Here is a 70,893-nt window from a genome sequence, read left to right as displayed (position 1 = left end):
CTTTCGCATCCCCATATGCTGTTTTCGTGTCCCTGGAAGAAAGCCATTATAGTTGCATATTTATAAACAGGAAAACCACCTACCTCTGCTAGTAGTTATTGGCACATAGCCCTTACCAGCAGTCTTGATAAATTGTTTGAAAGTGTCCTGAAGAGACGATTACTTTTTGTCTTTCGATCCCGTGCACTTCTTCACTGCGGTTTTAAAAATCAGGCTCCACAACCGACCATCTTGTCGGTCTTGAAAACACAATCCGACAAGCTTTCGTACACAGGAAACACTGTCTTGCTTTTTCCGACTTCGTAAAGGCATATGAAGCAACCTGGATGTTAAGGATTCTTCAAGACCTTGCTGAACCTGGCATCCGAGGCGGCATGTTGAAATCCTTTAAAGAACTTTTGTCTGCTCTTTTCATATCCACCTTGGTTCAACCCTTTCGAGGAATTTCATTCAAGAGATTGGGGTTCCTCAGGTGTGTATTTAAGCACAACACTTTTTATTCTAGAGATCAATTCTTTTTGCAAAAAATTCATAAGGTCCATTATGTACTCAGTCTATGTAGACGATCTTCAGATACGAAGTTTGCATGTCCATCAGCATATCAACATGGAAAATACAGTCAACAATAAATAAACTGGCAACATGGCTCGCCAAAATATTTAGCGCTTTTCTCCACAGAAAACAGTGCCCATCGGTTTCTCACTCAAACGAGGCTGACAGTCAGATCCCACACTAAACCAGAACGAAACCATTTATAACGAATAAAAAATGGATACAAATTTTGTGGCATAAGTTTTGACAAAAAACTTACTTTCCTGCCTCTCATAAAAGCACATAAGAACAAAGCTTCCCAATCTCTGAATATCTCGAACTGCTTTCACGCAAACACTGGGGTTCTGATAGGGCACGCCTTTTGCAAATTTATCGCTTTGTTGTACGTGCCTGCTTACAGTATGATTGGATAGTGTATGGCTCATCGAGACCTTCATATTCTTTGCACTCTCTGCCTTCTGTATGTGACTTCACATTAACATCATTTCAAAATAAACAAACACCAAATGATAAGAAGTTTTGGCGCTCACGGAGAAGTACAGGGAGTACACTGGATTTTATACCGATTTTTCAAAATCTGACCGTTACGTTGGAAATGCACTATTACAAAACAAATTGGAGAAGACACTAAGGCTGCCGCAGTGTGCATCCATTTTCACAGCCCAGTTTTACACAGGATCTTTGGCTGTAGAAGAGAAAATAAATGAGATCATTGTGAACAGCATAATTTACACCGATATTTTAAACATGATACTTCACCATAGGAATGCAGTTATGCCAATGATCGCCGATATCGTACGCAATATAACAGTAGCCACAACAAAGGGACCAGTCATAAAATTTCACTGGGTTAAGAGCCAGGTCCGAATTAGTGGAACTTAGAAAACGGATACCTGTACTGCACAGGCCCGGCACAAATAAGTAAAGAGTGTAACCATCCTCTAAAAAGATGATGCGAACTTAGTACGATGCAAGCTGGAAGATAAATGGCAGGCTAAATAGAATATTATTTTTTTTTAATTTTCAATTATAAACTACAGACAGTAAACCCTTCATAGCTGAGTGGAACAAGGCTAAACTCAAGAACATTTTATTGGAGTCATTTCATGTCGCCTCCGTATTAGACACGCACCTTACACACCGTTTTCTTCTTCCAAACCACGAAAATCTACATATGAGTTATGCGGAGAAGAGGTCACCATAACCCACATTTTATGTTCCTGTACACAGTTCGAGAGACTAAGAAAAAACATTTCTCGCAGTTTTAGGAAGAATATTCCATCCGAGATTACTCTTCAGACAAAATTAAGTTTTCTAAACTTTCTGCATTACATCTTTCATAATAAAGCTAAAGCTTTTAAACCAGTGGTGGTACGTTAAAACTTTTGAAAAAAGTGAAAACATCACACAGTACTTCATCGACTTACTGCTATTCGTGTCGCCATTGAGCATATCAGTGAAGAAGCACCCCAGCAATTTTTTGTTTTCACTGATTCAAATGAAGCCCTCCAAGCGTTACAATCTGCTGGGTCCCATGAACAACTTGTCGCCGAAATCCGAGAGTTCCACCACACATCCATCAACAAAGGGCACGATATTGTTTATCAATGGCTGCCAGGACACAGCGGGATCGCAGGCAACCACCGCGCGGACGAGGTCGCGCGAACTGCTCACCATGAGGGTGATTGTGTGTCCATCCCCATCTCGAGAGCGACGCAGCGGGTAGGCTTAGACCACTATCGCGGGACATCACGTTTTCCGCGTGGAATTCAGGCCAGTTCTCGCATTCGCATTTAAAAACCTTAGACCCAGATCTGAAGTTTTGGCTTCCATCCGGCATACCACGATTTGAAGCAACTTTGTTGTGTCGCCTGTGGCTTGTGTAGCTTCCACCAAGCACTACTCCTTCTTAATAGGTATGGCTGACAGCCCTGCATGTGGCATCTGCGGGTGTGATGAGACATTCTTTGTAAATGCCCTGACGGAAGCATAACGATCTGACGGAAACGGAGATTGTCGGCCACTGGCCACGGCGGTCGTCGGCGGTGAAGGCCTCCAAGGCACTGCTCCGCTTTTTGAAGACTTGTGGCCTGCATGATAGGCTGTGACTTTACTGAACTCTGTGAGTTTACACAGTGACTAATTTCCCACAACAGTCTTTTCTACTTCACCTTTTTCTCCCCTCGCCCCTTTCCCCGCGTGCAGGGTAGCAACCGGCTAACCGGCTATTCGTCCGGTTCACCTCCCTGCCTTTCCTCCTCCTCCTCAGCAGCTTTTTTAACCTCACTAGGCCCTATCACATCCTAGTTCCTCGAACAGCACTGCTAGGCCAGCTTGACTGGATAAGTGTCTAGAGTTACACATTGCCAGAATGAGTTTCCAATGGCAGCCTGTCCGGAGCCAGAGATACTTAGTACCATCCTTTTTATCATATGTTTGACCACCGCCTTGGTCAGTTACTCTGTCGTTTATATGTAAGAATGTCATTTAGGCATATTTTGTAAAGAATTGTGGGAATGCTTTGACAGCTACTATTGTAGCTTCAATACTGTCAATATTCTCTTTTCACAGTGTCTGGAGCCAGCTCTTTAAGTGGTGAGATGGAGCTCCCTGTCTTCAAGCCTTGTTCAAAAGACATGTTAACTAGGTTGACTATGGTATAAGCAAATAATATACAGCCTGCAATTAACTTTTCTAGTTTATATGCAGAAACCTTATACAGCTCAGCCTGCTAGCGAAAGCGCGTTCTAAAGAAGGATACCGGCCGACGCTCCGTAGCCCCGCATTTCAGCGCTTGCCCCAAGATGGCGCCCACGAAGGCCGTGTCTCCACCCTGTACGGCGCAGCGCTGGCATCGAGGCACCCTAGTCAACAGCGCGCGCTCCTTGCTCGCCGTGACCAACCAGCACGCTAGGAGCGACGAGCGATGGTTGGCGGTAAGCACACTTTGGCCAAAGTACTGTACGGCGCTTCCTCTCACTATCTGAAGACTGAAGACAAATTGAAAATTGATCTTCTTGCATGCTGGTGCCGGATTTCAAGAGCATACGTAATTTTCTCATTTTTCAGCCTGTGTGTATTAAAAAAAATTCAGCATATACTTTTCTTCCTTTCAGTTCAGTAAGTTTCATTGTGTGTGTGTAAGCATGACATCAATAAATGTATAATTAATGTTAAATAAAGTTTGGTTCCTGTTAGGGTGTATAGATGGACAACAAATTATTCTTACCAATGAACCACTGCTGCACAAGGAATGTGAACATGTAGTCGATAATGCGTGGCAATTTGATTGTGCTTAATTAGTTCTGCTGCCTATAACAAATAGCTTTACCTTAGTTCAGTAGCAAGTACTCCAAGTGGTTGTGAGTGGTCGCCTTAGCGACAACCACTCATTGCTGTATTTCTCAGTTTTAGCGAAAAAGGAAAACATTCATCATACAGTTGGGATTAGCAGTGAGGATGGACAGGTGGGCACAGCTTTCTATACATTACTTGTTTGTTCGTGCCTGCAAACTGTCTTTTTAGTCAATATCGAGGTACGCATGAAAACTGCATTAATTTTTTGCCAAATGTGTAATCTTGCCAGGTTAACTCGACATTTCGGTGCTTAAATGGTAGCACAAAGCTGCCCAGAAGTTTTAATATTCATGAAAAAGAAATATATACGTATTGTAAAGTCATCTCAGCCCAGTATGACCAGAGCAGGCCGCAAACTGTGGTAGATTTGAAATAATCGAATAATTACTGATAAGCATATACCAAAGCTCCGCCATACGGATAGAAAGCAAAGCTGTACATATTCATAGCTTTCTTTGTGATGGCATGGCTCTGATAAGCTGTTTCCTAATGAGCAATAAATGCGTTATTTCACTATTAAGAAGCAATTGTACTTAAACAAATGTTATGACGAGTAGCTGGAAGAGCATCGGAACTGGTTGGCGCTCCTGTAGGCAACTTTAATGCAGCCTGAAACACATTTGGGACCAAGTTGTAAAAGAGGCATGCAATGATGCCTCTAGGAGAAAACATTTGCTATTGCAAATTATAAATGGTGTCTACAAACGAATAGCACCTTTACAAGAATGACAGGAAAGCCCCTTTATGTGATTCAGAGATTGGGTCCTCTTTCAGAAAGAAATTAAAGATGGCCAGATGTGACACTTGATGTTAAATGAGCCTCTAATAAACAGTGTGATGTGTGTTCAACATCTTTTGCATAAGTTTGGGCGACATCTAATTTCCTAAACTAGGTTAGCATTTCTGGTATATGTATCACATAGGTGAGATTTTATGATCGAAGTGGATTTTGATTGTTGCAAATTTGCCTGACTCCAGAATTGTTTATTAGAACTGATGCTTTCATCTTTTCAACATCAAGTGCAATGAAATCCGATGACTGTCTAACTATCGGGGACGGAAGTGATAGCAGGAAGGAACCTGATAGGAACGCTTTCAAAGCATTTTCCAAGAGCACAACTGAAGTGCTTCCTGTAAAGAAAGCACTTCAGATAAACAGATAAACAACGCTGTCAGATAAACAAGAACCTCAGTGTGCACTAGAGTGGGAATGCCATTTAGTTTTGCGCATGCCAGAGATTCACCGCTGTTATCCAAGCATTACTTGCCAATGTTGGTGAGGCTGTGTCCACAAGACGTCCGCAGCTGTTGTGGTGTTGTGTTCTCAGTAGAAGTGGGATCAAACGAATGGTTTTAATCGATAGAGAATGACGTCAGGATGATGCGCAAAGAAAAATATCGATAAAATGATTAATTATGGGGATTATATCAGATGGAGATTAACCCATTTTATTGTTTCCGATGTACTGAAAGGCGGCATAGGAGAGGTCTTTGCCCTGCAGTGGGTCTAGTTAGGCAGGATTGTGATTGAAAGGTGATAAAAATAATGAATTGTTCTATGCAATAGAAGCAATAGAAGCATAGAAGGTTCTATGGACTAGAAGCAAACGGTACTCTTCCGAGAACACGGCTGGCGTTAGGAGCACAGAGCAGATGAAGAACGGTGAGAGCAATGCATGTGGCTGACTGGCTGGCTGTGGATGTAGACCGGCGGGCAATAGCATTTGTACAGAACCAGAATCAGAAATTTATTTCAACATCACAGGGTGCATGCGCGCGGCTGTCGATGCAGAATAAAGCCTTCTGCAGGCTTGACGACCTGCATCTTATTTTGGTATTTGTTTGCTCACATTCGCATTCTCTGATTGGGTTGGTATGTTCATATTTTTCCGCAAATCTCCAAGGACCGTCTAAATGTGTTCCTAAGTTGGAAACGCGGCTAATGTCTTATCATTATCAGCGCGAGACATGAATTTCAGCACTCTAACACGAGCGTAATGTAAGCGGTTCAGTGGTTTTCTTTCATTTCTCATTTTGGAGAATGACTTAATATTGTCGCGTCGTTGGTTGCGTCGTTGCGTCGTTGGCGCCCGACTTCCTGGGGCCTGCCGCAGCACACTCATTAAAGCAAGTGAACAGCGCCCCTGCTGAGTTGGCAGATAGTCATAACGTGCACGTAAAAAACTAGAGAACATTTAGTCGAACTAAAAATCAATCATCGAAAAACAGTTCCTGGTTCACTATGTGGAGTCTCGCACAACCGCTCCCCGAGTTCGGCCGCTGTGACGAACAGGATTCTAGGCAGTATTGTTCCTGTATGCACCGACGCGTCAGTATCCTGTACAATCATCCGGCCTACTGCCCACTCCGTAATGACAGCAGTGAGATTATCATTCCCTGTTTGACCATTTATGCCGTCCTCCTCAGTACGCACCGAGGCGTCAGTCACTGCACCAGAGCACCTGTGTTAGAATGCCCTACGGCGGTGTCCCCAGCAGAAACTGGCACTATAGTTCAAGGTGGCAATCGAGCGTCTTCGCCAACAACCGGAGACAGAGTGCTCGGAGGAGCCGCCCCATTAAGCTTGCCCACGATGGCCCTTATGGTACACGATCCAAACGCGGCCATCCGGAAGTCTCGTCACTGCTGCAAAGCCTTGGTCCGGCTCCACTGTTGCTGGCACCCGACTGGTCCAGGCAGAAAATTCTGCACGAAAACCCATTCTCCTGGAGCCTGGTTAGCCGCCTTCATCGACATATATGCGAATATTTTTGGAGTCGGGCAGCACGTTCGTTAACACAACTGAGCCGCGCCCTTCTACTGGGTCATGCTTTCTTTTAAATGAAGGATTTCACGGGGCAAAATGTTAGGAATGGCGTCATACAAATCATAATTTTGCAGTTGTTCAGTGAGCCATGCAACCTTTAATAAAAAATATTTACGGCCAAATGATTTTTATACTTCTGCAGGCACCTTCTCGGATTTTCTAAAGGAATGCGGATGCAGCGAAGGAGAGATGGTGAAAAGCCACAAGCTGATGCCGTGATACCTGGACATTCGCGGCTAAAGTAAGTTTCGCATTTAGTGGAATGCTCTTGAGTGCTAGTTAGTTCAATTTGGAGGATTGATAACAAACTTAGCCTAAATGACGAGTACAAGAGGTAAAGTAACGAATAAGAGACCACAGGGGCATTTTTGCAGCTACTTCCTTCTTGAATTACTTCTTGAGAGTAATTTCGTGCGTAGGTGTTTTATTTGGCGTGCAATTATGTTTGTTGTTATCCATAGCTACGCGGCAAAGGCCAGATGTCTCTCAGCTATCCTTCGCAGAAGCTAGAATAGCAAAAGAAAATTAATATCGATACAAGCTGCCCTTGGCTCACGGTGAAGAATATAATTTAGTGTTGATACTCCGCCCGACGTAGCGACCACATCTTGATCGCCGCTCCTCGTGCTTTATCTGGCGCCACGAAATGTAAGCTTGGCAAGTCTCCGAGCAGCGGTCGAACTGCAGGCGTTGCTGAACCATTCAGTGCCTCGATGTGCACGTGCGATTGTTACACAGCAGGATAGAAGCTCATGGAACTGCTTGAATGAGCAGAACCGCTGCGAGGACGTGGCCCTGGGGTCCTTCAGCGCGCGTTATAGATATCGAAGGTTTTTTATATTTTTGCACGTGTCTGCCGAAACCGTAGTTAACTATAGTCTTTTGAAGATAAACGGTCGGCCTCAACACGACCGCTCTCATATTTTGGACAGAGAGCCTACGTGCAAATTTATAGATCAGATGAGCAGCGTATTGAGCCGAAGATGACATGATATGAGCCTCTCCGTCCAGAGATCATGGTGAACTTCTGTGATCCGGGGTTTTTTCCCTGAGAAGTTCTCGCGCTAAAACACACTCTCCAACTGCAATTTTTTTTTCTTTGAATGAAGGTGTTCGTGCACACTGCTGTCCAATTAAAAAAAAAACCCCAAGCGGCATCTGGGCGGTCTGTCCGTGCCGTCCTTTCCGGTTGTAAGAGTGGCGTGCAGACAGACGCAGTCTGTCTGCACGCCACTCTTACGACTTTAAAGGACGGCACGCACGGACTGCGTCTGTCTGCACGCCACTTCAGGTGCGACTGCACCAGGGAGAAAAAAAGAACGAGCGAAAGCAGAACGGGAGTGCCCTCCGGGAACAATTCCACAGGAAGCAGCGGCAGGCATCCGCCCTTTGGATGCCCGGGGGACAGCGAGAGGAGATGATGTGTCATAAAGACACACCACCTCGCCTTGTCCACCACACAGAGCGGCCGAGTGTACAGCCGGGCGTCAAATCGCCCGGAGCGACCCTAGACGAAATCTCAGTCCCCACAGCGGGTGATGCCAGCGATCGCTCCGCTGCAGACGCTGGGATTCGATCCAGGGTCTTCGCGAATGCGTGAGCGAAGCTCAGGCATGTTACCCACTCGGCTACCCTGCGGCACGGCTTGGTCGTGCTTCCAGCCAGTGCTGGAGCGAGAGGAACAAGCTCGGCTGAAACGGCGCATGCGCAGTGTCGTCACCCATGGGCGACGGCGATGCAATCGCGAGATATGAAGTTCGACAGCGATAACGGCGAGCATAATGCGCTATTCGCGATATCGTGCAAAACCGCGGCAGGGTATTTTCCGTTGCAGTCGTGTGGGACGCAAAAACATCGTCATACAATTCACTGCCAGCAGCGGAATCGGATAAGTTGACTGCTGATCTCGCCATGATTGAACGTTTTCAGTGGCAAGGAGATGGTATGAAATGTTTCTCGCCTACCGCAGGCATAGGTACAAGCACAACACGCTGTGGATAGTGGCGGCGGAGATTTATGAAATGTTTTACAAATTCCCCCACACCTTCCAAGCGCCTTCAATTTTGAGCTGAATTAACACCGAAAACAAAATCGTGTCAAAGAGCGACCACCTCTAGCGAAGTTCCTGTCCTTCCAAGTGAAGGAACATCGCAGAAACTAGAATAGCCCTTTTTAAAATTCTGAACGAAACAGTTACGACCCTTTTGGACGTCCAGACTACCCTTAACTCTTTGCTGTTAATTTGGAGGAGTTCCTATAGGTGCATGCAAATAAGAAAACTTAAGGTCTGCCTGAAGGCCATCACGCCGCAACGTTAACGGTTGTTAGTGACTGTACTGTACGGAGAATTCTATTTATTCTCCTTAAAGTTAATGCGGAGACGCAGACATAAACAAAAGTGCGGAGACATTGCCAAACTACAATAAACCGATATAATCCAACGCATATGTAGTTCCATTTCAGTGCAGGGCCTTTTACATAGATAGAATATCGATCCTTATGCTCCCCTCCCTTCTGGAATCCTTATGCCTCCAAACGAGAACTCACGTTCGCATCCTTATCTACGCGAAAAAGGCGAGGACGGAACAACTAGATGAACACATGCGCTGAATTTCAACAAGAGATTTATTACTAGAGACGCCATTTATAGACGCCATTTCGCGCAAAACGAATGCACAAAAAACCCACTGAATCGCATCTTCCCTGGTATTCTTTCTGGAACGACAGTTGGCGTCTCCTCTCCTTTCCAGGCGGGGTTCAGGATCTCATGATTCGTCCATACACCTCTCCCTCAGCGTAGCAGCGAAAACCAGACAGACAGAACATCCCTGGTGGCGTGTACCAGCTGCAGATATGAGATGGAAATCAATATTATTGGAATCCGGAGAGGCCTAGAGGACCAAATCACGGTAGGATTTACCCACCCCACTTTACATCAAAATGTTCAAGCGAGTGTAATACTACTGAACATCGCTGGCTTACATTGCGGGCATGGGGGTTGCAGTGCGAAGCCTGGTGACGTCTTAGCTTAAATTTCAGCGGGCGAGGAAAAGAGAAGTGTACCCTTTCTGTGAGGTAAAGAATACAGGGCGTTTCTTTCGAATGCCTTGTAAGCTTGTCAGCGCAAAAAATGGACGCACTCCAGCAAGACAACAGCTGTAGAACTTGGCAGAATCTGAATACTCCTCTGCAACTAGCTGAACTTTCTGTTGTTTGAGTTCGAAGCCTCGCTGCGCTTCCAAAATATGGGACATCCACGGATGTTGCAGACTGATGCTTCTTCAGTATGCATATCAACCAACTAGCCCAACTTTCTGCTCTCCTAAGTGCATTCTAACAGCCACACACTCACTATTACCCAAAATACGCCACCCGTCGACGCACGGGAATTGCGAAGATAAAAACAGCCTGCAGACCTTCTTAAACATAAACTTTCATACACTGCTTTTTTACCATTCTTTAATCTGCATTTCCTCCCCCGGCGGAAACCAGTTCCGTCCCAGGTACAAAGCCGCGCCATGTCTCCACGAGAGACACCTCTCCCGCGCCTCATTGTGGAAATGCAAAATGTGGAAACCCTGAAGACGAAGCCTAAGACCTCCTCCCGAATCATCGGATTTACTCACACAGGAGACACTAGCCGGTACCGAACTGTAAGTAGACGAGAGGGACGAATGTTACGGAATCTTTATTGCAATGCAATATGGACGAAAGGTGAGTACAGGTCGCCCGCCTTGCAGCTCGCCTGCAGTATAGGTCTCCAGAAGAACAGGCCACCCCTCGTCCCTACCTGGCTCGCAACAGGTCGGCGTCTATTGTTCGCCCACGAACACGTCGGAAAAAAGGTAGGCCTCCTGACGGTCATCTGCTCGAAAGGAAAGGTAGCGCTCTCCGTCCCCGCGTCTCCCATGCGTTGCCCGCGCGACAGGTCGGTCCCGCGTCGCCCGCGTCCGGTCCTGCGTCGCCCGCGCAACAGGTAGATCCACCTGTCTGCGCGTCGCCCGCGCGACAGGTCGGTCCCCGACCGTCCGCGCGTCGCCCGCGCAACAGGTAGATCCACCTGTCTGCGCGTCGCCCGCGCGACAGGTCGGTCCCCGACCGTCCGCGCGTCGCCCGGGCAACACGTAGGTCCACCCGTCTGCGCGTCGCCCGCGCGACAGGTCGGTCCCCCCGCCTTCGCGACACGCCGGTGCCCCCTGTCTCCGCGTCGCCCGTGCGACTCGTCTCGAAGTCGCCCGCGCGTCACGTACCCTCCCCCGTTTCCGCGTCTCCCCCTTCCTGTCTCGGCGTCGCCCTCGCGAGAGGTCGGTGCAGCGTCTCCGCACGTCGCGCCACCCCGCGCTCCGTGTCCGCGTCCCCCGCTTTGGACACGCGCCCCCCCTCCTCGTCCGTGCCCCGGCCCGTGTCCGCGCCCCCCTGCCCGTCGGTGCCCCGGCCCGTGTCCGCGTCCCCCGCGCGACACGCGCCCCCTTCCCGTCCGTGCCCCTGCCCGTGTCCGCGTCCCCCGCGCGCCACGTGCCCCCCTGCCCGTCGGTGCCCCTGCCCGTGTCCGCGTCCCCCGCGCGCCACGTGCCCCCCTGCCCGTCGGTGCCCCGGCCCGTGTCCGCGTCCCCCGCGCGCCACGCGCCCCCCTTCCCGTCGGTGCCCCGGCCCGTGTCCGCGTCCCCCGCGCGCCACGCGCCCCCCTGCCCGTCGGTGCCCCTGCCCGTGTCCGCGCGCCACGCGCCCCCTTCCCGTCCGTGCCCCTGCCCGTGTCCGCGTCCCCCGCGCTGGACACGCGCCCCCCTCCTCGTCCGTGCCCCGGCCCGTGTCCGCGTCCCCCGCGCGCCACGCGCCCCCTTCCCGTCCGTGCCCCTGCCCGTGTCCGCGTCCCCCGCGCTGGACACGCGCCCCCCTCCTCGTCCGTGCCCCGGCCCGTGTCCGCGTCCCCCGCGCGACACGCGTGCCCCTGCCCGTGTCCGCGTCCCCCTCCTCGTCGGTGCCCCCTTCCCGTCCGTGCCCCTGCCCGTGTCCGCGTCCCCCGCGCGACACGCGCCCCCTTCCCGTCCGTTCCCCTGCCCGTGTCCGCGCCCCCTTCCCGTCCGTGCCCCTGCCCGTGTCCGCGTCCCCCGCGCGCCACGTGCCCCCCTGCCCGTCGGTGCCCCGGCCCGTGTCCGCGTCCCCCGCGCGCCACGCGCCCCCCTTCCCGTCGGTGCCCCGGCCCGTGTCCGCGTCCCCCGCGCGCCACGCGCCCCCCTGCCCGTGTCCGCGCGCCACGCGCCCCCTTCCCGTCCGTGCCCCTGCCCGTGTCCGCGTCCCCCGCGCTGGACACGCGCCCCCCTCCTCGTCCGTGCCCCGGCCCGTGTCCGCGTCCCCCGCGCGCCACGCGCCCCCTTCCCGTCCGTGCCCCTGCCCGTGTCCGCGTCCCCCGCGCTGGACACGCGCCCCCCTCCTCGTCCGTGCCCCGGCCCGTGTCCGCGCCCCCCTGCCCGTCGGTGCCCCGGCCCGTGTCCGCGTCCCCCGCGCGCCACGCGCCCCCCTTCCCGTCGGTGCCCCGGCCCGTGACCGCGCGACACGCGCCCCCTTCCCGTCCGTGCCCCGGCTCGTGTCCGCGTCCCCCGCGACACGCGTGCCCCTGCCCGTGTCCGCGTTCCCCTCCTCGTCGGTGCCCCCTTCCCGTCCGTGCCCCTGCCCGTGTCCGCGTCCCCCGCTCGACACGCGCCCCCTTCCCGTCCGTGCCCCTGCCCGTGTCCGCGTCCCCCGCGCGACACGCGCCCCCTTCCCGTCCGTGCCCCTGCCGGTGTCCGCGTCCCCCGCGCCCCCTTCCCGTCCGTGCCCCTGCCCGTGTCCGCGTCCCCCGCGCGCCACGTGCCCCCCTTCCCGTCGGTGCCCCGGCCCGTGTCCGCGTCCCCCGCGCGCCACGCGCCCCCCTGCCCGTCGGTGCCCCTGCCCGTGTCCGCGCGCCACGCGCCCCCTTCCCGTCCGTGCCCCTGCCCGTGTCCGCGTCCCCCGCGCTGGACACGCGCCCCCCTCCTCGTCCGTGCCCCGGCCCGTGTCCGCGTCCCCCGCGCGCCACGCGCCCCCTTCCCGTCCGTGCCCCTGCCCGTGTCCGCGTCCCCCGCGCTGGACACGCGCCCCCCTCCTCGTCCGTGCCCCGGCCCGTGTCCGCGTCCCCCGCGCGACACGCGTGCCCCTGCCCGTGTCCGCGTCCCCCTCCTCGTCGGTGCCCCCTTCCCGTCCGTGCCCCTGCCCGTGTCCGCGTCCCCCGCGCGACACGCGCCCCCTTCCCGTCCGTTCCCCTGCCCGTGTCCGCGCCCCCTTCCCGTCCGTGCCCCTGCCCGTGTCCGCGTCCCCCGCGCGCCACGTGCCCCCCTGCCCGTCGGTGCCCCGGCCCGTGTCCGCGTCCCCCGCGCGCCACGCGCCCCCCTTCCCGTCGGTGCCCCGGCCCGTGTCCGCGTCCCCCGCGCGCCACGCGCCCCCCTGCCCGTGTCCGCGCGCCACGCGCCCCCTTCCCGTCCGTGCCCCTGCCCGTGTCCGCGTCCCCCGCGCTGGACACGCGCCCCCCTCCTCGTCCGTGCCCCGGCCCGTGTCCGCGTCCCCCGCGCGCCACGCGCCCCCTTCCCGTCCGTGCCCCTGCCCGTGTCCGCGTCCCCCGCGCTGGACACGCGCCCCCCCTCCTCGTCCGTGCCCCGGCCCGTGTCCGCGCCCCCCTTCCCGTCGGTGCCCCGGCCCGTGACCGCGCGACACGCGCCCCCTTCCCGTCCGTGCCCCGGCTCGTGTCCGCGTCCCCCGCGCGACACGCGTGCCCCTGCCCGTGTCCGCGTCCCCCTCCTCGTCGGTGCCCCCTTCCCGTCCGTTCCCCAGCCCGTGTCCGCGTCCCCTTCCCGTCCGTGCCCCTGCCGGTGTCCGCGTCCCCCGCGCGCCACGTGCACCCCTGCCCGTCGGTGCCCCGGCCCGTGTCCGCGTCCCCCGCGCGCCACGCGCCCCTCTTCCCGTCGGTGCCCCGGCCCGTGACCGCGCGACACGCGCCCCCTTCCCGTCCGTGCCCCGGCTCGTGTCCGCGTCCCCCGCGACACGCGTGCCCCTGCCCGTGTCCGCGTGCCCCTCCTCGTCGGTGCCCCCTTCCCGTCCGTGCCCCTGCCCGTGTCCGCGTCCCCCCGCGCGCACGCGCCCCCCTGCCCGTCGGTGCCCCTGCCCGTGTCCGCGCGAGAACGCGCCCCCTTCCCGTCCGTGCCCCTGCCCGTGTCCGCGTCCCCCGCGCTGGACACGCGCCCCCCTCCTCGTCCGTGCCCCGGCCCGTGTCCGCGTCCCCCGCGCGCCACGCGCCCCCTTCCCGTCCGTGCCCCTGCCCGTGTCCGCGTCCCCCGCGCTGGACACGCGCCCCCCTCCTCGTCCGTGCCCCGGCCCGTGTCCGCGTCCCCCGCGCGACACGCGTGCCCCTGCCCGTGTCCGCGTCCCCCTCCTCGTCGGTGCCCCCTTCCCGTCCGTGCCCCTGCCCGTGTCCGCGTCCCCCGCGCGACACGCGCCCCCTTCCCGTCCGTTCCCCGGCCCGTGTCCGCGTCCCCCGCGCGCCACGCGCCCCCCTGCCCGTGTCCGCGCGCCACGCGCCCCCTTCCCGTCCGTGCCCCTGCCCGTGTCCGCGTCCCCCGCGCTGGACACGCGCCCCCCTCCTCGTCCGTGCCCCGGCCCGTGTCCGCGTCCCCCGCGCGCCACGCGCCCCCTTCCCGTCCGTGCCCCTGCCCGTGTCCGCGTCCCCCGCGCTGGACACGCGCCCCCCTCCTCGTCCGTGCCCCGGCCCGTGTCCGCGCCCCCCTTCCCGTCGGTGCCCCGGCCCGTGACCGCGCGACACGCGCCCCCTTCCCGTCCGTGCCCCGGCTCGTGTCCGCGTCCCCCGCGCGACACGCGTGCCCCTGCCCGTGTCCGCGTCCCCCTCCTCGTCGGTGCCCCCTTCCCGTCCGTTCCCCTGCCCGTGTCCGCGTCCCCTTCCCGTCCGTGCCCCTGCCGGTGTCCGCGTCCCCCGCGCGCCACGTGCACCCCTGCCCGTCGGTGCCCCGGCCCGTGTCCGCGTCCCCCGCGCGCCACGCGCCCCCTTCCCGTCCGTGCCCCTGCCCGTGTCCGCGTCCCCCGCGCTGGACACGCGCCCCCCTCCTCGTCCGTGCCCCGGCCCGTGTCCGCGCCCCCCTGCCCGTCGGTGCCCCGGCCCGTGTCCGCGTCCCCCGCGCGCCACGCGCCCCCCTTCCCGTCGGTGCCCCGGCCCGTGACCGCGCGACACGCGCCCCCTTCCCGTCCGTGCCCCGGCTCGTGTCCGCGTCCCCTGCGACACGCGTGCCCCTGCCCGTGTCCGCGTTCCCCTCCTCGTCGGTGCCCCCTTCCCGTCCGTGCCCCTGCCCGTGTCCGCGTCCCCCGCTCGACACGCGCCCCCTTCCCGTCCGTGCCCCTGCCCGTGTCCGCGTCCCCCGCGCGCCACGCGCCCCCCTGCCCGTCGGTGCCCCTGCCCGTGTCCGCGCGCCACGCGCCCCCTTCCCGTCCGTGCCCCTGCCCGTGTCCGCGTCCCCCGCGCTGGACACGCGCCCCCCTCCTCGTCCGTGCCCCGGCCCGTGTCCGCGTCCCCCGCGCGCCACGCGCCCCCCCTTCCCGTCGGTGCCCCGGCCCGTGTCCGCGTCCCCCGCGCGCCACGCGCCCCCCTGCCCGTGTCCGCGCGCCACGCGCCCCCTTCCCGTCCGTGCCCCTGCCCGTGTCCGCGTCCCCCGCGCTGGACACGCGCCCCCCTCCTCGTCCGTGCCCCGGCCCGTGTCCGCGTCCCCCGCGCGCCACGCGCCCCCTTCCCGTCCGTGCCCCTGCCCGTGTCCGCGTCCCCCGCGCTGGACACGCGCCCCCCCTCCTCGTCCGTGCCCCGGCCCGTGTCCGCGCCCCCCTTCCCGTCGGTGCCCCGGCCCGTGACCGCGCGACACGCGCCCCCTTCCCGTCCGTGCCCCGGCTCGTGTCCGCGTCCCCCGCGCGACACGCGTGCCCCTGCCCGTGTCCGCGTCCCCCTCCTCGTCGGTGCCCCCTTCCCGTCCGTTCCCCTGCCCGTGTCCGCGTCCCCTTCCCGTCCGTGCCCCTGCCGGTGTCCGCGTCCCCCGCGCGCCACGTGCACCCCTGCCCGTCGGTGCCCCGGCCCGTGTCCGCGTCCCCCGCGCGCCACGCGCCCCCTTCCCGTCCGTGCCCCTGCCCGTGTCCGCGTCCCCCGCGCTGGACACGCGCCCCCCTCCTCGTCCGTGCCCCGGCCCGTGTCCGCGCCCCCCTGCCCGTCGGTGCCCCGGCCCGTGTCCGCGTCCCCCGCGCGCCACGCGCCCCCCTTCCCGTCGGTGCCCCGGCTCGTGTCCGCGTCCCCCGCGACACGCGTGCCCCTGCCCGTGTCCGCGTTCCCCTCCTCGTCGGTGCCCCCTTCCCGTCCGTGCCCCTGCCCGTGTCCGCGTCCCCCGCTCGACACGCGCCCCCTTCCCGTCCGTGCCCCTGCCCGTGTCCGCGTCCCCCGCGCGCCACGCGCCCCCCTGCCCGTCGGTGCCCCTGCCCGTGTCCGCGCGCCACGCGCCCCCTTCCCGTCCGTGCCCCTGCCCGTGTCCGCGTCCCCCGCGCTGGACACGCGCCCCCCTCCTCGTCCGTGCCCCGGCCCGTGTCCGCGTCCCCCGCGCGCCACGCGCCCCCTTCCCGTCCGTGCCCCTGCCCGTGTCCGCGTCCCCCGCGCTGGACACGCGCCCCCCTCCTCGTCCGTGCCCCGGCCCGTGTCCGCGTCCCCCGCGCGACACGCGTGCCCCTGCCCGTGTCCGCGTCCCCCTCCTCGTCGGTGCCCCCTTCCCGTCCGTGCCCCTGCCCGTGTCCGCGTCCCCCGCGCGACACGCGCCCCCTTCCCGTCCGTTCCCCTGCCCGTGTCCGCGCCCCCTTCCCGTCCGTGCCCCTGCCCGTGTCCGCGTCCCCCGCGCGCCACGTGCCCCCCTGCCCGTCGGTGCCCCGGCCCGTGTCCGCGTCCCCCGCGCGCCACGCGCCCCCCTTCCCGTCGGTGCCCCGGCCCGTGTCCGCGTCCCCCGCGCGCCACGCGCCCCCTGCCCGTGTCCGCGCGCCACGCGCCCCCTTCCCGTCCGTGCCCCTGCCCGTGTCCGCGTCCCCCGCGCTGGACACGCGCCCCCCTCCTCGTCCGTGCCCCGGCCCGTGTCCGCGTCCCCCGCGCGCCACGCGCCCCCTTCCCGTCCGTGCCCCTGCCCGTGTCCGCGTCCCCCGCGCTGGACACGCGCCCCCCTCCTCGTCCGTGCCCCGGCCCGTGTCCGCGCCCCCCTTCCCGTCGGTGCCCCGGCCCGTGACCGCGCGACACGCGCCCCCTTCCCGTCCGTGCCCCGGCTCGTGTCCGCGTCCCCCGCGCGACACGCGTGCCCCTGCCCGTGTCCGCGTCCCCCCTCCTCGTCGGTGCCCCCTTCCCGTCCGTTCCCCTGCCCGTGTCCGCGTCCCCTTCCCGTCCGTGCCCCTGCCGGTGTCCGCGTCCCCCGCGCGCCACGTGCACCCCTGCCCGTCGGTGCCCCGGCCCGTGTCCGCGTCCCCCGCGCGCCACGCGCCCCCTTCCCGTCCGTGCCCCTGCCCGTGTCCGCGTCCCCCGCGCTGGACACGCGCCCCCCTCCTCGTCCGTGCCCCGGCCCGTGTCCACGCCCCCCCTGCCCGTCGGTGCCCCGGCCCGTGTCCGCGTCCCCCGCGCGCCACGCGCCCCCCTTCCCGTCGGTGCCCCGGCCCGTGACCGCGCGACACGCGCCCCCTTCCCGTCCGTGCCCCGGCTCGTGTCCGCGTCCCCCGCGACACGCGTGCCCCTGCCCGTGTCCGCGTTCCCCTCCTCGTCGGTGCCCCCTTCCCGTCCGTGCCCCTGCCCGTGTCCGCGTCCCCCGCTCGACACGCGCCCCCTTCCCGTCCGTGCCCCTGCCCGTGTCCGCGTCCCCCGCGCGCCACGCCGCCCCCCTGCCCGTCGGTGCCCCTGCCCGTGTCCGCGCGCCACGCGCCCCCTTCCCGTCCGTGCCCCTGCCCGTGTCCGCGTCCCCCGCGCTGGACACGCGCCCCCCTCCTCGTCCGTGCCCCGGCCCGTGTCCGCGTCCCCCGCGCGCCACGCGCCCCCTTCCCGTCCGTGCCCCTGCCCGTGTCCGCGTCCCCCGCGCTGGACACGCGCCCCCCTCCTCGTCCGTGCCCCGGCCCGTGTCCGCGTCCCCCGCGCGCCACGCGCCCCCCTTCCCGTCGGTGCCCCGGCCCGTGTCCGCGTCCCCCGCGCGCCACGCGCCCCCCCTGCCCGTGTCCGCGCGCCACGCGCCCCCTTCCCGTCCGTGCCCCTGCCCGTGTCCGCGTCCCCCGCGCTGGACACGCGCCCCCCTCCTCGTCCGTGCCCCGGCCCGTGTCCGCGTCCCCCGCGCGCCACGCGCCCCCTTCCCGTCCGTGCCCCTGCCCGTGTCCGCGTCCCCCGCGCTGGACACGCGCCCCCCTCCTCGTCCGTGCCCCGGCCCGTGTCCGCGCCCCCCTTCCCGTCGGTGCCCCGGCCCGTGACCGCGCGACACGCGCCCCCTTCCCGTCCGTGCCCCGGCTCGTGTCCGCGTCCCCCGCGCGACACGCGTGCCCCTGCCCGTGTCCGCGTCCCCCTCCTCGTCGGTGCCCCCTTCCCGTCCGTTCCCCTGCCCGTGTCCGCGTCCCCTTCCCGTCCGTGCCCCTGCCGGTGTCCGCGTCCCCCGCGCGCCACGTGCACCCCTGCCCGTCGGTGCCCCGGCCCGTGTCCGCGTCCCCCGCGCGCCACGTGCACCCCTGCCCGTCGGTGCCCCGGCCCGTGTCCGCGTCCCCCGCGCGCCACGCGCCCCCTTCCCGTCCGTGCCCCTGCCCGTGTCCGCGTCCCCCGCGCTGGACACGCGCCCCCCTCCTCGTCCGTGCCCCGGCCCGTGTCCGCGCCCCCCCTGCCCGTCGGTGCCCCGGCCCGTGTCCGCGTCCCCCGCGCGCCACGCGCCCCCCTTCCCGTCGGTGCCCCGGCCCGTGACCGCGCGACACGCGCCCCCTTCCCGTCCGTGCCCCGGCTCGTGTCCGCGTCCCCCGCGACACGCGTGCCCCTGCCCGTGTCCGCGTTCCCCTCCTCGTCGGTGCCCCCTTCCCGTCCGTGCCCCTGCCCGTGTCCGCGTCCCCCGCTCGACACGCGCCCCCTTCCCGTCCGTGCCCCTGCCCGTGTCCGCGTCCCCCGCGCGCCACGCGCCCCCCTGCCCGTCGGTGCCCCTGCCCGTGTCCGCGCGCCACGCGCCCCCTTCCCGTCCGTGCCCCTGCCCGTGTCCGCGTCCCCCGCGCTGGACACGCGCCCCCCTCCTCGTCCGTGCCCCGGCCCGTGTCCGCGTCCCCCGCGCGCCACGCGCCCCCTTCCCGTCCGTGCCCCTGCCCGTGTCCGCGTCCCCCGCGCTGGACACGCGCCCCCCTCCTCGTCCGTGCCCCGGCCCGTGTCCGCGTCCCCCGCGCGACACGCGTGCCCCTGCCCGTGTCCGCGTCCCCCTCCTCGTCGGTGCCCCCTTCCCGTCCGTGCCCCTGCCCGTGTCCGCGTCCCCCGCGCGACACGCGCCCCCCTTCCCGTCCGTTCCCCTGCCCGTGTCCGCGCCCCCTTCCCGTCCGTGCCCCTGCCGTGTCCGCGTCCCCCGCGCGCCACGTGCCCCCCTGCCCGTCGGTGCCCCGGCCCGTGTCCGCGTCCCCCGCGCGCCACGCGCCCCCCTTCCCGTCGGTGCCCCGGCCCGTGTCCGCGTCCCCCGCGCGCCACGCGCCCCCCTGCCCGTGTCCGCGCGCCACGCGCCCCCTTCCCGTCCGTGCCCCTGCCCGTGTCCGCGTCCCCCGCGCTGGACACGCGCCCCCCTCCTCGTCCGTGCCCCGGCCCGTGTCCGCGTCCCCCGCGCGCCACGCGCCCCCTTCCCGTCCGTGCCCCTGCCCGTGTCCGCGTCCCCCGCGCTGGACACGCGCCCCCCTCCTCGTCCGTGCCCCGGCCCGTGTCCGCGCCCCCCTTCCCGTCGGTGCCCCGGCCCGTGACCGCGCGACACGCGCCCCCTTCCCGTCCGTGCCCCGGCTCGTGTCCGCGTCCCCCGCGCGTTCCCCTCCTCGTCGGTGCCCCCTTCCCGTCCGTGCCCCTGCCCGTGTCCGCGTCCCCCGCTCGACACGCGCCCCCTTCCCGTCCGTGCCCCTGCCCGTGTCCGCGTCCCCCGCGCGACACGCGCCCCCTTCCCGTCCGTGCCCCTGCCGGTGTCCGCGTCCCCCGCGCCCCCTTCCCGTCCGTGCCCCTGCCCGTGTCCGCGTCCCCCGCGCGCCACGTGCCCCCCTTCCCGTCGGTGCCCCGGCCCGTGTCCGCGTCCCCCGCGCGCCACGCGCCCCCCTGCCCGTCGGTGCCCCTGCCCGTGTCCGCGCGCCACGCGCCCCCTTCCCGTCCGTGCCCCTGCCCGTGTCCGCGTCCCCCGCGCTGGACACGCGCCCCCCTCCTCGTCCGTGCCCCGGCCCGTGTCCGCGTCCCCCGCGCGCCACGCGCCCCCTTCCCGTCCGTGCCCCTGCCCGTGTCCGCGTCCCCCGCGCTGTACACGCGCCCCCTCCTCGTCCGTGCCCCGGCCCGTGTCCGCGTCCCCCGCGCGCCACGCGCCCCCCTTCCCGTCGGTGCCCCGGCCCGTGACCGCGCGACACGCGCCCCCTTCCCGTCCGTGCCCCGGCTCGTGTCCGCGTCCCCCGCGACACGCGTGCCCCTGCCCGTGTCCGCGTTCCCCTCCTCGTCGGTGCCCCCTTCCCGTCCGTGCCCCTGCCCGTGTCCGCGTCCCCCGCTCGACACGCGCCCCCTTCCCGTCCGTGCCCCTGCCCGTGTCCGCGTCCCCCGCGACACGCGTGCCCCTGCCCGTGTCCGCGTTCCCCTCCTCGTCGGTGCCCCCTTCCCGTCCGTGCCCCTGCCCGTGTCCGCGTCCCCCGCTCGACACGCGCCCCCTTCCCGTCCGTGCCCCTGCCCGTGTCCGCGTCCCCCGCGCGACACGCGCCCCCTTCCCGTCCGTGCCCCTGCCCGTGTCCCCCGCTCGACACGCGCCCCCTTCCCGTCCGTGCCCCTGCCCGTGTCCGCGTCCCCCGCGCGACACGCGCCCCCTTCCCGTCCGTGCCCCTGCCGGTGTCCGCGTCCCCCGCGCCCCCTTCCCGTCCGTGCCCCTGCCCGTGTCCGCGTCCCCCGCGTCCCCCGCGCCCCCCTCCTCGTCCGTGCCCCGGCCCGTGTCCGCGTCCCCCGCGCGCCACGCGCCCCCTTCCCGTCCGTGCCCCTGCCCGTGTCCGCGTCCCCCGCGCTGTACACGCGCCCCCTCCTCGTCCGTGCCCCGGCCCGTGTCCGCGTCCCCCGCGCGCCACGCGCCCCCCTTCCCGTCGGTGCCCCGGCCCGTGACCGCGCGACACGCGCCCCCTTCCCGTCCGTGCCCCGGCTCGTGTCCGCGTCCCCCGCGACACGCGTGCCCCTGCCCGTGTCCGCGTTCCCCTCCTCGTCGGTGCCCCCTTCCCGTCCGTGCCCCTGCCCGTGTCCGCGTCCCCCGCTCGACACGCGCCCCCTTCCCGTCCGTGCCCCTGCCCGTGTCCGCGTCCCCCGCGCGCTACGCGCCCCCCTGCCCGTCGGTGCCCCTGCCCGTGTCCGCGCGCCACGCGCCCCCTTCCCGTCCGTGCCCCTGCCCGTGTCCGCGTCCCCCGCGCTGGACACGCGCCCCCCTCCTCGTCCGTGCCCCGGCCCGTGTCCGCGTCCCCCGCGCGCCACGCGCCCCCTTCCCGTCCGTGCCCCTGCCCGTGTCCGCGTCCCCCGCGCTGGACACGCGCCCCCCTCCTCGTCCGTGCCCCGGCCCGTGTCCGCGCCCCCCTTCCCGTCGGTGCCCCGGCCCGTGACCGCGCGACACGCGCCCCCTTCCCGTCCGTGCCCCGGCTCGTGTCCGCGTCCCCTGCGCGACACGCGTGCCCCTGCCCGTGTCCGCGTCCCCCTCCTCGTCGGTGCCCCCTTCCCGTCCGTTCCCCTGCCCGTGTCCGCGTCCCCTTCCCGTCCGTGCCCCTGCCGGTGTCCGCGTCCCCCGCGCGCCACGTGCACCCCTGCCCGTCGGTGCCCCGGCCCGTGTCCGCGTCCCCTTCCCGTCCGTGCCCCTGCCCGTGTCCGCGTCCCCCGCGCTGGACACGCGCCCCCCTCCTCGTCCGTGCCCCGGCCCGTGTCCGCGCCCCCCTGCCCGTCGGTGCCCCGGCCCGTGTCCGCGTCCCCCGCGCCCCCCTTCCCGTCGGTGCCCCGGCCCGTGACCGCGCGACACGCGCCCCCTTCCCGTCCGTGCCCCGGCTCGTGTCCGCGTCCCCCGCGACACGCGTGCCCCTGCCCGTGTCCGCGTTCCCCTCCTCGTCCGTGCCCCTGCCCGTGTCCGCGTCCCCCGCTCGACACGCGCCCCCTTCCCGTCCGTGCCCCTGCCCGTGTCCGCGTCCCCCGCGCGACACGCGCCCCCTTCCCGTCCGTGCCCCTGCCGGTGTCCGCGTCCCCCGCGCCCCCTTCCCGTCCGTGCCCCTGCCCGTGTCCGCGTCCCCCGCGCGCCACGTGCCCCCCTTCCCGTCGGTGCCCCGGCCCGTGTCCGCGTCCCCCGCGCGCCACGCGCCCCCCTGCCCGTCGGTGCCCCTGCCCGTGTCCGCGCGCCACGCGCCCCCTTCCCGTCCGTGCCCCCTGCCCGTGTCCGGACGGGAAGGGGGCGCGTGTCGCGCGGTCACGGGCCGGGGCACCGACGGGAAGGGGGGCACCGACGGGCAGGGGGGCGCGGACACGGGCCGGGGCACGGACGAGGAGGGGGGCGCGTGTCCAGCGCGGGCCGGGGCACGGACGAGGAGGGGGGCGCGTGTCCAGCGCGGGGGACGCGGACACGGGCAGGGGCACGGACGGGCAGGGGGGCACGTGGCGCGCGGGGGACGCGGACACGGGCCGGGGCACCGACGGGCAGGGGGGCACGTGGCGCGCGGGGGACGCGGACACGGGCAGGGGCACGCGTGTCGCGCGAGGGACGCGGACACGAGCCGGGGCACGGACGGGAAGGGGGCGCGTGTCGCGCGGTCACGGGCCGGGGCACCGACGGGAAGGGGGGCGCGTGGCGCGCGGGGGACGCGGACACCGGCAGGGGCACGGACGGGAAGGGGACGCGGACACGGGCAGGGGAACGGACGGGAAGGGGGCGCGTGTCGCGCGGGGGACGCGGACACGGGCAGGGGCACGGACGGGAAGGGGGCACCGACGAGGAGGGGGACGCGGACACGGGCAGGGGCACGCGTGTCGCGCGGGGGGACGCGGACACGAGCCGGGGCACGGACGGGAAGGGGGCGCGTGTCCCGCGGTCACGGGCCGGGGCACTGACGGGAAGGGGGGCGCGTGGCGCGCGGGGGACGCGGACACAGGCAGGGGCACGGACGGGAAGGGGAGCGCGTGGCGCGCGGGGGACGCGGACACGGGCCGGGGCACGGACGGGAAGGGGGCGCGTGTCCAGCGGGGGACGCGGACACGGGCCGGGGCACCGACGAGGAGGAGGGCGTGGCGTGTGGGGGACGCGGACACGGGCAGGGGCACGGACGGGAAGGGGGGCGCGGACACGGGCTGGGGCACCGACGGGCAGGGGGGCGCGGACACGGGCCGGGGCACGGACGAGGAGGGGGGCGCGTGTCCAGCGCGGGGGACGGGAAGGGGGCGCGTGGCGCGCGGACACGGGCCGGGGCACGGACGAGGAGGGGGGCGCGGACACGGGCAGGGGCACGGACGGGAAGGGGGCGCGTGTCGCGCGGGGGACGCGGACACGGGCAGGGGCACGGACGGGAAGGGGGGCGCGTGGCGCGCGGGGGACGCGGACACGGGCCGGGGCACGGACGAGGAGGGGGGGCGCGTGACCAGCGCGGGGGACGCGGACACGGGCAGGGGCACGGACGGGAAGGGGGCGCGCGGGGGACGCGGACACGGGCCGGGGCACCGACGGGCAGGGGGGCACGTGGCGCGCGGGGGGACGCGGACGGGAAGGGGGGCGCGGGGGACGCGGACACGGGCAGGGGCACGGACGGGAAGGGGGCGCGTGTCGCGCGGGGGGACGCGGACACGGGCAGGGGCACGGACGGGAAGGGGGCGCGTGTCGCGCGGTCACGGGCCGGGGCACCGACGGGAAGGGGGGGCGCGTGGCGCGCGGGGGACGCGGACACGGGCCGGGGCACCGACGGGCAGGGGGCGCGTGGCGCGCGGGGGACGCGGACACGGGCCGGGGCACCGACGGGCAGGGGGCGCGGACACGGGCCGGGGCACCGACGGGAAGGGGGCGCGGGGGACGCGGACACGGGCAGGGGCACGGACGGGCAGGGGGGCACGTGGCGCGCGGGGGACGCGGACACGGGCAGGGGCACGGACGGGAAGGGGGCGCGGGGGACGCGGACACGGGCAGGGGCACGGACGGGAAGGGGGCGCGTGTCCAGCGGGGGACGCGGACACGGGCCGGGGCACCGACGAGGAGGGGGGCGCGTGGCGTGTGGGGGACGCGGACACGGGCCGGGGCACCGACGAGGAGGGGGGCGCGTGGCGCGCGGGGGACGCGGACACGGGCCGGGGCACCGACGGGCAGGGGGGCGCGGACACGGGCCGGGGCACGGACGAGGAGGGGGGCGCGTGTCCAGCGCGGGGGACGGGAAGGGGGCGCGTGGCGCGCGGGGGACGCGGACACGGGCCGGGGCACGGACGAGGAGGGGGGGCGCGTGTCCAGCGCGGGGGACGCGGACACGGGCAGGGGCACGGACGAGGAGGGGGGCGCGTGTCCAGCGCGGGGGACGGGAAGGGGGCGCGTGGCGCGCGGGGGACGCGGACACGGGCCGGGGCACGGACGAGGAGGGGGGGCGCGTGTCCAGCGCGGGGGACGCGGACACGGGCAGGGGCACGGACGGGAAGGGGGCGCGTGGCGCGCGGGGGACACGGGCCGGGGCACGGACGGGAAGGGGGGCGCGTGGCGCGCGGGGGACGCGGGCCGGGGCACGGACGGGAAGGGGGGGGCGCGTGGCGCGCGGGGGACGCGGACACGGGCCGGGGCACGGACGGGAAGGGGGCGCGTGTCCAGCGGGGGACGCGGACACGGGCAGGGGGGGGCAACGTGTCACGTGTCGCGCGGGGGACGGGGACACGGGGAAGGGGGCGGGGCGGTGGGGTCGCGGGGGCACGGAGGGGCAGGGGGCACGTTACGCGCGGGCGACGCGGACGACGCGGGTAGGGGCACGGACAGGCAGGGGGCATTTGTCGCGCGGCGGACGCGGACACGGACCGCGGCATGTGCCGCGCGGGGGGCGCGGCGTGTCACGCGGAGACATGGGCGGCGGTCGTGTCGAGGGGGCACCGAGGGGCAGGGGGCACGTGTCGCGCGGACGAGGAGCGGGGAGGGGGGCGCGGCGTGTCACGCGGGGGACGCGGACACGGGTAGGGGCACAGACGGGCAGGGGGGCGCGTGTCGCGCGGGGGACGGGAGGACGTGTCGAGCGGGCGACGCGGACGCGGATACGGGCCGGGGGTCGCGCACGGGGGGCACGGGTCGCGCGGCGGACGCGGGGAAGGGGGCGCGGCGTGTCACGCGGATGAGGAGCGGGGATGGGGCGCGGCGTGTCGCGCGGGCGACGCGTACACGGGTAGGGGCACTGACGGGCGGTGGGGCATGTGTCGCGCGGCGGACACGGGCAGGGGGGCACATGTCGTGCAGTTGGCGCGGCGTGTCCCGCGGAGACGGGGGGGCGGCGGTCGTGTCGCGGGGGCACCGAGTGGCAGGGGGGCACGTGTCGCGCGGACGAGGAGCGGGGAGGGGGCGCGGACACTGGCGGGGGGCACGTGAAGGGGGCCCGCGGGGGGCGCGCGGGGAAGGGGGGCCCTTGTCGCGCGAGGGACGGGGATACGGGCGGGGTACCCACGGGGCGGGGGGCGCGTGTCACGCGGAGGACGGGGGCATGTGCCGCGCGGGCGACGTGGACACGGGCAGGCGCGCAGACGGGCAGGGGGGCACGTGTCGCGCGGACGTGGAGCAGGGGGCGAGGCGACGCGGACGCGGGCAGGGGCACCGACGCGCAGGAAGGAACGTGTCGCGCAGGGGACGCGGGGAATGGGGCGCGGCGTGTCACGCGGAGAGGAGGGGGGCGGCGATCATGTCGCGGGGGGCACTGACGGGCAGGGGGCACGTGTCGCGCGGACGCGGAGCGGAGAGGGGGGGGGCGGCGGTCGTGTCACGCGGGGACGCCGACACAGGCGGGGGGGCCCGTGTCGTGCGAGGGATGGGGATACCGGCGGGGTACCCACGGGGCGGGGGGGCGCGGCGGACGCTGACACGGGCCGGGGCACGGACGGGCAGTGGGGCGCGTGTCGCGCGGAGGGCGGGGGGCATGTGCCGCGCGGGCGACGTGGACACGGGCAGGCGCGCAGACGGGCAGGGGGCACGTGTCGCGCGGACGTGGAGCAGGGGGCGGGGGCGACGCGGACGCGGGCAGCGGCACCGACGGGCAGGGGGGAACGTGTCGCGCAGGGGACGCAGGGAATGGGGCGCTGCGTGTCACGCGGAGAGGAGGGGGCGGCGATCATGTCGCGGGGGCACCGACGGGCAGCGGGGGCACGTGTCGCGCGGGCGGCGCGGAGACGGGCAGGGGGGCACGTGTTGCGCGGAAAGGCGACGCGGTGTCAAGGGGCACCGTGTCGCGAAGGCGGATGGTGCGACGCGCGGGCGACGCGCGGACGGTCGGACACTGACCTGTCGCGCGGGGCGACGCGCAGACGGGTGGATCTACCTGTTGCGCGGGCGACGCGCGGACGGTCGGAGACCGACCTGTCGCGCGGGCGACGCGCAGACGGGTGGACCTACCTGTCGCGCGGGCTACACGCAGAGGGGTGGACGAAGCTGTCGCGCGGGGCGACGCATGGGAGACGGAGAGCGCGACCTGTCCTGTTGAACAGATGACCGTCTACGACTGACGCGTAGTCAGGAGGCCTACCTTTTTTCCGACGTGTTCGTGGGCGAAGAATAGACGCCGACCTGTTGCGAGCCAGGTAGGGACGAGCGGTGGCCGGGAGACCTGCAGGCGAGCTGCAAGGCGGGCGACCTGTCCTCACCTTTCGTCCATATTATATTGCAGTGGAGACTCCGTAACATACGTCCCTCTCGTCTACTTACAGTTCGGTACCGGCAGACCTAGTGTCTCCTGTGTGAGTAAATTCGGGAGGAGGTCTTCCTGAGGAGAGCTTCTCTGTGGCGCGGGAGAGGTGTCTCTCATGGAGAATGGCGCGGTTTGTGGATCTACCTGTGGCTTACAAGGCATTCGAAAGAAACGCCCTCCATTCTTTTCCTCGCCCACTGAAATTTAAGCTAAGACGTCATCAGGCTTCGCACTGCAACCCCCATGCCCGCAATGTAAGCCAGCGATGTTCTGTAGTATTACACTCGCTTGAACATTTTGATGTAGAGTGGGGTGGGTAAATCCTACCGTAATTTGGTGCTCTAGGCCTCTCCGGATTCCAATAATATTTCCAATATTGATTTCCATCTCATATCTGCAGCTGGTACTCTCCACCAGCACGGGTCTTCCTGTCCGGCTTTCGCTGCTACGCTGCGGCAGAAGTGTATGAACGAATGACGAGGTCCTAAACCCTACCTGGAAAGGAGAGGAGACGCCAACTGTATTTACAGAAAAAATACCACAGAAAATGCGATTCAGTGGGTTTTTGTGCATTCGTTTTGCGCGAAAATCTATAAACGTCGTCCCTAGTTATAAATCTTTAGTTGCCATCCTCTGCCTGCCGCACTGGTGATTAATAACAATATCGAGGGGTTTAGGAAAAACCTATGTTTGCATTATAACGCATAGAAGTTTTTTTCTAACTCCTTAAGTTCGACCGTTTTCAGTTATATTGTGTGTTTTATGTAGTTTCATGTTGCGTTCTACTCTCTTCGTTTTTAACGACAAACATTGACGAGTGTTGCCACTTAGCCACGTTTCCCAGGCGCTGTTAGTATTTTAGGTTACCGGTTTTCAGACGAGATTACTCCCCAGTTCTCTCCTGTATTTCTATTTTCCTGTTCCTTTCTTATTTTTTGTTGTTTTGTACTGTATCGCTCTCGGGGCCAAGAGGGTAACTGAAATAAATAGATAAATTCAGCGCAAGCGTTCGCCTAGTTGTTCCGTCCTCGTCTCTGTCGCGTTTTGAATAAAGATGCTAATGTGTGTTCTCCTTTCCAGGCATAAAAGTTCCAGAAGGGAGCGGAGCATACGGAAAAGATCGATATTCTATCGATGGAGAGAGGTCCTCCGAAAAGACCCTGCACTGAATGGGAGCTGCAGATGCGTTGGATTACGTCGGTTTATTGCAGCTCGGCAATGTCTGCTTTTCTTCGCAGTTTTATTCATGTCCGCGTCTACAAATTTACTTTAAGGACAATAAATAGTTTTCTCCCATGTACAGTACAGTAGCAAATAAAAGTTAACGTCGTCGTGTCATGGCTTCAGGGTTAGCTTCAGGGCGCCCTTAATTTATTCTTTTTTGTATGCGCATATGTATATGCACCTATAGCAACTCCTCCTAATTAACAACGAAGAGTTACGAATCGTCTGGACGTCCAAGACGATCGTAGACGATCGTTTTTGTTTTTGGTGTTTTTATTTCCGAAAATTGGAGGCGCTTGGAAGGTGTGGTGGAATTTGTAAAACATTTAATAAATCTCCGCCACAACTATCCACAGTGTGCTACTACCTGTGCCTGCGGTAGGCGAGAAACAATTCATACCATCTCCTTGCCGCTGCAAACGTTCAATCATGGCGAAATCAGCAGTCAACTTATCCTATTCCGCTGTTATGTGTGCTCCGCTGCTGGCAGTGAATGCTTTTGCGTCCCACACGTCTGCACCGCGACGCGAAAAGACCGTGCAGCAGGTGCGCACGATATCGCGCATTATGCTCGTCGTTATCGCGATTGCATCGCCGTCGCCCAACGGTGTAGCGACACTGCGCATGCGCCGTTTCGGCCCAGCGTGTTCCTCTCGCTCCAGCACTGGCTGGAAGCACGACCAAGCCGTGCCGCAGGGTAGCCGAGTGGGTAACATGCCTGAGCTTTGCTCACGCATTCGCGAAGACCCTGGATCGAATCCCAGCGTCTGCAGTGCTGCTGATGCCAGCGATCACTGCGCTGTGGGGACTGAGATTTCGTCTAGGGTCGCTCCGGGCGATTTGACGCCCGGCTGTACACTCGGCCGCTCTGTGTGGTGGACAAGGCGAGGTGGTGTGTCTTTATGACACATCATCTCCTCTCGCTGTCCCCCGGGCATCCAAAGGGCGGATGCCTGCCGCTGCTTCCTGTGGAATTGTTCCCGGAGGGCACTCCCGTTCTGCTTTCGCTCGTTTTTTTTTCTCCCTGGTGCAGTCGCACCTGAAGTGGCGTGTAGACAGGCGCAGTCCGTGCATGCCGTCCTTTCCAGTCGTGAGAGTGGCGTGCAGACAGACTGAGTCTGTCTGCACGCCACTCTTACTACCGAAAAGACCGCAGCAGTGCGCACAAATACATTCAATGTGAAATTAAAAAAAGGTTGAAGTTGGAGGGTGTGTTCTAATGTTTCTTTAGCGCGAGAACTTCTGGTACAACCAGAGAAAACCACGGATCACAGAAGCCCATATCTGCACGGAGAGGCTCATACCGTCTCATCGTCCGCTTATTACTGCTCATGCGATATATAACTGCACACGTAGGCTCCTAATCCAAAATATCTTTAAAAGACTGTATAGTTAACCACGCTCTCGGCAGACACGCGGAAGAATATAAAAAACCTTCCATACCTAGGAACGAGCGCTGAAGTACCACAGGGCCACGTCCTGGCTGCTGTTGTGCTCATTCAATCATATCTACCTAGCGCAATACGAAGTAGCGTAAAATGGCTTGATGTCGACATCACTATCTATCCTTCTCTGCGTTGCCATATTGGAACAATCGCGCGTAGACGTCGAGGCACTGAACGGTCAAGCAACACCTGCAGGGCGGCCGCGACTTGACAAGCTCACATTTCGTGGCGCCAGATAAAGCAAGAGGAGCGGCGATCAAGATGTGGTCGCTACGTCGGGTGCAGTAACAAAACCTAAATAAATTCTTCACCGTGAGCCAGGGGCAGCTTGTATCGATATTTCTATTCTTCTGCTATTCTAGCTTATGCGAACGATAGCTGAGAGACACCTGGCCTTTGCCGAGCAGCTATGCATAAAAATAAAATTTTCTGCACGCCAAATAAAATTCTTGCGACTGAACACGAAAGTAGCTACAAAACTGCGCCTGTTGGATCCTGTTGGTCATCAATCCTCTAAAATCAACCAACTAGCCCGGAAGAACGTTCCACTAATTGCGAAACTTACTTAGCGGCGAATGTCCCAGCACTTCTGTGCCAGGTATTGCGGCATCAGCTTGTGGTTATTCACCATATCTTCATCGCTGCATCCCCGCTCCTTTAGATGGTCCCAGAAGGTGTCTGCAAAAATAGAGAAAAAGAAAACATCCTTCGTTGTAAACATTCTTTATTTAAGATTTCATGGCTCACAGAACAACTGCAAAATCATGATTTAAATGACACCAGTCCTAACATTTTGCCCCGAGAAAACCTACCTTTAACAGAAAGCTTTGACTCAGTAAAAGGGCGCTGTTCAGTTTGTGGGCACCTCCCTTGCAGACCCATTTGTAGCCTTTCCCACGATGAACCGTGCAGAGACAGCATCGCCTCAAGGGAGGGGCGCATATCGTTACCGTGTTTACGTTACCGTTTACCGGGCCCGGCAAGCGACATCTGCGCATGCGCCGCCACTTACCGGTCCGCAAGCACTTTACGGAATCTCAGCGTTGCGGGGAGTTAGCGTTCGCTCGTAAACAAACATAGCGGCGTCCTGCACGGCCGTTTCGGACCAAATACAGCACCGCCGCCACGTTCTTCGGCGCCATTTCTCGCTATACATGAAAGCATTCGCTTTTAATTTGCAAACTCTCACTCATACGGTGAGGTTTGAGTAATAAAACAAGTCCGTGTTTTTGAGATTATTTGCCGATTTTTGAGGAGTTAAGCCTGAATATATGCTGTGTACATAGCCAAATAGCAACGACTACACTGCAGCTCTTCAGTTTAGTGCCCGATTTAACATTTTTCTATATTTCCATTATTTTTTCCTCGCAAAACAAAAACTGGTAATTCTCTTGCTATATTCATCAGTAATTGGAGAAAATAAAAAGTTTCTCCGGCCCGGAGTTTTCGCGTTTTAACTTACTGCCAATAGATGGCGCCACTGTGTTTACATCCATACACATAAAGAAGCGAGAATGCGGCACGGCAAACATGTGTCGTAGTTGTGCTTTTTTTTACAGCGCTCGCAACGCAATGTGCGCTGTGTATGCAAGCTTACTGAGGTCTACGTAGTGAAATTGTCTACTGGACAGGGTAGGCAAAGGTGTCTAGCTTCACGGGCACATTTGAAAAGCCGTTGAAGTGTCGTCGGTACGTCTTTATACCCAGAGAAAAAGATTATTAAAGTGTACCATTTCACTTCATAGAAATGATTGCAATGCATCCCTATTTTTTTATATAATGAAAAGCTGGGCATCAACCATCCTCATCACTAGTTTTAGCTTTAAGGTAACTTGTTAAGGGAGATACAGTGCGCTAAAACGTCTTCTGTCGCGCGCCGCACTAACCGGAAAATCCGGCGTCCGGTAACACGGTAAACGGTAACGTAAACACGGCAATGATATGCTATAACTCTCTATTTTCTGTTTAGTTACTGTAACAAACAAGGGAGAGTGCGACAGAGACTTCACGCACGCGCGCGTGGGACGTTAAAATTAAACTTTTTGCTTGCAGATGTGCAGTTTATTATAAGACGCACCTTACAGCAACATCCTCTTCGTCTGGGATCGTCGGCGCGAACGGACGCGTCGCTCGTGGCTCCACTCTTCGCCAGCGGGGCGAGGAAGCGGCGGGGAGACATGCCTTCGTATCTCGTTCCGCCCGGCCTCGAAGTGGCCGAGGAGGAGGAGGAAAGGCAAGGAGGTTAACCAGACGAATAGCTGGTTTGCTACCCTGCGCGGGGGGAACGGGGTGAAGGGAGAAAAAGATGAAGGAGAAAAGACAGTTGCAGTAAATTAACGTCACTATGTAAAGTCACAGCGTTCAGTAAAGTCACATCGTGCAGGCCAAAAGTCTACAAAAAGCGGAGGAGTGCCTTGGAGGCCATCACCGCTTACGAACGCCGCGGCCAGTGGCCGAGAATCTTCGTTTCCGTCAGTGGGCGCAGGTCTAGATGCTACAGTGCATGGCAGTCTTTCGGCTCTGTAGGCAGGGCATTCACAAAGAATGTGGGCTATAGTCTCATCACACCAGCAGATGGCACATGCAGGATTGTCAGCCACACCTATTAAGGAGTAGTGCTTGGTGAAAGCTACACCAAGCCACAGGCGATTCAACAAAGTTGCTTCACGTCGTGGTTGGCCGGATGGAAGCCGAAGCTTCAGATCTGGGTCTAAGTTTTTTAAACGCGAATGCGAGAAATGGCCTGAATTCCACACGGCAAGCGTGCTGTTCCGGGACAGTGGTCTAAGCCTACCCGCTGCGTCAACTCTCGAGATGGGGATGGACACACAAGCACCCTCATGGTGAGCAGTTTGCGCGGCCTCGTCCGCGCGGTGGTTGCTTGCGATCCCGCTGTGTCCTGGCAGCCATTGGTAAACAATATCGTGTCCTTTGTTGATGGCTGTGTGGTGGAGCTCTCGGATTTCGGCGAGTTGTTCATGGGACCCAGCAGATTGTAACGCTTGGAGAGCTTCCTTTGAATCAGTGAAAACAGATAATTGCTGGGGTGCTTCTTCACTGATATGCTCAATGGCGACACAAATAGCAGTAAGTCCTGCACCCGTCGATGAAGTCCGGTGTGATGTTTGCACTTTCTTAACTATGGTCCTTACGGGGATGACTACGGAGCCCGAGGAACTGGAAGGGGTCACTGAGCCATAGGTATGTACTTGCAGTCGGTGTCCGTGTTTCTCATGCAAATTTTCTAGGGTGGTCTGTTTTAGTGTTTTGGTCGATAAATCAGCCCTCTTTTTTTGTGCCCGGTGTGGAAAGAACCACACGAGGTTGGTGCAGACTCCATAATCTCCATAATGAAGACGACGGTCTAGAGGCTGGTGCAAGTCGCGATGGGCATCAATAATTTTTGCAAACAATTTACTCGACCGGTTAGCAGGAAGACTGGCAAGATGGTGTGCGGGAGTCCGTGAGAGGTTACGAATGTGTGCTCTCAAGGCTTTGATTGTGACATAGGTAGTCGTCACTGGATTCTCCTGAGCGATGAGTACTGTTGCGGCTGTAGACGCGCATTTTGGCACTCCTAGGCACGTCCACAGAGCTTGAGCCTGAACACTTTGCAGACACCGTATGTTCGTTTTCCTCAAGTTTCCTGTGTAGGGATACTGTACCGATGGAATCCCATGAATAATGCCGTGTACAGCTGGAACATCGACTGCACTGATGCTCCCTATGACTTTTTCTCCGAGAAAGGAGAGAACGTTAAGGATTGATGTCAGTCGCCTTTTAATGTACGAGACATGTGGGCTACATGTTAGATTACGATCGATGATTACTCCGAGGAAGCGATGGCTTATCTCGGAGGGTATTGTTGACCCTATCTATGTTTACAAGATAATGGGACACGTTCTTGTCTGCAAAGACAACAACAGAAGATTTTTCATTAGAAATCTCCAGGTCTTGCAGGCGGAGGTAGGCCGGAAGAATGCTTTCCGCCTTTTGACGCCTTGCTCGAAGTTGTGGTCGCGTAACTCCTGATGCCCAGATACAAATATCGTCTGCACCGACTGAGACTCTCGCCGACTGTGGTAGTACATCAACAAGGCCGACAAGCGCAAGATTGAAAAGCGTTGGGCTGAGTACTCAACCCTGTGGGACCCCACGGGAAGTGTAATCTCAAGATGTTGGTCCGTCCTCAGTCTGCATAACTAGTGACCGATTGGATAGATAACTGCGTATCCAGCAGAACATGCGACCACCAAGTTCTGCAGGTTCCAGAGAGTTCAAAATAGATTGATGAGCGACGTTATCATACGCCCCTTTAACATCCAGAAACAACGCCGTGGTCAAGCGCTTCAGATGCTTCTGATGTTGAATTGATGACACCAGGTCATTCACGCAATCAATAGAAAAACGTCCCAAACGAAACGCAGACATTACATCTGGGTATCTTTGATAGCACTCCAGATACCACTCAATTCGCGTAAGTGCCATCCTTTCCATGAGTTTGCCCACGCAACTAGCCAATGCGATTGGACGGTACGACGCTAGGTCAAGCAGCGATTTCCCTACTTTAAGGAGTGGAACCTGACGACTTGATTTCCACGCGTCCGGAACTGTACCCGCACACCATGATGAGTTGAAATGGTCTAAAAGAACACGTCGAGCCTCTTGACCAAGGTTTGCAAGCACAGAGCATGTTACTCCATCGGGTTCCCTCGGGAATCCCTAGATCTATGCACTGCGCAGCAATTCAGGGTTGTGGATTGGTTCGTGGGACCTGCTATTCTTGCGCAAAAATCTTCGCCAATTTCCGCTTCGCTTCGAGAGACTTGAATAGTTGGAGCTGCTCAGGAGATGTTCACAAATCGCGCACCACACTCCAGATGCGGGAGAGAGGCTGTCGAGGATTCAGTGATTCACAGAATTCTTTCCAACGGTCAGCCTGCATGATTTGAATTCTGCGCTGAATTTTGTTCTGTGTGCGCCTTGCACCCCTTAAGTCGTGCAGCGACTTTGTGCGCCTGTATCTTCTCTCTTCTCTTCGTCGAGGTGATCTGAGGCGCTGCAGCTCCACATTGAAGTCTGTGAACTTTGGCATTGAAGGGAAGAAGCATCTCGCGTGTTTCATAGCCTCTTTTATGCGCCTTTCAATGCATGTTGTAATTTCTTCTCTGCAGGCTTCTTCCATAAAGATTTTAAACATAGACCAGTCTATTGGTTGCAAATGTATGGCAGATCTGCATCCAGCAAGACCAGGTACAATAATATATGTGGAAATGTGGTCACTTCCATGCGTTTCTACGTCGGCAAACCACGGGACGCATCACGAAAGGCACCGAGACACAAACGCCAAGTCCAGACAACTGCTGTAAGACAGCCCGCGAACGTACGTTGGAGAACTATCGTATAAGGCATTGTAGGTCGTGGTCAGATGCGGAACAGACAAGATTTCTGCCCTTCGAATTCATCCGGATGTCTCCCCACATGGCGTGATGCGCAGTTAACTCAGCAGTGACGATCGAAGGCCCAAGTCTTACAGCCAACAAGTCCCTCAGTCTGTCGGCGTCAAACCTTGTTGTTTGGGGGGGGGGGGGGGGTTATATTGCTGGTGGTTTGGACGACCTCGATTCCTCAGCGTATTTTGTTGCTAGCTGGCATTATTGTTGTTGTAGCAATAAAGGCCTGTTTGTGTAAGCCAGTGTGTCGTTCCTTTGTTCCCTCAGAGCACGGCCCGCCGTGGTCGGCGAGCGCTCGGTGTTGTACGCGATCACGCGGTGGGGTGCGGGCGGTTTTGAACTGAAACAGCCGCGATTAAATGGAGGGAGAACGAATTATCTCCCCTACTCAACCCAGAAACTTGTATTCATTAACCCTATTATTCACCCCTGGGAAAAATATTCGCATATATCGGTGAAGATGGCTAGCCAGGCGCCAGGAGAACTGGTTTTCGCACGGAATTTTCAACCTAGACAAGTCGGGTGCCAGCAAAAGTGGAGTCGAACCAAGGCTTTGCAGCAGTGATGTGACTTCCGGAAGGCCGCGTGTGGACGAGACACCACGGCCGTCTTCAACAAGCGCCATCGTGGACAAGCTCAATGGGTAACGCCACATACGGCTACTCCGAGCGCTGTCTCCGGTTGTTGGCGAAGACGCTCGATTGCGACCTTGTGCTACGACGGCAGTTTCAGCTGGGGACACCGCCGTAGGCCATTCTGCACAGGTGCTCTGGTGCAGTCACTGACGCCTCGGTGCATACAGAGAAGGACGGCATTAATGTTCAACAGTGAATGGTTTGGTTTGGCTTAGGGGGTTTAACGTCCCAAAGCGACTCAGGCTATGAGAGACGCTGTAGTGAAGGGCTCCGGAGATTTCGACCACCTGGGATTCTTTAACGTGCACTGACATCGCACAGTACACGGGCCTCTAGAATTTCGCCTCCATCGAAATTCGACCGCCGCGGCCGGAATCGAACCCGCGTCTTTTGGGCCAGCAGCCGAGCGCCGTAACCACTCAGCCACCGCCGCGGCTCACATCACATGGAAAACTCTCAGTCGCGGTGGACACCTCAACCACGCTGCATGGTAATGTAGTAAGGCAGTGAGTGCACGTTAAAGAGCCCCAGGTTGACGAAATCATTCTGGAGACTACTACGGCACCGCTTTTTCTCTTATTTCACTACCATGATAATCTCACTGCTATCATTACGGAGTGGGCAGTAGAAGTAGGAGGTAGTGTGATTCTACATGATACCGGCAAGCTATCTCAAGAGACGGAAGATCGGATTAAGAAACGCCAAAGCATGAAAGCGGCTAAGCCTATAGACAGAACAGAACTGGCAGAGCTATCAACGCAATAAATAAGCGAAGGCAACCGCAAATGAAAATTTAATATGGAAAGAATCGAGCATGCTTAAAAGAACGGAGGCGGCCTAAAAACGGAGAAAAGGAAACTAGCCATAGGTAAAAACCAGATGTGCACTTTAAGAGACAAAGAAGGCAGTCTCATAAGCAATATAGATAAGACAGTTAACAGACGCGAAAAGTTCTACAGAAATCAATACAGTACGTAATGTAATCAGAGTTAAGTACAGTTAGTATGCTTTAAAAAATCGCTTTAATTATGCTGTTCACAATGTTCTAATTTATTATGTTCTCTACGGCCAAAGATCCTGCGTAACACTCGGCTGTGAAAAAGGATGCACACTGTGGCACCCTTAGTGTCTTCTCGAAATTGTTTTTTTATTAGTGCACTTCGAACTGAATGATCAGATTTTGAACCATCGGTATAAAATTGGTTGCATTATCTGCACTTCCCCATCTGTGCCGAAAATTCTTGTCATATACGTTTATGTGGCATTTTTTGTGTTTTGTGCTGAGTTTTATGGCACATATGCAACTGATGCCATCATGCACCAAGAACAAGGTATAGGAAAAGTCTTTTGTTGAATGTTATAGAAATGTAAAAATAATCCCTAGTGTAACGGCCATCAAACTTTACTACCAACTAGTGAACACATACACAAATTGTAGAAATGGCTTAGTAAAAGCTTTAAAAACGGCTGGGTAACCTCAGTAGCTTTCCTTGGCTGTGCAAGGATATCGAGGCTCCCAACCAATCAATATAAAAGCCTCATCCTTCTTCTCATGCATGAGAAAGTGGCTGAGGTGTACTGAAACTCAAACAGACCATTGGGTAAAAAATTTAGTCTTTTGAGAAATTTCGTTTCGTTAAGAAAGCTAAAAACACGTGATACATCAACAATTGCATCATCTCCTAAAAGCAGTGCGGGATGAAAAGGAATGTATTCGTTACAAAACTGAGTGAAGTACTTTTTCCTTAGTTTTTTCAGCTTCGCACAAGATATTAATATGTGGTTAACCGAAACTTCATGTCCGCATTTTTCGCAGACAGGTTGATCTTGTTTTGTCAGTAGGAAATTGTGTGTGAGGTGCATGTGTCCTATACGAAGACGGCACATAATCACTTCCTCAAAACGTTCCTGGTAAGTGCAGGACTTTCATTCACCTATAGCTGATTTTACGTTGTGTGATTTGTTGTTTACTTCGTTGTCCCACGCGGACTGCCATTTCTGTCTTATTTTACGATTAATTAAGCTAATGCAATCGTTGAACGGTACATTTACTTTCTTTACATGCTTATAACGAGCTTGAGCAGTACAGAAGTCCACTCTTTCGTTGCCTTTAATTCCGGTTTGGCTTGGTACCCAGCAGAGTTTTACGTTTTGTCCTTTAGCTGTGGCTATTACTATGTTGTGTATGATATCACCATGTATAAGAGTGACTGCATTTCCAGAGTGAAGTTCTGTAAGCACGCTTAGCGAGTCTGTGTATATGATACTGTTTGCGAGGTTCTCATTCACTATATTTTGCACGGCTCCAGAGATCGCGTAACATTCGGCAGTGAAAATGGAGGCACACTGTGGAAACCTTACTATTTCAATCCAATTCCCTTGTACCACTGCACCTCCTACGTAGGCATCTGTTTTTGAACCATCTTTATAAAAGCTCTGAAAGTACTGTACTTTTCCTCTAGTGCAAGAAATTGTTATATTTTTTATTTATTTATTTCAATACCCTAAAGACCCAATGCGGGCATTACATAGGGGGGGATTCATCAAGGAAAATTTAAATATACAACACAAAACATAAACGGCTGAACACAGAAATAAACAAGTTAAGAAGTAGGGTACAAGATAATAGAAAAAAGTGGCTATGAACAGATGCTTGGAAAAATGCACATGTAACAAATCCCACAAATCAAAATAACAAAAATTACACCTTCAGAAGTTACAAGGATGGCATCTAACATTTCGAGGAACGTTTGGGCCGACACGCACACACTGAAGCAAACAAAACGCACAAAACTAGAAACGCACATCATTCTACATTGGAATTTTCTAAGTATGACCAAAGAGCTGTTTGAAATGACGATGTTCCAGTGATATTCGCAATGCTAGACGGAAGCGAATTCCACTCTTCAATAGCCAGGACCAAAGGTGAGTACTTGTATCGTTCTGTCCGAGCGAAAATGGGTTTAGTCTTCTTGATATGGTCTACACGAGCCGATGTGTGCGGTGCCGGGAGAAGATGTGAACTTGCAAATGGTGTGTTGCTGTGGTAAAGAGTGTGGAAAAAAGATAAGCGGCTGAATTTTCTGCGCATGACCAGAGGCGGGAGATGGAGCGATGTTTTCAGTGCTGTTACACTTTGGTATCTAGAGTAACGGGAAAGGATGAATCGAGCAGCCTTATTTTGTATGGATTCCAACATGTTAATAAGATAGGTATGATGAGGGTTCCAGATCACTGACGCGTATTCGATCGCAGGCCTGATTAGCATGTTGAATGCATTCAGTTTTGTGTCCTGGTTGCCTAGGTGTAGTCGGCGTTTAAGAAGACCAAGTTTTTTTAAGGCTTTGGCAGTGATCAGTTCAATATGAGTGTTCCAGGATAAATTAGAGTTAAAATTTACACCGAGGTATTTTACCGACGCTGCAGTTTCAATGATAGTATTATTAACTGTGTAGGCATTAGGACTCGGGCAAGCAGTGGAAGTAAACTTAATTTGTTTAGTTTTATCTGCGTTAATTACCATTTGCCACCTGTCGCACCAATGAGTTAGCTCGTCAAGATCAGTCTGGAGAGCAACGATGTCGCAAGGGCTCGATATTGCTCGGTAAATCACACAGTCGTCTGCAAATAATCGTATTGTGGATGTTATGTTCGACGTGATGTCATTAATATATATTAAGAAAAGCAGTGGACCCAGCACCGTACCCTGGGGAACTCCTGAATCAACACCTGTACGTCTTGATGAGAAGCTCCCTAACTTAACTGACTGAAAGCGATTTGTTAGAAATGCGTTAATCCACTGCGTGGTATGTTGGTCCAGCTGCAGGTTTCGTATTTTTATCATCAGGCGGTTATGAGGCACGCGATCAAAGGATTTAGAGAAGTCAATGAAGATGGAGTCAATGTAGAGGGAAGAGTCGATTGCTTGATGAAGGTCCGTTATTAACTCAAATAACTGTGTCTGACACGATAAATGTTTGCGGAAGCCATGCTGGTTGTTATGAAGCAAGTTGTTCTGGTTAAGATGAGTCATAATGTTAGTGTATATTATGTGTTCGAGTACCTTGCAACATATCGAGGTTAGTGAAATCGGCCTGTAATTATTAGGAACGGACCTGTCTCCAGATTTAAATACCGGGATTACATAAGCGGACCTCCAATCTTCTGGCACACATGTCGTATCGAGTGACTGCTGGAAAATGAGAGATAGCAGGAAAGCTGTGTGCTGGCAGGTTATCTTTAACAGTTTCGCGTTGATACCATCGGGTCCTGGGCTAGTGTGGTGAGGTAGGCGTTCAATTGCACGAGCCACGCCAAGCGCAGATATGTGAATGGGTGAAAAGGGAATCTGGATATGGGCCTCAGGAAGCAGGAGAGGATTGTAAATGGGCAATTCGTCCGTAAAAACTTGTGAAAAGTGGCTATTGAATTGCTCTGCACATTGTTCTATAGGTAGGGGGCTGCCGTTTACATCGAAAAGAACAGGAACCGTACTAGCGCTTTCAGGGTTAACAGTGTTCCAAAATTTCTTGGGGTCAGTTCTGATCAAACTAGGAAGTGTAAAATTAAAGTATTTGTCTTTGTTGTTTTGGAGTTTGTTCCTTCCGGAAGCGTGTAAGAGAAAAATCGCAGATTGCAGGGAAATTCTGCCATGAAGGTAGTGCATCTCGTCTTTGCACAATACCAGGTAATGTGTTTAGGACCACATCTCTTCAAATCGCAAGAGCAGTGGCCTGGTAGCTTGAGGTTTGTTGTTAAAGAACGTTCGAGATGAGCACTTCGTAGCTATATGGTAACATAGACGTTTTTTGTAGGGAACGGAGTTTCAAAATGTACGAGCAGGTAAGCATGGTTCTTCTGCCTGTAAGTGATGGTTCATTAGTTTCTACATATAGGCTGGTTATGGGTGATGTCCGATATGCACCAATGGAAAGACGTAAACCTAAATGATTCACTGGATCCAGTCGTTTAATATACGATGCTCTCGCTGACCCATATACTATACATCCGTAATCTAAGGTAGAGCGTACAATGGCGCGATAGATTTGCAAAAGACATGTCCTGTCAGCACCCCAACGTTTGCTGACAGTACCTTGAGTATATTTAGGAATCCGGAGGCTTTCTTTTTCAGTGTGTTTATATGGGGGCAGGAAAGCGAGTTTTTTATCAAAGGTTATCCATAGAAATTTGTGCTCATTTTTGACGGGTATCTGTGTTCAGTTCAGGTGTACGAATGGGTCGACTTGTGTGCCGCGTTTCAGCGAGAAAAGGATGGGTACTGTTTTCTGTGTGGAAAACTGGAAACCGTTCTGATCTTCACATGTCACTAGTTTATTCATTGTCAACTGCATTTGTCTCGCCCATGTTGCAATGTATGAGAATGTGCAGGCTATTTGAACATCATCAACGTATACTGATTACAGGATGGACTTTGGGATTATTTTACTTATGGAATTCAATTTTATAATAAACAATGTCGTGCTTAAAATACATCGTTGAGGAACCCCGTTCTCTTGAACGAAGCTCCAGGACAGGGTTGATCCCAGGCGTACTTGAAATGAGCGGTCGGAAAGGAAGTCAGTGAGGAAATTTAACATCCTACCGCGAATAACTAGGTCGCCTAGGTCGCGGAGGATCCCAAACCTCCAGGTCGTATCATACGCTTTCTCCATATCGAAGAAAACGGCAAGACAGTGCTGTTTATGTAAAAAAGCTTCTCATATTGTGTTTTCCAGGCGAACTAAATGGTCTGTCGTTGAGCATCCCTTTTTATATCCGCATTGATCGCCATCAAGAAGTTTGCGGGTTTCAAGGACAAATGTTAATCTTATATTAAGGACACTTTCAAAAGATTTTGAGACACAGCTTGTGAGAGCTATCGGCCTATAGCTGCTTGGGGAAGTCGGTGGTTTTCCGTGTTTCAGGAATAACACTATCACTGCTGTTTTCCATGCTTTAAGCATTTTTCCTTGTGTGAGTATTTTGTTGAAGAAATTCAAGAGTGCCCTTATGGCAGGCTGAGAAAGATGCGCAAGCATTTCGTAGTGTATCTGATCGGGTCCTGGTGCAGTTTTGTTTTGGCAGACAGTACTCTATTTCTTGGACAGTAATTAAATTGTATTTCCCTCAACTTATGCGAAGTTTTTTTGTTGTTTGGCTATATTTTTGTGTTTAGAAATGACTGCGTATAGTGCGAAGAACTGGAGATTGCAGCGAAGTGTTCCCCCAAAATGTATGACTGTTCCCTTATGCTTGTTTGTGTGCCAGGTGCTGTTAGAAGAAAAACTGTGAGAAGGTGCCATTTATTTTCGAACCTAAATCCCACATTTTTGTTTCTGATGTGTTTGGACTGTTTAAAGATGAAACGTAACTCTGCCAAGAAGCTTTCTCGGCACTGCGGCGGACGTACGGAGCTCTGGCTCTTGCCTTTTTAAAATGCACGAGGTTTTCTTGTGTTGGGTACCTGCGAAATTTACCCCAAGCACTATCATATGTTTTTTTTGCTTCCTTGCATTCTTTTGTCCACCACACTGTGTTTTTGCTGCACCATCTCCTGAAGACTGAGGAATAGCTAATTGTGCGGCAGTAATTATACGATTCGTGAACATTTCGTTTATCTCATCGATGTTGACGTTTTCTAAAACTATATCTTCTAAATTGGCTTGTGCTCTAAAAAGTTTCCATTCTGCTAAATGCAGCTTCCAACGTCGCGGTTTCGTTGGGATGATTTCTGGTGCAGGTGTCAAACTTATTAATACAGGAAGGTGATGGCTGCCATATGGGTTGTCGATAACATCCCATTTAAAATCGTTAAAAACAGATGGTGAACTAAAAGACAAATCTAAACAGCTCATATTGTCCGAGTTTGGGGAGCAGTATGTGGCCTTTTCCGTGTTTAAAAGACATATATTGTTTGTGAGAATAAAATCTTCGGTTCTTTGCCCCTGAGTGTCACAGCGCTCGCTTCCCCAAAGAGGGGAGTGAGCGTTAAAAATCCCAACTACAAGATGTGGCTCTGGAAGATCATCTATCCGTTCTTGTAGATCATGAACTGTTATTGTAAAATGTGGATGTATGCATACGGAACAGATTTTTGGTGTTTTGTAGCTGACGATGCTGACTGCAACCACCTCAAGTTTTGTTTTGAGCTTGATTTCTTGAGCAGGAACGCCGCTTTGAACGTTAATCGCGACACCTCCCGAGAGTCGATTTGCCTGCTCTCGATAGCGTCTAAAGGTTTTTATATTGTTTCAGGATATGCACATGTTGTGGACCAAGATTGGTCTCCTGAAGACAAAACTATGGGTAACATTGACCCTAAAATATGTGTTATGTCGCTGTAATTCTGCATAAGTCCTCTACAATTCCAGTGAATTAAAAAAGCCATGTTTCTGCTTTTGAGAGGAAATGAAAGGAGATTTACTTAGGCGGTGGGGCCTGTCTTTTTTTCGCTCAAGAGAGCTGTTTCGCCGCTGCAGAGCGGGAGGACTGAAGGTTACATTGACCACCTCGCCAGAAGTGCTGGAGGACCGCGGAGAAGCCGGGGTTTGTTAGTTTCAATCCTCCCAAGAGGGGGGAAGTCCTGCGGAGTGCCGACCCATGGACCGGCGCTCCCTGCTGTGACACTGGCAGGACAACTTTCGCTGACCCTGCCTTGGACGTGGATGGCCCTGCCATAGGCTCGGTGGGAGTGGCCTCGGCAAGTGCCGGAGTGTGTGTGGTGCTACGCCCCTGCGCACCACATCAGCGAAGTTTTGTTTTGCTGTGAAAGAGAATGTGTTCGTAAGCGCAAAACGCCTTCTTGCTTCTTTCAAAAAAATGTTTTCATTCGTCTCTATGGTGATTATCTCTTTCTTTCTTCCAGGACGGACATGCTCTGGAATATGCAGCGTGGTCTCCTTCACAGTTTGCGCAGCACGGGGTTGCGTCACATTCATCACAATGGTGATCCTTCGAGGCACGTTTTGCGCAAGTTTTGAGACCGCGGCAACTCTGTGAGCCGTGGCCGACCCTTTGGCAATTGAAATATCTGTAGGGGTTAGGTATATATGGTCTTACATTACCTTTCAAATATCCCACATCGATGGTGTCGGGCAATGTGCTGGTGTTGAAAGTAAGGATTAAGTGTTTTGTGTCTATTTCCTTATTGTCCTTCCGGATCTTGATTCGGTGCACATCTATGACGTCTTGGTCGCTGAGCCTTTCGATCATCAGTTTAATAATAATAATAATAATTGGTTTTTGGGGAAAGGAAATGGCGCAGTATCTGTCTCATATTTCTTTGGACACCTGAACCGCGCCGTAAGGGAAGGGATAGAGGAGGGAGTGAAAGAAGAAAGGAAGAAATAGGTGCCGTAGTGGAGGACTCCAGCATAATTTCGACCACCTGGGGATCTTTAACGTGCACTGACATCGCACAGCACACGGGCGCCTTAGCGTTTTTCCTCCATAAAAACGCAGCCGCCGCGGTCGGGTTTGAACCCGGGAACTCCGGATCAGTAGTCGAGCGCCCTAACCACTAAGCCACCGCGGCGGGGTCGAAAATCAGTTTCTGATATTACGCCTCGGACAGTGTTCAGAGATCGATGTGCTGTTATGGAGAGAGAGAGAGAGACTCTTTAATGAAGAAACAGAGAATTTAGCCGGCGTTTTATATCGCTGGCATGCTACTCTGCGTAGGGAGGGGAATTTGGGAGATAAAGACTGAAGGAGAGCAGCGTGGAAGAGGTGGAAAAAAAACGAAGATAAAATGCAGCCATGAAATGGGTACTAAGGATGCAGTGGCGAGTATTGATGTAACCTATTAAATGATGGAGTGCATAGTCCGACGAATGGGCTGACGAAGTTCACTGCAAGAAGAATGCATGAAGGTAACCTGCAAGTGAATTTAGAGCTTATCGAGATGTCCAATGTCTTTTAAATATGTAAAAAGAAAGTTCATTGCAAGTCTCTGTTGCCTGAAGCAGGCTAAGGGGCCTAAAACTTTGTCCATTGTTAGGGGCACTGGGCAGAGCTTCTGCATGCAATGTTCATAGTACGCACGCTCGTTAGCATACGCAGGGCACTCAAACAGGATATGTTCCACAGTTTCTATCGAAGCACAGTTGTCACAATGCGGACTGTTCATTTGTCCAAAACGGTATCGCAGGCTATTTGTATATGCAGCATTCAGACGAAGTCGGTGATAAAGTGCTTCGAGTTGTCGAGGAATTCTGGGTGAGAGTCTTGATCTAAGGTGTGGGTCGATTGAGTGAAGAAATTGGTACTGATGTGTCGGCAAACTCCAAAGCCGATACGTTTCTTCGTACGCAAAACTTTTAGCCATTTGGAAAGCATCAGATTTCGTGAGACCGGGATGTCCCCTATAGAAGCAGTGTTTGAAAGTTTTGAGCGCTGAATGCACTCACGCAGATCAAGGAGAAGGTCACCGCTGGCCATTTTTGAGACCCCTGTTGCCAGGGCCCAAGGTATCGGCTAAACATTTAGACACAAGGTATGGAGATATTATTCTTGCTTGTTTCTCATCGCTTTGACTGCGGATTACGTGAAACTTGGTAAATGTTTGTTTCTTTTTTATAAAAATCTGCTGCTTCATTCCGCCCTGTCTTGAGAAAGTGATCTGTTTTTGAAAGGAGGGGAGCCATAAAAAAATTTAGTTTTTCATTCATGGTGCCAGCCACCCACCACGGAGTCCAACAAGGGGACGGGACAGGAACTTGAAAGCAATTCCTGCCCACGCCAGCTGTACACCTCAACTATAACCAAAAATGGGGCAACTGAGGGTAGCTACTCTACATAGGGTTAACCCTAGCCGCCCATGAAGGAAGGAAAAAGCGGGAAACGAGGAGGAGACAGGACAGTAGTCAGAAAGAAGATAGAAAAGAAATAGATGGAGAGAAGGACAGGAAAAGACGACTGCCGATTTCCCCCGGTCGGGTCAGGCCGGAGGTGCCGTCTCCAGGAAGCTGGGGGCAAAGTGGTGTGTTGCCTCCGCCGAGGGGCCTTAAGGGTCCAAACGCTCGGCATCGGCTCAACCACCAGGATCCCCTTTTCACCGGACACGGCGATGCCACACACGGCTAGGCGCGGGTGCTCGGGTCCGTGGTGATGCACTGCTCACCATCATCCCCTTGCGGGGATGTCCCTGCAGATGCTCGGGAACCCGTTGTGTCGCCACTCACCAACGCCTGCAAGCTGCAGACGCCCCCCCCCCCCCCCCCCTCCCCCTCCCTGCGGGGTGTGGCGTTTGTTTATTCTGAAATTATGTTAATGTGAAGTCGCGTACAGAAGGCAGAGAGTACAAAGAGTATGAATGTATTGCTGAGCCATAAACTATGCAATCATACTCTAAGCAGGAGCGTACAACAAGCCGATAAATTTGCAAAAGGCGTGCCCTATCAGAACCCCAGTGTTTGCGCGAAAACAGTTTGAGTTTGTTCAGCGATTGGGAAGCTTTGTTCCTAAATGCTTTTTATGAGAGGCAGGAAAGTAAGTTTTTTGTCAAAACTAGCCTCGTTTGAATGAGACGGATGGGCACTGTTTTCCGTGGAGAAAAGCACTAAATATTTTGTCCCCCACATGGCCAGTTTATTTATTGTTAACTGTATTTGTCATTCACACGTTGATATGGTGAAGGACATGTAAACTGCGTATCTGACTATCGTCTACATAGACTGACTCAATAATGGAGCTTGCGAATATTTTGCGAATAAAATTCATCTCTAGAATAAGAGGTGTTGTGTTTAAATACACACCTGACGAACCCCATTCTCTAAGCAGTTCTCTAAAAGGGGTTCAATCTAGGTGGATATGGAATGAACAGACAAAAATTCTTTAAGCCATTTAAAAATCTCGTGGCGGATGCCAGGACCAGCAAGGTCTTGGTGAATCCTGAACATCCAGATTGTGTCATACGCCGTCTCGAAGTTGAAAAAGACAGCAAGGTAGTGTTTTTTATGTACCGAAGCTTCCGGACTGTTTTTTTCATCACCAACAAGATGGTCGATTGTGGAGCATGATTTTTTTAAACTACACTGATGGATGTCAAGAAGCTCACGGGACTAAAAACAAAAGGTAGTCTTATATTCGGGACACTTTCAAAGTACTTCGCAAGACTGCTAGTAAACCTACTGCCTATAACCACTAGGAGAGGTCTTCCAACTTTTAAAAAAGCAAAAATATTGGTTTTCTTCCGGGGACACGAAAGAACAGCACACATCAAACGAGCATACGACGAAACAGCACATACAAAACAGAACCGCAACAACATAGCACAGGGAATAAACAGCATGACGTCAAAACCCCACAGCGAGAAAACTGCACGACGAAAAAAGAAAGCAGGGGAAAACAGCACGACGACAAGACAGTACATCAGAGTACGGTGCAGCGGCGCTGGAGGGGTGAACAATGATAGGCACAAACGAAAGGTAAATCACAACACAGAGGCCTTTGTAGCTAACGAGTGCTCGTTTCGCTGGTTCATTAATAAACAGGGCCGGCTCACTGAATGAAGATCACCGTGAAAAAAGAAAAAAAAAGTGGAAAAAAAAGCTTCAAAATAAAATTAAACTCCATAAATGCACGCTGATGTATGAATTATCAGGTCAGCAGTGTAGCCCATTTCGCAAAGTGCAATAACCGCCGGTCAGTCTCAGACAACTGCTGTGCAGCGTCCTGGTTAAACAGCAAACAACTTTTCCAAGGCATTCGACCGTGTTCCGCATAATCATCTGCTAGCTAAACTTGCTTTACTTGGAATCCCGCAAACATTACTTATCTGGCTCGAGCACTTTCTTAAAGGGCGCGTGCAATTTACATTTGCCAACTGTTGCAGCTCATCGCATACTGACGTCACATCAGGTGTCCCTCAGGGCGCAGGGTTATCACCGTTGTTATTCTTAATATACATAAATGATCTCCCATCTAACACAATAACCAAACTTCGACTTTTTGCGGATGACTGCGTCGTTTATAACATCATCCATGCCCCTGAAGACACCATTAAGCTACAAAATGATATAGACACAATTGCATCATGGTGTGAAAAATGGCACATGCCACTTAACCTAGACAAATGCCAACTCATGTCCTTTTCTCGTAAACAAACCTCTATTAACTGCACATACCATATTAATTCAACTTCCATTGCCTGAACTTCCTCTTACAAATACCTTGGCGTTCACCTGACATCATCCTTATCATGGGTCACTCATATTAATTCAATATGCTCCCAGGCCTCACACACTCTTGGTTATCTGCGACGGAACCTAACATCAGCACCACCTGAAATCAGACAGCTAGCTTATCAGACATACGTACGCCCAAAGCTTGAATACGCCTCATCCATCTGGAACCCTTCACAAGCATACCTTACAAATGAATTAGAAGCCGTTCAAAATCGAGCTGCACGGTTCATCATGTCACAGTACTCGCGTGATAGTAGTGTCACTGCACTAAAACGAGCCCTTTCCCTCCCAAGTCTCCAATCACGTCGCATCGTATCACGCCTATGCCTCCGTCATTCCTTTTTCTACCGCCCTATTAACAGGCATCCTTTGCTGCAGCCGCCATCAAGAATATCCCCTCGCCTAAACCACACTCATCCCATAGCTCCCATTAAAGGCCGCACATCAGCTATGAATGTTTCATTCTTCCCAGATGCAATAGCCCGATGGAATGCCCTGCCTGATAATATTGCTTCTTGCACAGATCGAGCAATTTTCCGCACTGAATTAGCGAATCACCTGTGTCTTACGTGATGTATTCGGCTTCATCAAATAATCTGATCCTGTGTTACTATCTCCTTTAATGTTTTTAATTTTAATGTTTTAATTTTAATGTTTTGCTTCGTTTCGTTTCATTGCTTTTTGTTTTTGTTTTTGTTGAGCTGGTACCATATGTTTCTTAGTGAAAAACAGCGCACAAGCAAACACAGACAGAAAGAAGGGGACAAGCGCTAAGATGCAATACCAACTAGCCCATTCAGCTGCTTTACTACCGTATGTTGTACACACTGTTCTTGCCCCCGCCTTATGTAATGCCCACGGGCCCTTAAGGCTTCAATAAATGAAACGAAATGAAAAATGTCGGCTCGCGCAATGCTGCCACCATTGAAAGTAATCATCGCATACTGGATATTTTCAGCGTGTGAAGTGCCTGTACCTCTTAAAACATTGCTGAAAATTCAACTGCCTACAGTAAGAGTTTTGAAGAAAAAAAAATTTCTACACCAAAAGCCCTAGGTCGGACGTATTTGCCAGAATTCAGAACCACGATGGTCAACACGCAGAATCGATGCTTACAGAACTTTTTCAGAGTTATTCATTCCATTACCCACCAGAAAAAAAAGTAAATATTTGAGATCGTGAATATTACCCTACCCTGCTCCTTACCGAGTCTTTGAAACGAGCACTCGTTAACTGCAGTGGTCGCTGCCGTATGTGTTGGGATTTACCGTTCGTTTAGGGCTTTGATTGTTCACACCTAACGCAGCGCGGCAGCGTACTCCAATGGTTTGTTTTTACGACGTGCTGTTTTTTTCCTGTTTTCTTCTCTTGTCGAGCTGTATTTTCCCCGGCGATGTTTTGTCGCTGTGCTGTTTTTTTTGTGCGCTATTTTGACGCATGCTGGTTTGACGTACGATGCTCTTTCGTGTCTCCGGTTCTCCTGTGTCGGGTACCTGGGAAATTTACCCAGGCTTTATTTTGGTTTGTTTTTTCGCTTAGTTATTTAATTTTTATCTTTCTCATTTAGAATAGAGCTATTTATTGGCGTACCACTGTCAGCTATGCACCACATCACAATACACCTTAGACGCGCGAACAAGTTTGCTGGTTAAATAAAATTAGTGGTCTAATCAGTCCTATGCCCGGATTCTTCAACTACAGGAATGCATACATTCTGACCCATGTTCTGTTGCCGTAAACAAAGTACAATGCTTGAGAAGACTTACTTTTAATGACGTGTATGTTCTGTGCTACCGCGCAGAAGAGCGAGCAACAGCATGTGGTAACTGAAGTAAGACACAAAGTGCCAAGATACCGGATTTTCGGCCACCTCGCGGGCAATTATTGTTTGAACGGCTAGGTAGCGTTCGGCGGAGGCAACCCTTGATGCCTGGGCGCACGCACTAGAAACTCTCCCAGACTAACAACCTGTTGCCTTCGAAATGTCGTTACATTGCGTAGTAAATTTTAAAAAAAAATTGTTCGCAGTTAGTATTGCTTCACTTGACGATATTTGAAGTAATACTTTCAATAACTGCACACAAGAATTTTTGAAACTTCTCTGAACCTCACTAGGTCACCTATGGGTATCCTGTAGCCTCGGTGGGTGGAATCATGATCGGTAATAGCAGTTCAAAATTTAGCCGCTAAATATATTCCTACACTAAAGTTGAGAAGTTACCTTTTTAGCAATTACTCAGTCTCCTTATTTATTGACAGAGAGGTGTGTATCCCACTTACGTGTGTAAGTAGTATCCATACCGGTCCTTGCAATTTCTATAACACAGTTAAGCTTAGCGCTGTGCCCTAACAAATTTCGTCTATATTGCATCAAAATACATCCATATTCGAGAAGCCTGTGCGCTTTCATCGGACCCGCAAGCCCGCCTGTTGCTGATGCAGCTGCCCACCACAGAATCCTGACAGCACCAATTTTCCACTCGGCGGCTACACGCTCCGTGGGATGTGCGCATGACCCGTGGACAACACCCCCAAGCTGTCCCACTATATATTGCCCTCCGACAAGCAGCACGGCCACTGGGCACGGCGGCACTATGAGGATGCAAGTGTCTAACCCGTTCGTGTTCACTCCGCAGGTGAGGAAATGTTACGGAAAATGCTTTCGTTCCAATGACCCCTTCCTATTTGTGCTGCCATGCCCAAGTGTCTGCTGCCAAGTTGCTCTGTTCCTCAAAGGACTGCTGTTACTGACCGGAGATGTCGAACTCAAACCAGGCCCCGAACTGTCCCAAATCGCGAAACAACTGAAAGAAATTTCAATAGATATAAAAGACATAAAATAAAAAAGACTCACCGACATTGAAGACAAAATAGACGCCCTGTCAGCGCTAGAATCTAAAGTCGCCTCCTGCCATGACCAGCTTGCTTCATTGAACCGCCTAGTTGCAGTCCTGGAGAACAGGATTGAAGACTTGGAAAATCGCAGCAGGAGGTCAAACTTAATTGTTTACGGCCTCCCAGAAGAGGGAGATGAGACTAGGGAATCACTGGAAAGCTCTATTAATGAAAAGATTATTGCAAAAACGCTCGGACACAGCAAAGTTGACATAGAGTGAATTCACCGCTTAGGAAGGCCAGCACCGAACGAAGATAGGCCAGTTATCTTTAAGCCTCTGGATTCGCGACGCAAGGGTGAAATTATGAAAAACGCTTTCAAACTTAAAAACAGCTCGCTTTCCCTTTGTGAAGATTTTTCACACAAAGTCAGAGGTATTAGAAAAAAGCTCTGGGACAGTTCCAAACCGAACCGTGATAAGGGTGATAAAGTATCTTTGTCCTTTACCAGGCTATTCATAAATAGTCAGTCATACATCTGGGATGACGATAAAAACGACAAGGTACCATTACAAAAAAAAACGACGGAGAAGAACCGCTTCGCCCCAGGACTCGCCTTCAGGCGCAGTCGAAAACAGGTCCCCTCTGAACTCATATGGCATACTGGCTCCCACTCCTACCTATTTGGTTGCGCAAAAAACGCGCATTCACGGCAGTAGGGCCCTTTTAAAGCCCGAAAAACAGTTCAGAATAATCAATGTTATTGCCCGAGGCCTTGTAAATAAGGCGGACGAATTTGAAATTTTACTGCTCGAATACGATCCCCACATATGCGTTATGACAGAAACTTGGCTACATAATGATATAGGTGATGACGCCGTATTTCCACCCTCATACAAGGTATTCAGGAAGGACAGGCCCTCAAGGGGCGGCGGTGCAGCTGTTATTGTCAAAAACCAAACTGAATCCGCCTTAATTGAAGACGTCCCCGATCTTGAATGCCTGTGTCTTAAGTTGTCGTGCTGGGGATATGGTTTCATTTTTTATGCGCTTTATAGGCCCCCTGACGTCAACGATGATTACTTAAGTCAAATTACAAATCCATATGTCAAAATACACAAAGAATAAAATACTGCTGATCGGCGATCTGAATCTTCCACGTGTCGACTATTCCCATGCCCGACCCTAATGGCCACCATTGGACGCTAGGAGCCAGATTTTTTATCAGCTTTCAGCGTACGATGTGGAAGTCACCACCTATCAGTGCAGCTGTCCTGACGAGAGAAGCACGAAAGGGAACATGCACGTGCGAACGCCACAAAGGTAATGACAAGCATATGAAACGTTCCTTCGCAATAGCTAACTAAATTGTGTTCCTACTCGTCGTGAGTAGTTACCAAATGCAGTATTTTTAGCCTCCATCAGCTAGAAATCTTTCTCCGCGGAAAGTACCTGAGAACGTGAAGATGAGCCTGATTACTGGGAAGAACGTGTGCGTGGGGTCATCGCTGTCTACAAACAAATCCCTGTACGGTAACGGAACCTAAAAGACGGGGTCCAGCAGTATAGCTACTAATTGCAGGGTAATAAAACAAGCAGCTGAAATGGCGAACCTCGGGCATTACGTCTGAGAAACTACGCTTTGTAAATGCCCTTTTGAGAAAGTACACTAGCATAGTGGATGGTCTTATTTATAGCAGCTCCGAAATGCCTTGAGCTGTGAGTCAATTGCGAAGTCCGTGCATGTCGCAAGTAGTCAACACAAAACAGCGTTTCTTTCTTTGTTTTGCTCTAATTATGAGGTTCACTCTGTCTTGAAAAACTAATTGCTCTGGAAAGCTAACCCTGGAAATAGAACCTTGGCCTCCGTTTTAGCTTGGTTTTGTTTATATGAAGTTTAACGTCCCAAAGCCGGGATCGATCCCGTGCCTTTCGGGTCAGCACCCGAGAAACCCATCCACTGAACCACCACGGAGGCTTCCTCTCTTTCAGTACTTTTTGCGCATCTAATTGCATCGTGTTGCTGCGAGTTTCAATATTGATCGGCCTTCATTTTAAACCCAGTTCAGCAGTCGTAGAAACTCCTATTTGAAGATCACACTGATAAACATTATTTGCCGCTACTATAAAAAAATGATTTACCCGTAATAGTTCATAAGCGTAATGGCTAAGACAACTGTGACAGTATGGGGATTGCACATGCATTAGGCATCCGCCGTCCTTCTGGTACTCGCCCAGCTGTCCACGCTCATGCTGCTGCCACAGACCACTTAGTTGAATCTGTGGCATTCTCACGTAGGATAATATGAGTGATGTGCTCACCGTGTGCCTGTCCTCAGGAACGTTGAGCTCTGTTGACCAAAGCTTCTCATGGAGCTGCGTGGACAACACGTCGTCCACCTCCAGTCACCGAACGCCACGCTGAAGCACAGTCGGGACCTGCACAAGTTCGTTCCGGGGGTGTAAGACAGCAGCAAGTTGGTGGTCGAGACGTCGCACGCTTTTACTGCACCCAATTAGGCCGGTGCAGCTACAGCATGCCCCTACTAGAGCTGCGTCGGCGCTTCTTTCCACTAGTGGAAGCGCGGATAGCATCGTCGCTTGCTGTACACGATCCCTCGTGGCTAAAGTCTGCTTCGCTCGAACCTGTCGCTTGTAGTTTGGTGACCAGCTAAGCAGGACACTGTTCGGCTCTAAGCAGTTGCCATAGTGTGTCAGTGTGTGCCTCCACTGTTTGCTTCCCTGTGACACGCCGCCTGTGCCTCTGACGAGCCCTTCTAGCCTATCCAAAGGATACCAATCTACTGAGGACATGGGTTCGTGAAGCACAGCCACTACGATTAACATGGACACTTTGCGTGAATGATTTTCTCTGCTCGAACTATTGCAACGACAGCGGCTGCAAGACTAGTCTCGCACTGGTGCGGACCCTCTGGATACGAATTAAGCGACACCGCCTGAAACCTTTTGCTGGACCTCCCATGTTCTCAAGAAGGTGCAAGCGAGAAAGCATTGGCGGTGAGTTTCAGAAGAACAGATAAGGAGAAGTGCGTGTTATTTCATTCTATAGTGGCAAACAACCGACCCCACAGCAAACATGCGTCGATTTCTTTGCCGCAGAAAGCGCAGGAGACGCAGGGACCACAGCTTCCAGCGATTTCCACACGGATACAGCTTGGGCGTTCCGAGCTGCTTTTCTTCTCTTATATTCAATTTTCTGAGGGAGATCGGTTTTTCGGAAAAGTCACCGAAGGACTGAAGGAGTATACCTGCTTTGACATGCTGTAGTCTCTGCGTAATTTTAACGGCAGAATAGGTTTGGAGCTTGGAATTAAGTAGTTCTTTTTTTGCAAACACTGGTCTTACTACTTAGGTCTTGATGTTTATTATGCGCTGCACTTTTTGGGGCGAACACAGATGAAAGGAAACACACTGACAGAACGGACCGCGCTCCCTCCTGCCAGTGTCTGTTTTTTTTTTCTTTGTTCGCCCCGTAAAGTATAGCGCGTAAAAATCATCACGCACAACCTACTAGGCCCAGACCTTGCCCACTTATATCTTGTCTCTGCGCAGGATTTTTCTGATGGAATATTGGTTCCTTATGACCCTATGAACCAGTCAAGAGAAGAGGCAACAGTGGCTGCGTTACTTAAAGAGTGTTTTAGAAATATGCACAAGTACGTGCTGGATTTAGCCGTTCGCTTGGTTAGCATACTAGTAAAGTTCCCGCTGCTGACGGCTGCAGGGCCAGTAATACGTAATTTGTAAGCAAGGAAGTTCCAGTATGTCCCATTGAACGGAGCGTGTGCTTTGTCATGCACGCATAATTTTTAGCGACGTTTTGTACATTTTCTTGCTCTTTACAGCAGGCACACTCTTTTACTATGTGCATGTTCCTATTCCAATCGCCACGTTGACACCTGTCTATGAAAAAAAAAGCATTAAATAATAGACTGAGTAGAACCAATTTTTTTTTAAAAGCTAAGACAACATCTCACTGCTGGCGGGATACTGGCAATGAAACAATGCCGGCGTTTACGCACGAAACTGTTTGGAATTTACTAAGCGCGGCGATGTTCGAAAATTTGGGGGAAATTTCAATCCAAGCGTTCCTCCTGACAAACGCATGCCGTGCTTAGCAATAACAGCGCCCCCGCTGCACATGAAACGCAGCATGTTTTGCAGTCGGCCAGTGAGCGTAAGCTCGACATTTTCTGACTGCTTGCACTGATAATGTTTTTCGTTCTTTCTGCGCGATGAAAAAATCCCGTTCATATTCATGTTTGTCGCGATTTACACGCCCGGCCATGATGCATTCAGGCCCCACGACTGATTTCTGCACGAACGGAGCGAAAAACGACGGTGACAGCACCAGTGTCGAGACTTGCTTTCAATTTCTCCTACGAAATTTTCGCAATTAATAAGTTTTTTTTATTGCGTTATGCACACTTCCCGCCGATTTTTGCTCCTCTCACAATCCTAGGTGCACTGTAGGGCATCAATGATTTCTTTTAGCTCTCATAGGTGTTATATCTGTTTGGCTGTATAGTCAGACGCCTTTTTCTTTTTTATTCAGTGATTATTCATTATTTTCTTATTTGTTTGTTTATCCACGAACCCACCGTGCTGAAGGTATTATGGCAGGGGTGCAGGAAACACAAGAAAAACACTATTGAGACATGCACTTTCACAACACAGACAAGAAAGCATCATTTCATGTAACCCACAACACGTCTTCATAATCTAGGCCATTTCCTTATGGTCTTCAAAAGGAGGGACATCCCGACCAATTCTGTTCTTTCATAGCGCATTCAGGCAGCTTAAAATCAATGTCAGAACGAATAGATTTGCAAAAAGGCTGATACACCTATTTTTAGCATTGAGTCCCTACAGGTAAATAGTAAACAGTGTCAAAAACCTTTATGCGTAGTAGTTTTTCGCCGCTTGTGAATCTATTCTCAGTGCTTCTTACGGCCGCGCCGGCCATAAATACAAATCTCCTGTGTACAGGACGATGTTAGCGCACGTAAATTTACGCAATGTGGTCCAAATTCACCTGGAGCACTGTCCGTGTCGGTGTGTCACATAGTCCGTGTGTCTCTTCGGGACGCCAAACCCGATGATTTACATTATTTTATTTACCTGGTGGGAAGAAATCCCTTTACTCACAAGAATAAAAGCACCTCTTCTATGCAAGTTTGTCCCATTTGTTATATCTGAACCAATCTGAGTATACTTAATAATAATTGGTTTTTGGTGGAATGGAAATGACGCAGTATCTGTCTCATATATCGTTGGACACCTGAACCGCGCCGTAAGGGAAGGGATAAAGGAGGGAGTGAAAGAAGATAGGAACGAATAGGTCCGTAGTGGAGGGCTCCGGAATAATTTCGACCACCTGGGGATCTTTAACGTGCCCTGACATCGCACAGCACACGGGCGCCTTGGCGTTTTTCCTCCATAAAAACGCAGCCGCCGCGGTCGGGTTCGAACCCGGGAACTCCGAACCCGAGTTCGAACCCGACCGCGGCGGCTTCATCAGCAACTTCCTTAGCTAACCATGAATCGGTGATCAGAATAGCAGAAGGCTTAACATTATTAAAGAGTCTTCCAAATTCATTACTATTCTTTTCAATGTCTCGGCAGTTAAATACGAGAAAGAAAACCACCGCTGCATTAGGCTGGTTCTGTCACGTGACAGGTGCTATCACACTTGTATTACCACCGTACACGTACTTCTCCCTAGTTGTGAACATTATCGCACCCGAGATTGACCTTGTTGACAATGTTTTTCTAAATTTCGATAAATTTCATAAGCGTGTACTTTTTGCGTACCCCTTCGTATGAAATGCTAACTTTTCTTTCTTTTAATTAATTAGTTCGCCGTAAAAGCTGCTTCTCAGTCTAGAAAACGAAACTCCCTAGCAAAGGACAATCTCTGTAAGACCTGGACAGGCCCAGCCTGTGAGCACTCTTCATGTTTACCAGTTAAGCACTCAAGTTCGATTTACGGACATAGGGTACGTATTTTTCCGATCCGACATTTCTCTCACTGAGATCGTATTTGTTGCACCATGGAAGAGCATATCGCAAAGCTTCTTTTGGATGTCCAAATGACCAAACTTCTCCATCACTGAACCCAGCATCCGCGGCAACTCTTTTCACCGTTTCTTGCTTTCATCATCTGCGCTGTCGATTTGGTCAGGACTCGACATTCTTGATTGTAGTGACGTGACACGTACGCTGAAGTCGTCAACGGCGAGTTTACTATTAACTTCAGTCAGTTCATTAGCATTAGGCTTCACCCTAATGATACTTTGTTCGATCTAGGAGCCTCAGCAAAATCTCTGCACTTGATGGCCTCGAGCTACGCTCGACGTAAAAGTATAAAAGTTGCAGCAAAATATATAACTAATACAAGGCAGTAAACGAAAGCCGCGACGCGTGCAATCTTTGAGCTGCGAGTGAGTTCTAAGGCAAGCAAGTAACACCGGGGTAGAACCGGCAAAACAATATGCGAGAAAGGTCGAACCAAGCTAGGGTTACTGACCTGAAAAAGCAGCATTCCTTTTGTCATGTGGATTCCGCATTCCTTTAGGCCACCGACCGATCCTGGTATTTGCAGGCGGATGATAAGATGGTCACTGCGCCTGGTTCATAGACCGGCACCTGTCATCCGTCGAAGCCAGGAGACACTCCTTGATGATGAACAGCCTTTGTCAGCAGGTGACGCAATGTCGTTCTCAGTTCTGTCGGCGCACGCCCTAGGCCCAAAACTGTGAATTCGCAATTGACAATGCACATGTACCACCACCAACGCCAAAACACTGCCTCGAGAAAGAGATGCCATTGACCTGGAAAAATTTAATAAAAAATTGAAGGGGACACTTAAGCTCCGCATTCATTACATGACGCGAGAAGGTAATGGGTTTAATTAATGGTCAAGTATGCACAATTGGTCATTCCCGACTTTACATTCATAGATCCCTATCAGTCATCATACTGCTACTGCTGTTGTGGTGCAGCGATTAAGCGATGCGCCACTACTGCAATGCAATGGCAGGTGCAGCGACCTTTGCTTTTAGTGCGACCCAGGTTGCTATTCCTGAGCGACCGATAATTAAATTAACTGCCACATGCCACTGTGGTGAGCGTGAACACAATCCGGTGGGCAAATTATGATTACGCCACAAGGTCACGTGACCTAGGTTGCTCACCTGGTTGCTTCTTCGGAGATTTTTCACTCACAACGCCCACAACGACGACCCAGTTTCTGCAAAACAGGAGCTTTAGCTTTATGGCGTTAAAACTTCGCAGCATGGTTAGCTTTGTTTAACGAGATATCCACCCACTGCAGCGTGAAGTCATCTCCCACGTCTCTCCAATTAACCCTGTCCTTTGTCAGCTACGCCCACCCTATGCCTGCAAACTTCTTAATCTCATCCGCCCACCTAACATTCTGCCGCCTCCTGCTACGCTTGCTTTCTCTTGGAATCCACTCTGTTACCCTTAAGGACCAGCGGTTCTCTTGCCTTCACATTACATGTCCTGCCAAAACCTATTTCTTCCTCTTGATTTCCACAAGGATATCATTAACCCGTGTTTGTTCGCTTACCCATTCTGTCCGCTTCCTGCCTCTTACGTTGCAACTATCATTTTTCTTTCCATAGCTCGCTGCGTTGTCCTTGACTATAGCTAAACCCTTTTCGATAGCCTCCACGTTTCTGCCCCAAAAGTGAGTGCTGGTAAGATACAGTTGTTGCACACTGTCTTGACGGATATTGGTAGCCTCCACCCCATTCTTATTCTTCTAGTTATTTCCCTGTCATGATCCGGTTCAGCTGTCACTACCTTTACAACGTCCAGGCTCTCGCTACCAATTGTGAACTGCTGTTCCCTTGCTGGACTGTTGAACATTACTTTTGTTTTCTGCATGTTAATTATAATACCCACCGTTTTTTCCTGCCTGTCTAACTCATTGATCACGCTTTATAGTTCATCTCCTATAAGCGAATCGCAGGTTATTTAGGTATTCTTCGTTAACTCTTATCCCCAACTGTTCCTAATTCACGCCTCGGAATACCTCCTGTAAAAAGGCGGTCAACACCATTGGTGAGATCGTGTCTCCCTGCCTGACGCCCTTCCTTAGTGGAATTTTTTCGCTGACTTTAAAGGAGTATTGTAGATATGCAGCTTCTATAGACATCTTCCAGTACTTTCACATAATGCTCTTCTACACCCCGGTTGCACAATTCCTGCATGGTTGCAGATGTTTCCATGGAGTCAAATGCTTTCTCGTAATCAATAAAGGCTATATATAGGGTGTGGTTATATTCTGCGCACTTCTCTCTCATCTGATTGATAGTCTGAATATGATCTATTGTGAAATATCTTTGACGAAAGCCTGCCTGATCCTTTGGTTGCTTGAAGTCCAAGGTTTCCCTCACTCTATTAGCGATTACGTTAGTAAATACCTTGTAGGCAGTGCACAGTATACTTATCGGCCTGAAGTTTTTCAAATCTTTGGCGTCTCCTTTCATATAAATTACGATAATATTAGTGTTCTTTCAAGCTTCTGGTGCAGTCCAGGTCATAGGCCCAGGCTAGGCGTTGCATATAAAGAGTGGATAGATATACAGTGGCAGTCTGTCTTTTCTAAGAATCTTATTCATAAAACTTATTTTAAAAAACGCTGCTAAAACACTGACATAAATCTGTTGCTATTTACAAACGAAGAAAACAAGGGTGCCTCAGGTTACTTTAACAAGAAACGACTTCTCTTCCGCAAATAACTATTCAAAAAGGTAAATACACTACAGGCGACGTAGCCTATTTAGCAGCATAGAGAGACAGTTAATCACTGCCTTTTACATACAAAGGACAACACCAGTATGTTTAAGATGAAAAGATCAACGCGTTCGAGTTTTAATGTTTTATTTTCGTGTTCTGCAAGCACGAACGCTTTGAAAAGACTATACCTCCTGTTCTCTTTACATAACGAGTTATTTTGGCGAGCATAGGTCAACAGACGCGTAATTAAGAACATTATAGCAGCGCTCAATATATTCTTCGACATAGGAGGGCCAAAGAAAAATTAGAAGTGTGCACATCAGAGGGCGGAAATGTTTTCTTGTAACGGCATGTGTCGATCTATATTAAAAAGTTGCCATATTACACTCCCGTGAATAATTCGTGGCAAATAAGTGTTTTCACGACCTGTAAAGCCTGTGTTGCTTGTGCTCGCAAAGCACCAAATCTCATCAGTCTTGTACGAAGAGCATTTACGAACTTATTTTCTCAAAGCAAAGTAAGTGTCCACTCGAAAAAGCGCAGAAAGATGCTGCTAAACGCACTGACAAAAAAAAAGCTAACCAGTTATGCCGGTAAACAGCTTACCATTTCAACAAACATGCGTCTAGATGACCCGGCAATATAATGACCTTGAATAGCGCTATTGGCGTATTGTATGTGCATGTGCGTGCTTCGTTGGAGTTTTACGGATTCAGACACTAGAATTACTTGGTGAGTTTGATCGTAGAGCCTGAAAAGTTTTCTGAACTCAACAGTCAGTATAGCATATTTCTGCCGCTCGCAAGCCAAATACTTACAGCAGAAATTTCAGTGTGTCAGCAGCTCAGAAGTCTCACTGCAGAGACGCAGATATTACTAAGGCTGAAATTCTTCTATAGTATATACCATTCTAAAACAGGTTTTGACCATGACCATTATTTAATCCCGCCAGACTATATGTCTGCAAGAAGGAACCACCCTTTCAAAGTAAACGAAATTAAATGCAGAACTGATTTACTAAAAGTGTCCTTTTTTTCAGAAATAATAAATGAATGAAATAAGTTGCCCCAGGAAGTCCTTTCAACGAAATGTAATGAATAGTGCGCCGCATTGCTGCAATTTTATACTTGTGTTTACATCAAATTATGCTGCAATGTATTTTATGTATTTTTTTTCTTTTCCTGTCACTATGTTGTATGATTATTGTAACTCTCTCCCTCCGCTGTAATAACAAACTGGCGCTGTGGGTAATGTGATAAATAAATAAATAACAGCAGCAAATTCTAGGTAAGCGAAATTTTAATTGTCTACACGTTAGTGGGTTTGCGTATTGCGGCAATCAACAGTTGCATTTTGGTACAAGGATGCTTTTTTTGTCGCCCGCGCGGCTCATGGTTCGCTGCCCTTTTTTATGTTTGAAGATAAATCTTTGCCAACTTTTACGTCCAGTGAGCCATAATTAATAGGCTCAACATCACAAGCACCCCTGTGCTGGCGCATGCGCCAATTACAAGCTGGCAGGCAGCCTCAATCTTCGTAGTCGGATTCAGGGTTGAGAGAAAAATTCGAATGTTTCGATATCGGCAGGACACAATAGAGTTCCTTCCTTTCTTCCTTCTTTCCTGTAGTGTATTTACTTACTTTACTCTACTTCATTACATACCTTACTTACTTTACTTATTTACCTTACTTTACTTACTTTGCTTACTTTCTTTCTTCCTTTTTCTTTTTTTTGTGTTGCGCGTGGAGCAGCACTAGTTACTTGCGCTGGTGTGAACAGCGGTGGGGGGGGGGGGGGGGGGGGGGGATTGAAATTCGGAAGTAGCTGTGGCAGAGTACGAAAACGTTACGTCTTTGAGTGTTGCTGGCGGCTGTGGCCGTTATGGTCAAAGTTCACCTCAAGCTCTGCGGTTATAGCACAATGTCTCGCAGGAGTTGGAAGAAATCGCGGTTGCGGAAGGCAAGAATGCTTCCAACACGGTAATCGGAATTTACTGCCGGCCTCAAACGACCTGCGATCAAGTGGCGGATTACATGAAGTGAGCGCTCGATGTTTTGATTTCTTTCAATTCCAAGAAGCGCGTTGGCACAGAGATTGTTAGACTTGCTGCAGTTTCCTTTATTAATCCTCATCCTATTTTGTATGATGCAATCATGCCTTAAACACCTTATCATATGTCATACGTTATCCCTGTCGTGTTACCGTAAGTGTTCGGAGTCTTTTGTTCCCGAAGCGTCGCAAAGTACCCTGTAAAGGAGCTGTTGGCAAAATTTCTTTTTGCAGTTGGCATTTAATATTCATGCTGTACTTGCAGGACTACATTCATTCCGGGAGGAGTGGTGATTCTTGGACACTTATCTCACCGCGACAACCACATCACTGAATGCTTCATACTTGCGCCAACTTTAAGGATTACTAAGGGCAGAAATTATGAAAACCTGAGCTACATACATACTCTGGTGAGCTCCACATCAATCAGTTGCCTGAGTTTCTAATCCTGCAAGGTGCATGCTGCATAGCGTATTTGTTGCTCTTATACTACAAGGGGCCAAAATTGGGTGCAATTTCCCCATGCTACCGAAGTACTGAAACTCGGCAAGATCAAGCGTAACATATACATTTATTCAAATTACCCAGTCCTGTACCATCCGCGGCTACCTTATTCACACAAACTTCTCAGTCTCCATATGGCTGAGTGCAAACAAAGGTATTCACCATGGGTAGCACACGCGAGATAGCCCCGAGTCTTTTCGAAGCCAAAGCACCAGGCGGTAGAGTATATATGCGAAAAAGAAAGAAAGAAAACGTATTTTTGGTTTCAAACTTCTCATGTATCTGCTTGTAACTTACCAACATATTCTTCTAAGTATCTTACCTATGCTTCTAATATCTAAGTGAGAGAAAAAACTTTTTCGTTATATTTTCAGGAGCACTTAATATTTCCGGAAATTTTACCTTTGTATTCAGCAACCAACTGCCACAACAACTGATCCTCCACGGCGGGTCCCGCGAAACAATGTTTTCTTATTGCAAGGTGCTTCCATCAGAGTTAATAATAATAATAATAATAATAATAATAATAATAATAATAATAATAATAATAATAATAATAATAATAATAATAATAATAATAATAATAATAATAATAATAATAATAATAATAATAATAATAATAATAATGTTATATAGTAGTTACAGAACTAAGTTTAGTTATATCAGTACCTGCCCTAAATTTTCACACATTCAATTATCTCAAGTGCTTGAGAGATTTTTACCTCACACTCCCCAGGACAGCTAGTCTGAGAACGGCAAATTGTATAATGGCAAACCTTGTTGTAAAACCGTGGTGTTATCGAAATTAGTGATGTGTTCAGTTAACTCGCTTCCGCAACAGGAGTTGTGTCTTCAAACTTAAGTCCTGTTCTGCCCTCTTTGCTCTCAGGCGAAGCTTTTAACTTGCTAAAAGTCAGACTGTCCGTCAGGTGTGAGGAAATGAGTGGTCCCTGACCCATGCCCAGATTTCCAGCCTTCCTGCGAAATCAAGGGCGGCGAAGAGCTTTGTGAGAGAGCGCTTTCTCCATTTCGTCTTCCAATATGCGATAAAATATTTATTCGGTCCCTAGCATTGTTTAAATGTTTCTGCATGTAGTCCTTTATAAACTTCACTCAATTACATCGCGGCGCACAAATCGGTAGGCCTTGACGCCGTCTGGCTAACTTGCCCCTGTGACATATTATGCAAACCATCAACATCATTATGGTATGACTGGGTAGAGTGAACGATCGATTAACTGGAAGCGCCTGTATATTGTTATGACACACTCCAACCCTGATTGTTATGAAGGTCAACACTCTAAACACGAGTTATCCCATATGGGAGTAAAAATAGCCGCAAGCTCTCCTGTAGCGCACTCTCTTTAAGGGGAAAGGTACTCTACTCGAGCCCTGGAGTAGAGCCCTGGAGTAGAGCCCTAGGGTAGAGCCCTGAGGCAGCCTCCTCCCATTACTAGGTTCATCGTTATGCTTTGCGGTGGGAATATGACTCCGCTGCCAAGAGTAAGCATTCCGTATATTTACTGAACAATGTCTTCCCCGGTACTTCAGAAACATACTCAGCCCCTAAAAGGGTGTCCGTAAAAGGGAAGCTTATTCCCTTTTTACTTCCATATAGGTTAATTCGGTTTTAGAGTGTGCGAAAGAGGCTTCCTTCAATTCGCGTTCGCCTAGAGATCTATACCGGCCTCTTTTCTTCTCTAGATTGAAATAAATGCTATTGTTGGCTGTAATTAGAGTACGGCCTTTCCTCTGAGCGTGGCGAGAACTCTCAGCAGCTCTTGACTATATCTCTTCTCTCATTTATTCCTTTTATTGCACACACTAGTTTTAGACCTCTCGAAATAAGAGCGCAAAAAATACAGACGGGACACATAGAACAAAAACACACAACGAGCGCTGTTTTTCAAAGGCACATAGAACAAAAACACAATGAGCGCTTTCTTTCAAATAGAGAGACAGCGCTCGTTGTGTGTTCTTGTTCTATGTATCCCGTCTGTGTTTCCCACGTTCTTAATTCATGTTGGATCACCAACAAGCCCAAGCTGCTGTTTTGGCTAGTATTAGCGTCGAAGTGATGCTTTTAAATCAATGCATTGGATTCCTCGATATCGGCTTGTTTAGCAGAAGGGAAACGTGTCTGAAGAGATTATTTTTGCCATATGCGCGGTCTTGTGATCTTTGTTTTTTCTTTTTACTTCTTACTCCCACCCCGAACAAAGCATTCTTTTCATTGCTTGCCTTTAAATTTACTAACCAACTTTTTTTTACTTTCCTTTTGCGTTTTGCACAGCACTGTTACAATATGTTTTCATATGTACATTTTGACACAGTACAATATTCTGGATAGTGTTGCTTGTTCTTGTATAACTGTTGTTGTGGAGAGCAACTGCTGACGCGCCACTGTTGCTGCACCGTCGGTGTCCTCTGAGGCCAGGGCCTAGTCAGGAGGATGTGTTCAGTCCTTTTGCCCTGCCTCAAGGGGGATAACTATGTATTACATCAATAAACAATATAAACACACTATATATCTTAAAAATCCGTGCTTTTTTCGAGCGAGAAATGAAGTCTCGCTCATTTATTCCTGTCGCTTCACAGCAGGATTCCATGGCAGCAGTGAGGCACCTGCAAAAGACGCACGGCATCGACACCATGTATTCTGTGTCGTTCACAATGGCGGGGCGTTGGTACCAGCCAAGGAATCCGGACAATCATTTCTCCAGAGCAGGAAGGTACAGCCCAGGGTACCCCTGCAGAACCGGAAACTACTCGCAAAAAGTATTCGTGCCAGAGGCAAGTCTCGTCTTGCTTACTGGGTGTACGATATGCTCATAGCGTCGATTGCAGAGAGAACTGCACCATGAAGAAGGGATAAATACGAATTAAAGTGCACTGAACCCGTGTGACACACCTTCAACCAAATTTGCGGAACCGGAGTGGCACTGAAGTGAAATCCATGTGCAACAAAAAGTGCAAATGTTTCAACGTAATTAAACCGAGTAGACATGCGAAAGAATGTGATTAGTCTGGTTGTCTAATGGTTTTGCATTGCTGGGTCATGGGCACGTCTGGCGGCAATATTAGTTCGATAACAGTATAAGCTGATGAAGACGACGATGTGCAATGCACAGCGCGGGAGTGTTATGTTAGTTGGATGGTATTATTAATTGATGAACACTATGATGTGCAATGCACAGCGCGAGTGTGTCTATATTAGTAGGATAGTGGTATTAGTTGATGAAGACGATGTGCAATGCACAGCTCGAGAGTGCATTGCACATTAAGGCGAGATAGGTTGCGGCGATAGCATAGTGGTCTCGTGCAGTGGCCTGTGAAGTTGATCTTTTAGTGCGGGTTTTGCTACGGTAGCCCTCAAAGGCAAGCTGGAGAAAAACTCGGCGAGTCGGTTGGAACTCGTGAGGCAGTGTTCTCGCACACGGAACGCATGGACATCGTGGCAAAAAACGAGGGACGCTTAAGCTCCCACTTAGCCACCTCAGTGGTTCAGTAGTTAGGGTACTAGGCTGCTGACCCGAAAGACGCGGGTTCAATCCTGGCCGTTGAATTTCGATGGAGGCAGATTTCTAGAGGCCCGTGCAGTGTGCAATATCAGTGCACGCTAAAGAACTCCAGGTGGTCTAAATTTACGGAGCCCTTCATACGACGTTGCTTACTACTAGCTAGGGGTTGTTTAAAATGCAACAGAAAACTTAAATATCACTGGAAAAAAATGTAATCATCAGTATAAAACATGAGAATAGAAATCGTATTATGTATAGATAATGACAGTGTTAGAGCCATTTATCATAGGATCGGAACAAAAGGGAACGTCTTACATATGGGAAAAACAGGGAAAAGAAAATATCAATCCCGCTAGCTTTTATTATGCTAAAATTGCTAAATAAGGTCATTATTTGTGTTTCTAGTATATCCTGTAATATTAGTAACGTAAAAATAAGTAGGTCGTGTTAGAAAAAAAAAACGTTTGGCTCTGTCACCGTCAATCCGAAGTGCCGCTCGCTCGCTGGGCGCACTCCGCTGTGGTGACCATACGAGCGGGCGAGGGCGCAGCGCCGTGAACCCGCTGGTCCGCCTGAGCGTTCCGCTTTCGTCCGCTCCGCTAGCCCACTCTGCTAAAAGTATCTGTTAATGGCAACTACCGAAGAGTTTTATTTGCGGCTCCTAGGCGGCGCTTCCATCTACTAGTGTCTTATTTGCGGTTAGTCTCACAGGCATTTAATGCTGACCTCGGTAGTGTACCGAATATCAATACATACCAACGCAAGGCGGTCACAGGGAACACCAATGAATCTACACAGAAGCTCATTGTGCAAAGCTCACATGTTTCACGTGAAATAACATGATCATCAGTGACACGTAGGCCGCAGTAATGACTCATATGGCTGACTATCTTTCATGCGGCTCTTTATTATCAACGCCTCATTCCGCGGAGGTCGGGTAGTAATCACGCGAACTACAACGATGACTGGGTAACTGGTCCAAACAGCGATTGCACACTATAATGGACCATGTAACTCACTATAATTGTCATGTGACCTATTAATTATCAGTGGCTTGTTTATAGAGATCACGTCGTTGTCACAAAAATGGCGTCATTAACACGTTAGTGCTCCCGTTGACGTCTAATAGTCATGTAACTGGTTTGCCAATGGGCGACATGACCCATTGAAATCCTTTTAAATATGACTTCTCTAGCAACTTACGCTGAAACACGTTCATACAGGAACGTTCCTTTGGTATTTTTAGTACGCTAGGGGCCATTTCCCTTATTTAGCCGTTGTGTGTTTGTCTATTTCTGTTTGTCTGAGGCCTGTACTGTGGCAGGCTGCTCACCTGCCCACTGGGTGATGGGCAGCCTGCCTATGTGTATATACCTAGCAACGAGCCCACCGTGTCAGGCAGCAGCTGAATCGTGAGAGGCTGCTCAAGAAGAGCAAGCTCTGTCGCAACCCAAGTCACATCGATGGTAGAACCTGCCATAGAAGGGCAGTGGCGCATTGCTTGACCGCTTCACCACTGCGCCAGGAGTGGAAGGAAGAGTCCCAGGGATCTATGAGTGCAGCGAACGACCAGTTTCATATTATGGACATCAAACCATTATCGCTTTCCGAACAACTGCCGTCCGTGTACACTGGATCTGAACACCGGAATCGAAGTCAAAACCAAACTGCCAGAGCACCTAATTCGCATTTGACCCTACTTCGCAAATCAACAATTTTTTTTTCTTTAATCGTACTCGCTCCTTTCCTTCTAATGGGTCCTCCGCTTTCCTTCCCAGGTCTGCGACAACACATCCCTCACATACAAGTCGACATTTTATTACGCCTCGACCGACAGCGCTGTATTCGCATTCGATAAGACTCACGGTTTTACGGTGACTCTTGACAACTCGGAATCCTTCAGAAGAAAGGTAAGCTGCCTTCCCTTAGCCGTCTCCGAAGCTCACACAGCGCTTATGTCTTTCCTTTTCGAGTGAAGGTGTGACGAGCGCTGCGAAGTCTGACTTGAAATCTTTGTGCTGTGCCGCATGGATTGGACACGAATGCAGAGTGGTTCCTGCAGCACAGGGGATATAAGGCGGGATAGAAGATGATTGGCTTTGCGCTATTTTTGAACTGAAAATTCTTGAGGAAAGTTGGTGTTCGAGTGCCGTACAAACTGAGAGACCAAAGGCCTGACAACTTCATAGGAAGCTTACAATACACTCATCATCCTTTGACGAAGGGGAGACGTATATGATTTATTCTTCCTTTCCTAAGCACAGCGAAATGTCATTTCCAACTTCACTTGTTCATTGAGCAGCAAGCAGTAGTCAAGTTGAATTCCCAGCTTTTTCTAACTACATCACTTCAGGAATATAATTATATTCCTCATAAAGGAACTCTACCAACATGCCCTTAATTGTTATCATTGGGAAAGATATTGATCCCTGCAATATGGTGTTATTAGTGTTTTTTGAGTTGCCTGCATCATTAAGGAAAAGATACGATACCACTAGCCCTGCCTTTTCGTGTGTCACATTTGTTTTGAGGCAAAACGAACAACTGATAGTTCGGGTTAGCAAACTTGTTTTCTTTCTTTTTGCCTTGTTAATGTTCAGCCGGAAAATAATTTCACAGCGAAAGCTGTACAAATAATTTTTCTCGAGATTACTTCGTCGGTGGCCGCGTGAGCTGTGAGAGCAAGAAGTGAGACTGCCAAAGAGCTGTCCGATGAGCGGCGCTGCGTACCTGCTGTACTTTCTGCCCGTTACTGATGGTAAGAATCCGGCGATTTTATTGTTCAATAGAAATTTCGAGCGGTGTCACAAAGACTTAAAAGCGATACTCCGTGCAGCGATCTGATATTCACGGAAGCTCGCAAATCTGCGTTGCTATCACGCTCTGACACCCTCCAGTTCGAACTTCGTAAATTTTCGAATCAATTGGTGAACCTTCGCCTATGGCGTACAATAAAGCATTAGGCAGTTTTAGTTTCACGTACGTACACAGTTCACGTACGCAAACGTGAGGAGTTTACGTAGCATACGCGCATTTCGTTTCAAACCCTTTTAGTTGCACGTACGCCATCTACTGACAGATGCAGGCAGTGCTGTAGCCACACTAAGACAAGAAGAGTTAAAGCCAAGCCAGTCGAACTGAGCGTCGGAGCACTGCTTCGTTAGGGTTAACAGCTTGGAAACCGCCTTTATATCTGAAAAAAAAACAATACCTATTTCTCGCTTGAAACTTAATGCGAGGGTAAGAATGGACAAATCGAAGGCTAATACAACAGTTTAGAACACGACATCGCGTCGAGAGATTAGCCACGAAGCTGTTATCGTTTTGAAGCGGGCGGGCAGGGCGCCGCTGTTTGTCAACGCTACGTACTTGCGCAAACAACGCAAAGATCGCAACGTAAAAATCCGAATCTCACGCACATACGTGAGACTCGCGCATACCCTTTACGTTCTGCGCATGCGCACTGGTCACCCGTAAGAGCTCTACGTACGTGAAACAAATTATTAGCGTCCCGCATCGTGAACGTCCTCCGGTTAGAGATGGTTAGCGGCGTTCGCTCAGTGATTTCAACCCTTGGTTACCAAATTTCAGTATCAATGGGCACCTCGCACGAATGCGACGATCGTCCGACACTGGCGCTAGAATCATAAAGAGATTAGAGTTTGAAATGTAACTACACCCTTAGATGCTCACAGTGTATTAAATAATCAGGGTATAAAACACATGTAATCCGTCGCGGGAATAACTATTATGGCAATCCCCTTACATTAATGAGCCTCTTTTATTTCCGTATCTTGCGTTCAATATTATTGTGACCTTTCGCACTTCAATGCTTACTGATTTTGAATGTAATACAATGAAAATTACACTGTGACGCTTCCTGTCGCAGATTTGCGATACTTGGACAAACAACACGGACCTCCTGGCTGGTCTCGCTGTGTATGACGCAAACTATGATGGCGCGCTCAAGAACTGCACCACGTATAAGGGGGCCGCTTGGAGTTTTCTGCAACGGTTTAGCACCGCCCGAAATCTGCTCAATACGTGGGGAGCTAGCAAAGTTGGAAATTTCTCGGCAACATGCTACGCGCGTAAGTATAAGCACCTGCGATGGTTGACCCACTAAAAGACATTCTTTTTCGAACATGCTATAAGTATGGGCCATTCAAAACCAGGCCGTCCATCTCTCTGCTGAGAAAAAAATGCTTTATACGAACCCTTCGCGCCTTGAAGAGGATACAGAGTGCCAGAAAGTAGACGACAATCTGGACTCGTCATGAGCCATAAATGATTAATTTTTTTATGTTCCCTTCGTTCAACCCCCGGGGGACTAGACCAGCCAGGTTCGTCACATCGATGACTACCATCTCTGGCACATGAAGAGTTCAGCTTGTCGAGTGTTTTCTGAAACACTATCTCCGATTTGAGACGAGAAGGTCTCGTCCAAAGGATTTTTTTCTTCGAAAAAAAAAATGGCAGAGTGGGTACTAAACGACCATTTTGGTACCATTTTGAGAAAAAAAATTGTTAGGCGAGTAACAGTATGCAACTTTACAAAAAGTAATCGTGATGGTGTAGCACCCGGTTGCTGAAGATATCGGGACACGAAGGAAGAAATAAAAAAGAAAAAGAGTTAGACGAGCGCAGACTACATGCTAGGTGTCACAAACGCGAAAATTCATTCACTTTGATTGCCCACAGACACCCAGAAAAAAAGGTGCCTTCCTCGTCGTCTACAACTTCCTTCATTTGAAAATGAAAATTGGTTTTTGGGGAAAGGAAATGGCGCAGTTTCTGGCTCACATCTTGGCGGACACCTGAACCGTGCCGTAAGAGAGGGAATAAAGGAGGGAGTGAAAGAAGAAAGGAAGAAAGAAGTGTCGTAGTGGAGGTCTCCGGAATAATTTCGACCACTTGGGGATCTTTAACGTGCACTGATATCGCACAGCACACGAGTGCCTTTTGCGTTTCTCCTCCATCGAAACGCTGCCGCCGCGGTCGGGTTCGAACCCGGGTACTGCGGATCAGTAGCCGAATTCATTCATTGAACCTTCATTTATTCATGTTATTTTTTCACGATACCGCCCTCCTGCTATTTACGCGCCCGTTTCGCGGCCTTAAACGGAGTGATTCGAACCCAGGCCAGTTCGGAGTCTGTGGTCTCCATCATCATCATCATCATCATCATCATCATCAGCCTTACTACACCCACTGCAGGGCAAAGGCCTGTCCCATGTCTCTCCAATTAACCCTATCCTTTGCCAGCTGCATCCACCCTTTGCCTGCAAACTTCTTAATCTCATCCGCCCACCTAACCTTCTGCCGCCCCCTGCTACGCTTACTTTCTCTTGGAACCCACTC

At 53.4% G+C, this 70,893-nt stretch overlaps 1 protein-coding gene and 2 long non-coding RNA genes across 3 annotated transcripts in view; 2 read left to right on the top strand and 1 right to left on the bottom strand.

The window, feature by feature from the left end:
• Positions 1 to 2,854: 2,854 nt before the first annotated feature.
• LOC144110369 (uncharacterized) lies at positions 2,855 to 10,405 on the top strand. Its single transcript, XR_013309816.1, has 3 exons — positions 2,855 to 3,488; positions 6,879 to 6,977; positions 9,487 to 10,405. It is a non-coding gene; the product is annotated as an uncharacterized LOC144110369 (long non-coding RNA).
• Positions 10,406 to 30,141: 19,736 nt separating this feature from the next.
• LOC144110683 (uncharacterized) lies at positions 30,142 to 57,438 on the bottom strand. The gene is made up of 5 exons (XM_077643739.1): positions 57,218 to 57,438; positions 52,990 to 53,106; positions 50,687 to 50,783; positions 31,637 to 31,830; positions 30,142 to 30,237 (listed from the first exon to the last, which is right to left on the bottom strand). Exons 2-5 carry the CDS (start codon positions 53,037 to 53,039, stop codon positions 30,195 to 30,197), a joined length of 384 nt encoding a protein of 127 aa, XP_077499865.1. The 5' UTR covers positions 53,040 to 53,106; positions 57,218 to 57,438; the 3' UTR covers positions 30,142 to 30,194.
• Positions 57,439 to 67,308: 9,870 nt separating this feature from the next.
• The window catches only part of LOC144111451 (uncharacterized), a 7,633-nt gene continuing 4,048 nt past the window's right edge, over positions 67,309 to 70,893 (top strand). Inside the window, exons 1-2 of the long non-coding RNA XR_013310049.1 lie at positions 67,309 to 67,442; positions 69,422 to 69,623. This is a non-coding gene — a long non-coding RNA (uncharacterized LOC144111451). The remainder of the gene's footprint in view (positions 67,443 to 69,421; positions 69,624 to 70,893) is intronic.

The sequence above is a fragment of the Amblyomma americanum genome, chromosome 11 (assembly GCF_052857255.1).
Source record: "Amblyomma americanum isolate KBUSLIRL-KWMA chromosome 11, ASM5285725v1, whole genome shotgun sequence".
Lineage (NCBI taxonomy): Eukaryota > Metazoa > Arthropoda > Arachnida > Ixodida > Ixodidae > Amblyomma > Amblyomma americanum.
Note: the sequence above shows the minus strand (reverse complement) of the source record. Positions and strands in the feature narration are given on the sequence as shown.

Coding starts and splice junctions, on each gene's coding strand:
- LOC144110683 (XM_077643739.1), bottom strand. CDS start 53,039: ATGAGAAGCTTTGGTCAACAGAGCTCAACGTTCCTGAGGACAGGCACA. Junction 50,784..52,989: donor TTCCTGAGGACAGGCACACG/GTGAGCACATCA, acceptor CCTGTTCTCCAG/GACTGCAACTAGGCGGTTCA. Junction 31,831..50,686: donor CTATTTTGTCTTCAATGTCG/GTGAGTCTTTTT, acceptor CCCCCCGCGCAG/GGTAGCAAACCAGCTATTCG.